The 72,089-nt window shown below is 32.5% G+C and overlaps 6 pseudogenes; 5 read left to right on the top strand and 1 right to left on the bottom strand.

Moving 5' to 3' along the window:
- Nucleotides 1–4,418: 4,418 nt before the first annotated feature.
- LOC131803273 (cytochrome c oxidase subunit 2-like) lies at nt 4,419–11,170 on the bottom strand (annotated as a pseudogene).
- A 1,837-nt stretch (nt 11,171–13,007) lies between these two features.
- LOC109613891 (cytochrome c oxidase subunit 2-like) lies at nt 13,008–13,554 on the top strand (annotated as a pseudogene).
- A 32,177-nt stretch (nt 13,555–45,731) lies between these two features.
- Nucleotides 45,732–46,330, top strand: LOC131803217 (cytochrome c oxidase subunit 2-like; annotated as a pseudogene).
- A 2,143-nt stretch (nt 46,331–48,473) lies between these two features.
- LOC131803254 (cytochrome c oxidase subunit 2-like) lies at nt 48,474–49,051 on the top strand (annotated as a pseudogene).
- A 2,839-nt stretch (nt 49,052–51,890) lies between these two features.
- On the top strand, nt 51,891–53,877 carry LOC109614257 (cytochrome c oxidase subunit 2-like; annotated as a pseudogene).
- Nucleotides 53,878–54,926: 1,049 nt separating this feature from the next.
- Nucleotides 54,927–55,382, top strand: LOC131803218 (cytochrome c oxidase subunit 2-like; annotated as a pseudogene).
- The last annotated feature ends 16,707 nt before the right edge of the window (nt 55,383–72,089 follow it).

The following is a 72,089-nucleotide window of genomic DNA, read 5'->3' as shown; positions in this document are numbered from 1 at the left end:
TTTTTGAAAAAACACGCTACATTCGGTAGTTTAGTTGCCTAAATTGTAGGTAACTTTTGATATAAAATCGAAATAATCTCTATATTTTCGTTAGAAAATATTAAAAATTAAAATATTTTGAATTTTTTGTGCGCGAAAATACGGTTTTTTGGAAAATTACCGGTAAAATATACAATTTTTAGAAAATTTGATAATTTGTATTTATATTTATTGATATATTTTTTGAATATTTTATATTTGTTTATTGATTTCTTCACATTTTTCGTGGTACCCTATTATCGGTTGCTAAATATCTCATTGGAGATTATAATTTTGAAATTTATAGTTCAAATTTTGATTTTTCACTGTAGTGTGAGAGGTTCAAGGCAATTATTTCGCGAAAGTTTTAAATTTTTTTGGCCCTATAGTGCGGTTTTGGTAAATTCTTGGCATCTTTCGGTACGTTCCTTGAACGTTTAACAAATTTGGACGATTTTTTGGAAATTTTTGAGTTTGTTGATAATTTTGCATTGTTACTCCTTCGTATATTGTGCGAAGTCGAATTTGGTTTTTGGTTATTTTTTATAGCAAATCGTGCTTTAGTTGTTTTTCTCTTACTGATTGTAGTAGAGACTTGGTAAAAACCTTTCAAAATGCCTTTGACTCCAATTGATATGTTTATTAGAGCATCGGATGCTCTCGTAAAGTTTAACGCTAGCTTTGAGTCTATGCGTGATGAGGAATTGGATTTCCACTTTTTAAAATCCCAAATTAATGGATTAGAGAACTTGTGGGAAAGAGTGCAGGAAAAATTTGAAAAAGGCTGTGATTTTATGATGACGTCTGTAGAGACGTCAAAAGAAGAAATAGATGCTGTCGATCAAAAGTATAATGCATCTTTTCAACTGTATCTGAGATGCCAGGCTGCAATTAATAGGAAGTTAGATCAATTTAAAAGGACTCGTTCTTCTTCTATTAATTCAAACGTTAGTGGTTCTGTAGCGTCTTTGTTAGAAACCCCGGGTGAAACCCTAGAAAAATCCACTAATCCAATTCAGCCGAAAATGTCGGTTGAAACGCGAACCCAATTGAATGTTTCGAATCAGGCTTCGCTCGAAAATCCTTCCCAAATTCAGACTCCGCTTACCTCTATTGTGGGGAATAGTTGTGTGAGTTTTCGAACTTTAGATTATGTTTCAAACTCGGATGTGGTACATAATCTAGTTTTGCCGCCTTGTGACACAGATGTTTTTGAAGGCGATTTCCACTCATGGCCAACCTTTAGGGATTTGTTTACCGCTGTGTATATTAATAATGCTCGTCTAAGCGACATCGAAAGGCTTTGTCATTTGGTCCGGAAGACGACAGGGGAAGCTCGCGAGATAGTGTCAAAGTTTCCACTAACTAATCGTAGTTTCGCGCCTGCTTGGAAGGCTTTGATCGAAACTTATGACAATCCTCGACTTCTTGTTCATAACCAGTTGAAGTTTTTTTTCGATATTCCTGTTCTCTATAGTGAGACTAGTTCAGGATTAAAGACGATCCAACGCGGTATAAATGGTTGTTTAACTTCGATGGCAATTTATGATGTTAAAACTGAAAATTGGGATCCGATTCTTGTGTTTTTGTGTCTCCAACGACTGCCAAAACTTACTCAGACCCTTTGGGAGCAAAGTGTAAAGGATAAATCCTCTTTTTCGTCTTGGAAAGACTTGGATGCTTTTCTCACTGAGAGAATTCGTACGCTCATGTGTCTTCATGACATGCGTGGCACAGATAGGTCGAAGCAGTTAAGTAGTAGAAAAGTTCAAGCGCATTATTCTAATGTTAATGTCCCTAAATCGCCTAGTTCTCCTCGTGCTTCGAAAAGTCCACATTGTGTCATTTGTCAAAATCAACGTCATAAATTGTATGACTGTCCCCGCTTTAAGAGCTTAAAACCCGTTGATCGGTATAAAGTAATGAAACGCCATCAACTTTGCATGAACTGTCTTCGTAGCGGTCATGAAGTAAAGAAATGCGATAGCAAACGTAGGTGTTCGAAGTGCAATAAGGCACATCATACATTGTTGCATCGGGAAGATTTTACATTGGGTAATTCGACTCCAACTTCCACTGTGACATCTAATGTTCCTCAAAATTCGAGTTCCAGTCCATCTAGTTCGGGTTGTGCAACATCAACTGGATGTGTACCCCGCCAGGTGTTCCACACCGCATAGAACAAATCTGTGCTTTTAGGTACGGCGGTGGTGGATCGTTCATCAAGGTGTTTTGTATCCTGCTAGGGCGCTGATAGATCCTGCGTCAGAGTCCTCTTTTATTTCAGAGCGACTCCAAAATCAATTGAAGCTTCCTGCATCCCCTGCTAAGGCTGTTGTATCAGGAGTTAGTGGTTCGCTTTCGGCTACTGCTAATAAAAGTTGTCGTATACAAATTAGCAGTCCACTCGATAATTCTCTAACATTAGAAACAAGTGTGTTAGTGTTGCCTACTATTTCAGAAAATCTTCCGTCATTTGTGGCAAATTCGGATTTGAAGAAGCAAATCCCCGACATTCGCTTGGCAGATGTCAATCTTTTTGAGCATCGTCCTGTAGATCTGTTGTTAGGAGCCGATATTTACCCCAATATTGTTTTAGATGGTTGTCGTTCGATTTTGTCTGGAGCTTTACTGGCTCAAAACTCAGTGTTCGGCTGGCTTGTCACGGGTCCTATACCAGCAGCACAGAACCACCAATAATAGATCATTTGTCGATCGATCCCCCCTGAGCTTTTGGTTGACGCTCAATTATTATTGTATGTTGGAGCTAGTAGTCACAAACCTGTGGGCGTTAGGTGAAATTTGATTTTAGATTTTTTGTCTACTTTGCAGTTAACAGTTAAGAGGGAAGTTCTGTCGGCTTTTGCGAAATTGTTTGATCCCCAATGATTGTTACAGCGAAGATGATTAATTTTTAACAGCTACTGAGGCTGATTGGAAAAGTTTTTGTCCGATGTCGCACAGTTCTGACGAAATAGTCGCGTCGACGCCAAGACATTCTCTTATTTGGACCCCCTTTGTTAGCACCGCCTGAACCTCTCATCACAGAGCAACCATTAAGCTTCTGTAATCGGGCGCGATATAGCCATAGACGATTTAGTTGTTATTCGTCATGACAGGCCGTGTCGTAAAAGTTTCATCCGGGAACTGACGGTCACGTTCGAGTCGCGGACGTCCGAACCGAGAACAGCGTTGTAAGACGGTCCACCACCAAGTTGGTCATTCTGACCGACCACCCCTCGATTAGTAATTAAAATGGTTCTCTTCTCGTTATATAGTATGTCGATGAAATTATATACCGAAGACGAACTCTTGAACGTGGATGACGGTAATGCCACCCCGGATTGTCCCCCCACTGAGACCACTTTGTCCTCGGCTGCCGTGGAAGCAGCCCTCGTGGAACCAATTGCTGCTGTGACAATCTCTGAGCCTGGGTCCGAATCGAATAAACCGAATTCATCTGCGGCCCTCGCATCTGATGTACCGATGCAAACCGAGTCCGAATCCATATCTGTGGATTCATCTGCGGCTCCGGTCCCTGCCGATAACCCCCAAATTGAAAAATCGCGAACCGAGTCCGGATCTTCGGGTCCATCTGGGGCTCCGGTTGCCACTCCTCACTCGTTGGAGGAGTCGGCCAAATCTAGTAGGTCCGAATCCTCTCGGGATTCATCTGCGGCCTCCCATAAATGTCGCCTTTGTGACCGCATGCACCCATTGGATAGATGTAGCGACTTCCGCGTCATGAATGTTGACATGCGTCGTAGAGTTGTTGTTAAATTTAATGATTGCATACGGTGTTTAGCGAAATCCCACCAAGCCAGGGACTGTCAAAGTAAAAGAAAGTGTGCCGTATGCAACGAAGATCACCACACTCTTCTTCACGTTGATTCGAAGACCGTGGTTAAACCCACAAGTAATAGTCGGCGTCGTCCGCATACGGATTATAGGCACCGTTCGCGTCATAGTCCATATTATCGTCCGACTGAAAATGCTTCCCCCTCGCAGGTAGGACTTGTCGGCTTGTTGTCCCTCCAGTCTGGTATCTGCATTTCCCCGACTTTGTTAGTCAAAGTTGATGCTTTTGGCCGTCCCTCTATCGTGAGGGAGGTATTGGACCAATGTAGTAGGCACAGTCAGATATGCTCCTCTCTGGTGCATAGTCTTCGTATCCCTACTTCAAGAATCGATGGTAGCCAAATATGTAGGCTTAGTCTCACCTCGATATACGACCGGAGTCAGTCCTTGTCAATTGTGGCTGTGGTGACCCATCTGGACCATGCGCGTACGCCTACAGCGGCAATAACAGAGCGCATAAAAGACTCCTTTCTTGGTCTTCCTTTGGCAGATCCTGATTTTTAGTTTGACAAACTAATGTTATATTTTGAACTTTTTTTTCATTAGAAGTAATTTACTACAAAATAGTTTAAACAGTGTCTATAAAATAAACCTGGTCGATTAATTAATTTGATTTAGACGACCAGGTGTACCATCAACCTTTACACCTAAAACGGGAACAGTTCATGAATAATTAACTTTAGCAGCATTAAATAAAATTCGAATTTGAAAATTTATTGGTAAATTATCTACATCGAATAAACGGAATCCGACTACTGGTAATTCATATGTAGGGATTATATAAAAATAAAATTCAATATTATTGAATTATGACTTTTCATAATTTCAATATCATTGATAATCAATAACCTCCAAATTTACTGATGGTTCATTAATTTCATCAAATAAGGAAAGCAATGAATAATAAAATAATTTCAGGCAAAATAGTTCAAATAACTTCAATTGTTTGTCCATGTAATATATAACGATTAACATATTTGTTAAAAAATAATGTAAACATTATATATCCGACTAGTACCGTAATTATTACTAAAATTATAAATGCATGATTAGGAAAAAAACAAATAAATAAATAATTGTTATATTCATGTAAGAATGTAATGTAGAGTAAATATAAAATTCTTCAGAATGCTGTATAAGCATGAGGGTAGTCAGAATATCTTCGAGGAATTCCGGCTAATTATAAGAAATTTTGAGGGAAGAATGTTAAATTTATTCCAATAAATATAATGACAAATTAACTTTTATTAAATGCTTATTATTTAGAGTTAATCCAGTAAGTAAAGAATATCAGTGCACAATTCCTAAAAATCTCCTTTAGAAAGCACATAATGGAAATTAGTAACCACTTAATTTGTATCATGTAAACTAATATAAATAAAATATAATATATACTAATATAATAAAATATAAAATTATTAATTTGTTTATTACGATAAGTTTTCCTCTGTATATCGTTGCAAATTAATAATTTGGTAGATTTCAAATATTTTTATACCCTCCACCCTGGGAAGGAAGGTATATTAATTTTGTCATTCCGTTTGTAACACAACTAAATATTCGTCGTACACCCCATAAAGTATATATATTCATAATCAGCATAAAATTCTAAGTCGATTTACCGATGTCAGTCTGTCTGTCTGCCCCTCTCTGTTGAAATCACGATACAGCCCACATTATTTGACGTAGAGCGTTAAAATTTAGCAGAGCAATTTGTACCGTGTCTAGGATGGTTGGTATTGAAAATTAGATATATCCGTGCAAGTTTTAGTATAGTCCCCATATGACGGTTACTCCCAATATTCAGTGGCGAAAAATTGTATGTATAGGTCTACGTTTTGGTATAGCTTCCATATAACGAAACCTCCAGATATTCGGCATTTTGATGATTTGAACCAATTTTTTTTTCACGGATTTGTCTAAAAATTGGTACTTGTGTGCGTTAATGGGTTCTAGCTTCAATGCCGAAACGTTGTATGCATAGGTCTACGTTTTGGTATAGCCCCATATATCGGTACCTCCCGATATTCGGTATTTTGATGGTTTTTGTCACATTTTTTCACGGATTTGTCTAAAAATTGGTATTTGCGATCATTATGGGTTCTGGCTGCAGTGGCGAAATATTATTTGCATAAGTTTACGCTTTTTTATAGCTCCATACAGCGGTACCTCCCGATATTCGGTAGCAAAACATTGCATGTATAGGTCCACGCTTTGGTATAGCCCCCATATAATGATACCTCCCGATATTAGGTATTTTGATGGTATGTCACATTTTTTTAACGGATTTGTCTATAGATTGGTATTTGTGGGTCATAATGGTTTCTGGCTGCAGTGGCAAAATATTGTATGTGTAGACCACGCTTTGGTATAGCCCCCATATATCGGTACCTACAGATTTTTGGTATTTGATGATTTTGCCACATTTTTTCACCGATTTTTCTAAAACTTGTTATTTGTTGGTCATAATGGGTTCTAGCTCCGGTGGCAAACCATTGCATGTATAGGTCCACGATTTGATATAGCCCCATATAATGGTACTTTCCATATTCGGCTTGATATTATTTTACACGATTGAGTTAAAATTCCATATTCCAATACTTTATTCCATATGTCTCCAAACTAGAAGGTGCAACTTCCAAGATTGGTAGATACTTTTCGAAATTTATTTGGAGATCCAGATGAGCGTCTGACGATACGATTACCGTTTGGGATAAAGAGTACTCCTTCTATATTTCAACTTTGACGAAATCTTCAGAACATTAGATAATAAAATGTTAATTTTTCCACAAAGAAGTGGAACTTTTACAATTGGATGGAAAGCCATTTTGGAAGAACATAGTTATAAACTATGATATCTCAGAAAGGGAAGACAACCATTGCATCCAGGACAAACATAACAAATATAAATTGTCTTACAGAAACCGTACACAGTCACGAAAGTTCCACTGAAAACGTAATTCATAGCGTTGAGGTTCCGTTAAAGGTGATCAAATTTGGTACATTCACGATGAACCAACATACCAATTTAAAATTATTTTTCCGGGGTATCATAGACATATTTAAGAAAGGGAATTTACATTCAGGAAGCCTGACCAAATATTTTGAAACGATGTCTTAATTCGTCAATCACAAACTGTATAAAAGCACCGGGGATCATAATGGGCAAAATCCAGAAAATTTATTCCATTAATTTTCAAAATAAAAATAGTGCTTTTTCACAAAAAGTCGTGGACGATATAACATCGGAAGCAGACCAGGAAAATTTGATAATCGATACACATAGCACCGTTATGCAGAAGAAAACATGTTACAAATTCTGGAAAAAATTATTTTCCCGGAATGCTTAATAAAGTAAAAAGTATAGTAAAGATAAGTTCAATTTGCAAAAAATAAGTATGAAAGGCACCCAAATAGACCAAAACTAAAAGAAACTTCTATTCCCACGTATACAGGCCAAGTAATACACATAGATATTTACTCACAGACATAAACTAATTTAACCCGCCACAGCAAATTTTCAAAATTTGCACAAGTTAGAATTCTTGAAGGGAAATCAATTAAAGACGTACAAAGACCACTTCCAGATATTTTATTTCATTACAGGGTTCCAAAAACTGTCGTGATATAAACTAATTAATAATTTTATTAAGAGGTACCAATTGAAGCACACAATAATTGAAAATCACGAAAGGTAATTATAGTGTACAAATTAAATTATTCCTAAAATGAACAAATTTATTTATTTGCAACCATATGCAAAGAAGCGCCCTACACAACTTCAATGTCAAATAGAACGCTTGTAAGTTGAAGAAGAATTTAAAATGTAAAGAGTACTCTTAAAATGTTCCCTGCAGTAAGTATATATATTTACTGTAAAATATATAAATACAGAAACAGTACTAAATTAAAGACCACACGCTGTGTACAGGAGATTGTGGCGGGAGACTGTTAAAAATAAAGATGCCAATTAAGATATCAATTTAAAATTATTTTTCCGGGGTATCATTAACATATTTAAGAAAGGGAATTTACATATTTAAGAAAGGGAATTTACATTCAGGAAGCCTGACCAAATATTTTGAAACGATGTCTTAATCCGTCAATCACAAACTGTATAAAAGCACCGGGGATCATAATGGGCAAAATCCAGAAAATTTATTCTAGTAATTTTCAAAATCAAAATAGTATTATTTTACAAGAGGTCGTGGACGATATAGCATCGGAATCAGACCAAGAGAATTTTATAATCGATACACTTTATAATACAGAAGGAAACACGTTACAATTCAAGAAGAAATTATTTTCCCGGAATGCTCAATTCAAATTGCAAAAAAAAAGAAAAAAAAAAAACAAGTAACAAAGCTGTGAGTTCGGTCGAGCCGAACTTTGAATACACTCCACAATTTGGTACATATATAACAATTTTCAAAAAAATAAAATCCGTTAAAAATTCTGTTAAAATCTTAAAAATTCCGAATGTAGCCGTATATTAGGGTCTATACGACGACTTGGACCTGCATAGGCTACTTTTGTCACAAGCTATTACAATATTCAAATGCGAAATCTGAAAAAAATCTGTTTATAATGTAGATAAAATCATCAAAATACCGAATGCTGGGAGGTACCATGGGGTTTATAAATGGACTTTTCTGTTACCCCATTACTAACTTCAAATACAAAATTTGAAATAATTCCGGTAAATAATGTCGCTAAAATCATCGAAATACCGAATATCGGGAGTACCGTTATATGGGGGCTATAGGAAGACGTGGACGTACCTGGCTCATTTTCTGTCTTAGGATGTAGTATCTATTACTAACTTCAAACACCAAATTGGAAATAATTCCGGTAAATAATGTCGCTAAAAACATCAAAATACCGCATATCGGGAGGTACACATACATATTTTCTCACAGACATAAACTAATGTCTGACCACTTTCAGATAATTTATTTCATTACGGGGTTCCAAAATTTTCGTGATATATTACGAAAGGTCATTAAATTCTGATTGTATTCATTAACAGCTTTCTCCCAAATACTTCGAAATCGCTCGATTTAATACATCTCAAGATTTCAGCTATTATCGAATGAAATCTCTCAACTTGCCCATTAACTTTACTCCTGTGAGGCGGACATGCGAATACATAAATACCTAATTCATCATTCATCATAAACAATATTGTCGCACAATTTAATGACCTTTCGTAATATATCAATTTGAATATTGTAATAGCTTGTGACAAAAGTAGCCTATGCAGGTCCAAGGCGTCCTATAGACCCTAATATACGGCTACATTCGGTATTTTTAAGATTTTAACAGAATTTTTAACGGATTTTATTTTTTTGAAAATTTTTATATATGTACCAAATTGTGGAGTGTATTCAATGTTCGGCTCGACCGAACTCACAGCTTTTTTATTTGTTTTTCGTTTTTTGGCAAATTAAATTGAGCATTCCGGGAAAATAATTTCTTCCAGAATTTGTAACTTGTTTCCTTCTGTATTACGGTACCATGTGTATCGATTATAAAATTTTCTTGGTCTGCTTCCGATGCTATATCGTCCACGACCTCTTGTAAAATAATACTATTTTGATTTTGAAAATTACTAGAATAAATTTTCTGGATTTTGCCCATTATGATCCCCGGTGCGTTTATACAGTTTGTGATTGACGGATTAAGACATCGTTTCAAAATATTTGGTAAGGCTTCCTGAATGTAAATTCCCTTTCTTAAATATGTAAATTCCCTTTCAGAAATATGTTAATGATACCCCGGAAAAATAATTTTAAATTGATATCTTAATTGGCATCTTTATTTTTAATGAACAGTCTCCCGCCACAATCTCCTGTACACAGCGTGTGGTCTTTAATTTAGTACTGTTTCTGTATTTATATATTTTACAGTAAATATATATACTTACTGCAGGGAACATTTTAAGAGTGCCCTTTACATTTTAAATTCTTCTTCAACTTACAAGCGGTCTATTTGACATTGATGTTGTGTGGGCGCTTCTTTGCATATGGTTGCAAATAAATAAATTTGTTCATTTTAGGAATAATTTAATTTGTATACTATAATTTCCTTTCGTGATTTTCAATTATTGTGTGCTTCAATTGGTACCTCTTAATAAAATTATTAATTTGTTTATATCACGACAGTTTTTGGAACCCTGTAATGAAATAAAATATCTGGAAGTGGTCTTTGTACGTCTTTAATTGATTTCCCTTCAAGAATTCTAACTTGTGCAAATTTTGAAAATTTGCTGTGGCGGGTTAAATTAGTTTATGTCTGTGAGTAAATATCTTTGTGTATTACTTGGCCTGTATACGTGGGGATAGAAGTTTCTTTTAGTTTTGGTCTATTTGGGTGCCTTTCATACTTATTTTTTGCAAATTGAACTTATCTTTACTATCCTTTTTACTTTATTAAGCATTCCGGGAAAATAATTTTTCCAGAATTTGTAACATGTTTTCTTCTGCATAACGGTGCTATGTGTATCGATTATCAAATTTTCCTGGTCTGCTTCCGATGTTATATCGTCCACGACTTTTGGGAAAAAAGCACTATTTTTTATTTTGAAAATTAATAGATTAAATTTTCTGGATTTTGCCCATTATGATCCCCGGTGCTTTTATACAGTTTGTGATTGACGAATTAAGATATCGTTTCAAAATATTTGGTCAGGCTTCCTGAATGTAAATTCCCTTTCTTAAATATGTCTATGATACCCCGGAAAAATAATTTTAAATTGGTATGTTGGTTCATCGTGAATGTACCAAATTTGATCACCATTTTCGGAACCTCAACGCTATGAATTACGTTTTCAGTGGAACTTTCGTGACTGTGTACGGTTTCTGTAAGGCAATTTATATTTGTTATGTTTGTCCTGGATGCAATGGTTGTCTTCCCTTTCTGAGATATCATAGTTTATAACTATGTTCTTCCAAAATGGCTTTCCATCCCTTCATTATGGCATTATTAATTTTCTTACTAAGGGAATAAGTTAGCGGCTGATGGTTGGCGTAAATTACGACTTCAGCCGTTCCAACCTAACGCTTTATTTGAAGCGTCTGTATTCAAATGGAATTCTGATCAGTAATAAACCAAAACCTCCCTGGATAGAAGACAATTTTTAAGATTATCGATCACCTTTTTTAATTCTCTACCAATAATATTTTTATTTTGCTCGACTCTGATCCCGTAAGGTTCCGTACCGCAAGGGTTTTGCAATATTGGCAAAACTTTGTACGAATCGGCGATAATTAAAGAGTTCCAAGAATGATGTCATGAGTCTTAATGTTTAGGCATGGTATTTTAACTATTGCATCAGATTTTTTCTTATAGTTTTTATGCCATCGCCTGAAACAAAAAATCGTAAAAGTTCCACTTCTTTGTGGAAAAATTCTGAAGATTTCGTCATCGTCAATATAGAAGGAGTACTCTTTATCCCAAACGGTAATCGTATTTGGCGCTGTTAACGGAACATAAGTCAGACGCTCATCTGGATCTCCAAATAAATTTCGAAAAGTATCTACCAATCTTGGAAGTTGCACCTTCTAGTTTGGAGACATATGGAATAAAGTATTGGAATATGGAATTTTAACTCAATCGTGTAAAATAATATCAAGCCGAATATGGAAGGTACCATTATATGGGGCTATATCAAATCGTGGACCTATACATGCAATGGTTTGCCACCGGAGCTAGAACCCATTATGACCAACAAATAACAAGTTTTAGAAAAATCGGTGAAAAAATGTGGCAAAATCATCAAATACCAAAAATCTGTAGGTACCGATATATGGGGGCTATACCAAAGCGTGGTCTACACATACAATATTTTGCCACTGCAGCCAGAAACCATTATGACCCACAAATACCAATCTATAGACAAATCCGTTAAAAAAATGTGACATACCATCAAAATACCTAATATCGGGAGGTATCATTATATGGGGGCTATACCAAAGCGTGGACCTATACATGCAATGTTTTGCTACCGAATATCGGGAGGTACCGCTGTATGGAGCTATAAAAAAGCGTAAACTTATGCAAATAATATTTCGCCACTGCAGCCAGAACCCATAATGATCGCAAATACCAATTTTTAGACAAATCCGTGAAAAAATGTGACAAAAACCATCAAAATACCGAATATCGGGAGGTACCGATATATGGGGCTATACCAAAACGTAGACCTATGCATACAACGTTTCGGCAATGAAGCTAGAACCCATTAACGCACACAAGTACCAATTTTTAGACAAATCCGTGAAAAAAAAATTGGTTCAAATCATCAAAATGCCGAATATCTGGAGGTTTCGTTATATGGAAGCTATACCAAAACGTAGACCTATACATACAATTTTTCGCCACTGAATATTGGGAGTAACCGTCATATGGGGACTATACTAAAACTTGCACGGATATATCTAATTTTCAATACCAACCATCCTAGACACGGTACAAATTGCTCTGCTAAATTTTAACGCTCTACGTCAAATAATGTGGGCTGTATCGTGATTTCAACAGAGAGGGGCAGACAGACAGACTGACATCGGTAAATCGACTTAGAATTTTATGCTGATTATGAATATATATACTTTATGGGGTGTACGACGAATATTTAGGGATGTTACAAACGGAATGACCAAATTATTATACCTTCCTTCCCAAGGTGGAGGAGGATATTTGAAATCCACCAAATTATTAATTTGCAACGATATACAGAGGAAAACTTATCGTAATAAACAAATTAATAATTTTATATTTTATTATATTAGTATATATTATATTTTATTTATATTAGTTTACATGATACAAATTAAGTAGTTTCTAATTTCCATTATGTGCTTTCTAAAGGAGCTTTTTAGGAATTGTGCACTGATATTCTTTAACTCTAAATTAACTCTAAATAATAAGCATTTAATAAAAGTTAATTTGTCATTATATTTATTGGAATAAATTTAACATTCTTCCCTCAAAATTTCTTATAATTAGCCGGAATACCTCGAAGATATTCTGACTACTCTCATGCTTATACAGCATTCTGAGGATTTTTATATTTACTCTACATTACATTCTTACATTAATATAACAATTATTTATTTATTTGTTTTTTTTTTCATAATCATGCATTTATAATTTTAGTAATAATTGCAGTACTAGTCGGATATATAATGTTTTCATTATTTTTTAACAAATATGTTAATAGTTATATATTACATGGAAAAACAATTGAAGTTATTTGAACTATTTTACCTGAAATTATTTTATTATTCATTGCTTTCCTTATTTGATGAAATTAATGAACCATCAGTAAATTTGGAGGTTATTGATTATCAATGATATTGAAATTATGAAAAGTCAGAATTCAATAATATTGAATTTTATTTTTATATAATCCCTACATATGAATTACCAGTAGTCGGATTCCGTTTATTCGATGTAGATAATTTACCAATAAATTCTCAAATTCGAATTTTATTTAATGCTGCTAAAGTTAATTATTCATGAACTGTTCCCGTTTTAGGTGTAAAGGTTGATGGTACACCTGGTCGTCTAAATCAAATTAATTTCTTAATTAATCGACCAGGTTTATTTTATAGACACTGTTTAGAAATTTGTGTAGCTAATCGTAGTTATTGTCTTGTAAATTATTTTATTAATTGAATTTCAAGTACTGGCATCTTCAACTATTTTGTAGTAAATTACTTCTAATGAAAAAAAAAGTTCAAAATATAACATTAGTTTGTCAATCTAAAATTATTAATTTATTAATATTTTTAATCCTTAAAAAGCCAACAATTGTTGATTAACCTATCTATTATTTTTTAATTACTTATGTATATACTTAATTTTACAATTTCTTTCTTTATACTGCTTTCTATAATAAATAATTAATATTATAATTAACATATTAATAATTAAAAAATATTTAAACAAAAGATATAAAAATTAATCTTATTCAAACTAATTCAATTGTTCTTACAATTGTTAAATAATTTAAAGAAACTACTTCTCATTCAATAAAAATTATAAAATCATTTATAATAAAAATTAATCCTATAGTAAATGATAAAAGTCTAAAAAAAATAAGTTATCGAATCTAATAGAACAAATCGATAAATATTTCACTATTTAATAACCCCTTATTCCCTTAGACCGCTACTTGAATCTACATTGATATATTTAAAGTGAGTGCTTATTTTAATTAAGAAATCACTGTCGATTCTGAGAACGAAAACTGCAAAAACTAAACACAAATGTGTATGCCAAATTACTTTCTTTTATCATAAACATTGTGCCCCTTAAATAAAATAATGCAACAATAAACCACAAAACAAGGATAAAATCAATAAGCATAAACAATGAAAACCGGACAATTTGTGGATTCATTGCAAAACCAAACGTTTACAACTTATATTAGGATTGTAAAAATATACATTAAACACGTGAAAGTGAAAATGAATATTGAATAACTGCAGTGGAAGGTTGTTAGCATGCACAGGAAAAAAGAAGTGCACCTGTTTAGATCCCAGCGGAACACCCTTCTCATCTATGTCATTCCTTATCGACACAAAGAATTCTATCGACGAGCTTACGCAGCTTTGATCCACACGAAAACAACACTGTTTATCATTTATTCATATGGAAGTTATGTAAAACTTGTCTATGCATTTTTTGGAAAACTTTAGATAGAAAAACCATAATTCCTAAGGAGCGATATTCAGTGTCAGATTTTAGAACGAGGCCATTTAGTTTACTGGTACTGGTTTGTGGGCGAGCATTTATTCAACGTATTGCAATATAATACTCCCCAAAAAGGTGCAGAGTCAGCAGTAGAAAACAATAATTATAAGTTTATTCATAGCTTTAAGTATCTTAATAAGTTAGTTTGATAAGAGAACTGTAATAAATAAGGTGTAACAACACCATACAAATACCCAAAATACTTAACTGGCGCCCAACAGGGTTAAAAAATAAATATAAAATAAGTTTATAAAAAACTTAAAACATGAAAACTTGGATAGAAAGTGCGTCACCAGGCTTCGAAATCAGTCTGGGCTGCGTAGAAATAAGCCACACAAGAGGACAACAATAACAACGGCGTCAACATCATCAGCGGAGAGGACACCCACACCATAAAATGGAGTCTCTATTTATACAATCGTAAGATAGTAAATATTGAATAATATATTTATTATTAAAATTAATATTAAATAACACAAATCGAGTGTTTGGAAAAATGTGTATGATAAATATTATATAGTGAATCATAAAGATCTTAATAAGAAGTGAGTGGCTGCTAGCAAAAATTGGTTTCGATAATATTTAAAATTAATTCCGCTCGTTTTTTTTTTTTGAAATTCGTGGAATTTTTTTAAAAAAAAAGCCTGTTCGTTTTTTTCTGATCTTGGCCAAGAAGTAGAATTTATAATAGATTCCTTCAATCAAATTCCTGTAGATAAAAGATCTGACAATAATAATATAATGGCAACTACCGCAGAAAGCATACGTGTGCTTGTTGACTCTGCCATTTCGGCGGCTTTGAAAGTTCAAAGACAGCAATTTGTTCAAAAACAAATTTCCGATATTGATAATAAACTTGAAAAATTCTCTTTATCGACTCCTGAAGTTGTGCCTTATAAGGATGTTGAAATTAACAAAGAAATTCGGTGTGATGAGTCTTTAGAGGTTGTAAAATCCTTACCAGACTTTGAAGCCAAGCATGAAACGTACGTTTCATGGCGCCAGGCTGCTCATACAGCTTATAAGTTGTACGAGCCTTACGATGAAGTTCTAAACACTATCAGGCAGTAGCAATAATTCGAAATAAAATAAAGGGTCAAGCCCATATGGTGTTTTCCTCATTCAATACAGTGTTAAATTTTAAGGCTACTATTGCCCGACTGGACTTTACTTACTCGGATAAGCGTCCAATTTACTTAATTGAGCAAGAGTTGTCCACTCTTCGTCAGGGTAATATGACGTTACTAGAATTCTATGATGAAGTAGAAAAGAAACTGGCATTACTTACCAACAAAACCACTATGTCATATGAAAGTGTTGTCGCAAATTGTATGAACGAAAAATACAGAATGGATGCGTTACGCGTTTTCATTTCTGGCACAAAAAAAGATTTGAGTAATGTATTATTTTCCGCTCGTCCATCCGACTTACCATCAGCATTGGCATTGGCCCAAGAGGTTGAGTCAAATCGGGAAAGATACCAATTCGCGTCAAACTTCGCTAAATCACGTGAGGACAGAGATAAATATATGTATGAAACACATTTCGCACACGGAAATGTTCAAAGTAAAAATCCGTACTTTTCTAAAAGAAATTCAAATCGTTCAAACAAGAACGAAAATAATCAAATAGAACCCATGGAGGTCGATGAATCTATGCGATTCAGACAATTAACTAAATTCAAGCCATCTACCCAGGATCAATAGATCAAAATCAGAATCAATAGATCAAAATCAGAACCTACCACAGCCGTTCCAAAATCGATCAAATTGGCAGGCCGTGAAAAGACCCAACAGTGGTACGGCAAAATACACTGGGCTAAAACATCAGAGATTTAATCACATTTCTCAAGATGAGTCCGGATGTGGTCAAGACTACTATCAAATGGCAGAAACCGAAGCAGACGATATTGTAATCGATGCTGGGGATGAATTTGAACAGATTAATTTTTTAGGCACAACTCCCTGCTACCTTTTATAGAAAGGAAAGTGGCAGGGAAAATCATAAAATTGCTTATTGATATGGGGGCTTCGAAGATTTATATCAAACCTATAAAAGGTTTAAAAGGTATTATTCCCGTAGCCAACCCGTTCATAGTGAAATCTATTCATGGTTTCACAGCAATTAAGGAAAAATGTACCATAAATATTTTTCAAACCAATAGTAATTTTTTTATCTTACCATCACTATCAACGTTTGATTGTATAATTAGCCTGGATCTATTAACACAGACAGGTGCAACGTTGAATTTTGAAAGTAGGGAACTTAGAACTATAGTTGGGATCGAAAAGATCCAATTTTTAAAATGCGTAAATGTAAATTTTACACAAGTTGAGGGCATGAAAATACCCCTGAAAAAATTTAAGGAAGTGATAAAAAATTTTCGGGTGTTTTTGCAAACCCAAAAGAATCACTTCCATATAATACGAATATTGTAGCTACCATTAGAACTAATTCTAGTGATCCCGTTTATACAAAACTATACCCATATCCCATGGGTGTAGCAGATTTTGTTAACAATGAAGTAAAAGAACTTCTGCATAACGGCATAATACGGCATTCCAGATCACCCTACAATAATCCCGTTTGGGTTGTTGATAAAAAAGGCAAGGATGAATACGGTAATTCCAAAAAACGATTAGTTATAGACTTCAGGAAACTGAACGATCGATGACAAATACCCAATACCCCAAATACCCGTCATTCTCTCAAATCTTGGCAAAGCAAGATTTTTTACGACACTTGACCTTAAATGAGGTTTCCATTAAATAACACTATCTGAACAAGATCGTGAAAAAACTGCATTCTCAGTTGGAAATGGAAAATATGAATTTTGCCGTCTTCCTTTTGGTCTGAAGAATGCCCCCAGCATTTTCCAAAGGACCATCGACGATGTCCTGAGAGAGCAAATTGGAAAGTCATGCTATGTTTACGTCGACGACGTCATTATTTTCTCTGAAACCGAAGAAGACCATGTGAAACATATTGAGTGGGTACTGGAGAGATTATACGGGGCCAATATGAGAATTTCTCGGGAAAAATCACATTTCTTTCGGGTAAGTGTCGAATACCTCGTTTTTTTGTGTCCAGAAATGGCATCAGAACGTGCCTGGAAAAAGTAAAGGCCATCCTTAATTATGAAACACCTCCTACACTCTTCAACGTAAGGTCGTTTATAGGATTGGCAAGTTATTACAGATGTTTTATTAAAGATTTCGCATCTATCGCCAAGCCGCTAACAGATATTCTAAAGGGCGAAAACGGCAAGATTAGTGCTTCTCAATCAAAAAGGGTGAAAATAAATTTTAATGAAGAGCAAATGCAGACCTTTAGAAAATTAAAGGAAATCCTTGCTTCTGAAGAAGTTATGCTTCTTTATCCTGACTTCAAAAAACCTTTTGATCTTACAACAGACGCCTCTTCATTGGGTCTGGGAGCAGTTCTCTCACAAGGGGGGAGGCCAATCACCATGATTTCCAGAACCCTTAAAGATAAAGAGCAAAACTATGCCACTAATGAGCGAGAGCTCTTAGCTATTGTTTGGGCTCTTCAAAAATTGAGGAACTTTTTATATGGAGTAAGATATTTAAATATTTACACAGACCACCAACCACTTACATTTTCAGTCTCAGTCTGTGTCGGTCGCCCTTTCACGACAGAACATCCATACTCTGAATGTAGAATCTATGCGCACCGAAAAACATTTCGAGCCTCAATCTTTGAATACTTTGGAAGAGGATAATCACTCAGATCTCGCAACGGTACACAGCGAAATAACTTTGACCTATACCATTGAGTCTACAGAAAAACCGGTCAATTGCTTTAGGAACCAAATTGTCCTCCGGGAGGCAAATTTCCTACTTAAAAGAAATGTTATTGTCTTTACTGAGAAGACTCGACATATGATTGACTTCACAAGCAGGGAGACATTGCTAAACGATGTAAAATCTGTGATCAATCCAAATGTCGTAAATGCAATACATTGCGATCTGCCAACTTTAGCCTGTATTCAGCATGAATTGGTTAGATACTTTCCCGCTAATAAATTTTGGCGCCTGAAAAATTTTGTCCAAGACATTTTTGATAAAAATGAACAGAGGGAAATTATTGCCATCGAACATAACCAGGTAAATGTTAAGCAGATACTTTCTGATTATTATTTTCCAAAAATGGCAAAGTTGGCAAATGAAATTGGTGCAAATTGCAAAATCTGTTCGAGGGCTAAATACTACAGACACCCTATGAAACATGAGCTTGGGGTAACCCCAACACCATCTTACGTAGGCGAAATGCTTCATATCGATGTATTTTCAACGGATAAAAAATTTTTTCTAACATGCATCGATACATTTTCAAAGTTTGCGGTTGTTCAACATATTCCATCTCGTACAATAATAGATTTAAAAGGCCCGATTATACAACTAATGAATCTTTTTCCACACACGGAAAATATTTACTATGACAACGAACCTTCACTAAAATCTGAGATTATTATGTCCCTGTTACGGGACCAATTTAATGTTAAAGTGGAAAACGCTGCTCCCCTTCATAGCAAATCAAATGGACAAGTCGAGCGCTTTCATAGCACACATTCTGAAATAGCTAGATGCCTCAAATTATAAAAGAAAATGGAAAGCACAGTTGACCTTATTTTACTAGCAACCATAAAATATAATCGGACTATTCACTCAATAACCAACAAACGACGGATAGATATTTTCCAATTCTCCTCATCCGAATTAAGGGAGGAAATTAAAGAAAAAATTTCAAAAGCTCAACAGACCGTACTAAATAGAAACAATGCCTCCAGGCAAAATAGAACATTTGAAGTTGGTGAGTCCGTACTTGTGACAAACAACAAAAGGCTAGGAAACAAATTGACCCCGTTATAATCTGAAGAAACAATAGAAGCCGATCTAGGAACTACAGTTCATATTAGAGGCAGGGTGGTCCACAAGGACAACATAAGATAATTCAAAATTTGTATAATCCGATTATAATTAACAACTCTTTTAAACAAATTTTAGGACTTTGATGATGTTGCTTATCAGACCCCTTTACCACAAAATTAATTGACTATTCTGGCTCCGACTACATACCGATTGAAGACATACGACATACATCAAATCTGACAATATATTTGGAAATTGCGGACGAAACCGAAAAACATATGGAACATTTCCCCTCCTCGCATATGGTGAAAATACTCGAGTCTGATATTAAGCGAATACGTTCCCTCCTACAATCACTGTATGTTCACCACAGACACGCGAGATGTATTACCATCTTGGGAACAGCACTGAAAATAATAGCGGCGACTCCCGATTTTGACGACTTTGAGGAACAGAAACTTCGACAGAAGGAACTTATAAATTCAATTACCAAACAGGTTTCAATCAACTCTAAAACACAGGATCAGATAAATAAGTTAACAGATATTGTCAACAAAATTATTGGAAACGCAAAACCTGAACAAATTCATACATGGTATTTATACGAAACACTATTTGCTCGAAACAGAATTACAATTGCGGAAATCGAAACATTAATGCTATCAATCACTCTTGTAAAAGCAGATGTAATTAATCCTACGCTATTAGATTCCGATGATGTAAATGAATTATTACAAATAAGTTCAACAAATACAACTGTAACAGACTTGCTAGAAGTATCACTAATTAAGGTCCTACTGTATAATGAAATGTTGCATTTTCTTATTAAAAATCCCAAGCCCAAATCAGTATGTAATAAAATAATTATGCACCCCGTCCAACATAATGGCACAATACTACATCTTGCTGAAACCAACAGCGTCGCTAGTTGTGGAAATCGTATAATTGCGATAGGAAACTGTATCTCAACGCTAACTTCATCATTTTGTCAAGAATATTCTCAACCAACTTGTGCTCAACAGCTTCATTCGGGTACTATAGCACACTGCAGCACAAGACCAAGTCATCTTGAACCATTGGAGATTGTCGATGATGGCGTCATGATAATAAACGACAACAGAGCCACTATAAAAAACCCAGATTACGTTTGAAGATGAAATCAGTATTAATGACTCCAAATACAAAAAACAGAAGATGGTACCGACGTCGGCTATATCTACTATAGTTAATATCACAAGTCATCAAGAGGTATTGAGCCTGCCGTATCTTCAAAGATTAAATTTTGAAAACTTACAACACATCGATGTCGTGAAGATCAGGACAATATCCGGTCCAGCGGTCTCTGGACTTATAAGCATTATTTTAATCATCAGTTTTTATATTTCATTCAAATTGTGTCGAAGATGAACAGTAAAACGCGATGTTATTGCAGCTGTCATTGATAGCTACAAAAGACCCGAGGACGGCCCTTACTTAAGTAGGGGAGGAGTTAACATAATCTCCATTGTCCCACCCTAATACTTTGGTCAAACGATGGCGAACTATAATAATTGTTCGTCCAACACATTGCAATGCAACACTCCACACGAGGCACAGCGTCAGCAATTATATTCATCATCATTGCTTAGCCAACACCAAACATATGAGCATTTATTCAACGTATTGCAATATAATACTCAATATAATACCAAGTTTTAGACAAATCAGTGAAAAAATTGTGGCAAAATCATCAAATACCAAAAATCTGAAAAAATCAGACAAACCATCAAAATACCTAATATCGGGAGGTACCATTATATTGCGGCTATACCAAAGCGTGGACCTAAACATGCAATGTTTTGCCACCGAACATCGGTACCTTCGCTATATGGGGCTATACAAAAACGTGAACTTATGCATATAGTACTGCAGCCAGAACCCATTATGACCGAGAAATACCAATTTTTAGACAAATACGTGAAAAATTTGACAAAACCCATCAAAATACCGAATATCGGGAGGTACCGCTATATGAGGCTATACAAAAACGGCAATGGATATATATGGATATATGGATATATATATATATGTATCTATAAGTTAAATATTAAAAGTGATGTGTTTATTTTATTTTTATACCCTCCAACATACTGTGGAGGGTATATTAATTTTGCCATTCAGTTTGTAACTCCTCGAAATACTAATGCCAGACCCAACAAAGTATATATATTCTTCATCAGCGTAAAATTCTAAGACGATTTAGCCATGTCCGTCTTTCTGTTGTAATCACGCTATCTTTCGATATTTCTCGATGAGATAGAAGGGTAAAATTTTGCACACATGTATATTTTGCCAGTAGGCAGGTTAAGTTCGTAAATGGGCCATGTAGGTCTAAGAAATCATATAGCCCCCATATAACGGTACCTCCCGATATTCGGTATTTTGATGATTTTTGCGACTTTATTTACCGGTATTGTTTCAAATTTCGCATGTGAAGTTCTTAATGGATACTTCAGCCCATGCCAGAAAATTATCTGTACAGGTCCACGTCTTCGTATAGCCCCATATAACGGTACACCCTATATTCGGTGTTTTGATGATTTTAGTTACATTATAAACAGATTTTTCTTTAAGTTTCGCATTAAAATATTGTAATAACTTATGACAAAAGTTGCCACGTCGTCGTATAGGCATTCGGTATTTTTTAGATTTTAACAGAATTTTTATCGGATTTTATTTTTATACCCTCCACCATACTATGGAGGGTACATTAATTTTGTCATTCCGTTTGTAACTCCTCGAAATACTCATGTCAGACCCAACAAAGTATATATATTCTTGATCAGCGTAAAATTCTAAGACGATTTAGCGGTGTCCGTCTGTCTGCCTGTGCGTCTGTCTGTCTGTTGTAATCACGCTATCGTAAATGGGCCATGTAGGTCCACGTCCTCATATAGCCCCCATATAACGGTAGCCCCCGATATTCGGTATTTTGATGATTTTAGCGACAGTATTTAGCGAAATCGTTCCAAATTTCGTATTTGAAGTTCGTAAAAGATACTGCAGCATAAAACAGAAAATGGGCCATATAGGTCCAAGTCTTCATATAGCCCCATATACCGTACCTCCCGATATTCGGTATGTTAATGATTTTAGCGACATTATTTACCGGGATTGTTTCAAAAACGGCATGTGAATTTCATAATGAATACTACAGCATATGACAGAAAATTTTCTGTGCAGGTCCACGTCTTCGTATAGCCCCCATATAACGGTACCCCCCATATACGGTGTTTAAATGATTTTAGCTACATTATAAACAGATTTTTCTTCAAGTTTCACATTTAAATATTGTAATAACTAATGACAAAAGTTGCCTATGCAGGCCCACGTCGTCGTATAAGCATTTGACATTCTTAAGATATTAACAGAATTTTTAACAGATTTTATTTATTCAATTGCCAAATTTATACCAAATGGTGGAGGGTATTAAAAGTTCGGCCCGGCCGGCTTTTTTAATTGTTATTTATTCAGTTGTGAGCAGCGATGGCTGGCTCCTATTTGATAACTTTGTCAAATTACTAATAAAGTATTATTTTACTTTTAATAGTGAGCAGCGATGGCTGGCTCTTGTCTAGATGACTTGCGATCGAGTGGTTGTTAGTTTTTCGTTTTCATAATGTGTTGCCCACCAAACTGCAACATCTGCATTTTGCATCAAAATACAAGCTCAGCATCTGGCAATGCAGTTGGCATTTTTGTACTTATTAAACTTCTATGTGTTAACTTCTCCCTCGTTTAAATGGAGGACATCCCTGGACTCCCTGAGACCATCAATAACTACTTCAAGATTTTGTCGGTGTTTGGCCTTTTGACGGTTCTGTTAGGTTTTAATGAAAACATAACATATAACCAAGAATGCTATTTAAACAATTCAGCATATTACAGTCCAATTTATGAACTGTTCCTGCCGTCAATATATTCCAGGTTCTGTATATTTAATCTCTGCAAATATGGCAAACTTAAAATTTCTTCATGGCCTGTTATGTTAACGAGTGTTGACACGGCTGGTTCTGGAGATTTTCTAACATAACTTCTTATGTTCCGGTATATGGAGTTATTGATCATCACCTCATTTTCAAATGTAATGAGGAAAGTCCCGATTAGTAGTTGGCCATTGATGGTAACCCTTCTGTCGTTAATGATGATGCTGGACGTGTGGTACAATGTGCGATACCCCCTGAGTGGAGTTGTTGAGCGCAAGTTGTCGTGTTTTGTAGTTTTTTACAAAATGTTGTTGTAAGTGTACCTCTGCAGTTTATGGTGGGTATAATCTGGTCGCCACATAAAGCTATGTTGTTATGATTAGCAAAGTTAAGGATGGCATTGTTGGCCTGAACTGGGTGTATGATCATCTTCTTACAAACTAACTTAACTTTAGGGTATTTAATTATAAAATATTTAAAATCGTTATTTAATAGAACTTTAATTAAGGTCAGTAACCGTAATATTGGTAAAGTGTTCATTTACAACTTTCTCCAAATCATTAGAGTCTGGGATTGCCGGATTTATTATTCCGATTTTTGTAAGAGTAACTGATAACATCAGGGGTTCAAGCTCGCAATAACGATACTATTTCGGGAAATCAAAGATTCATATTGATTTTCTGTGTTCATGTGTTTCGGTTTTGTGTTCCTTACTAGTTTATTTACAGCGTCTGTTAATTCGTTTATTTTTTCCTTCGTCCTTGTATTTATTGTTGTTTGCCCATGCTCTGACTCAATGAGCTCTTTTTAGGTAAATTTTATGTTTTGAAAGTCGTCATAATCTGGAGTGCCGGCTACCACCTTTAGCGCGGTCTCCAGAAAATTTAGGCTTCTAGCATGCCTGTGATGTATGTTTACCGTTTCTAAGAGAGTCTTCATGTGTCGTATGTCAGAGTCCAGTAGGAAAATAAATTCTCATGTCTTCTGTTTCTTTTATAATCGCTGAGTACATAGGTAAGTAAGTTGAGTGTTTAAGGTAATCGAAATCCTCCAAAATTAAGGTATTTCCGTCTGTTATTTGTATGTAGTTTGAATTAGTGTAGTCGGTAATTTTTGCCGATATCAATACTGCGAGAAGTAGCGTTATCCAAATCCTAGTAATAAAAAAAGACAAAAAAAAAATTTATTTTGGTTACCTTAAATTGTCTTTATGGATCACCCTCCCTATTATTAGGACTGCGGTCCCCAAGTCTGCTTCGACAGTTTCCTCTGTGTACAAATTTGACATTCTATTTCCTAATCTTCGATTTGATTTAACCAGAACTTTTTCTCCTACTTCGAAAATTCTATTTTGTCTTGTCTTATTTAATCGCTGAGTACATAAATAAGTCAGTTGAATGTTTAAGGTAATCGAAATCCTCCCAAATTAAGGCATTTCCGTCTGTAACGGTAGCAGGGAGTTATTCCTAAAAAACGGAGTTCGTCGAATTCTAAAAGCTCGTCATCTACTTCTTCGACTTGCTTTTCAGTAAACGCTTGATATTTAAATTCCTCTTGGTCAGGCGCGGTGTTGTCTAAAACTAATTGATTAACTCTTTGTAGTTTTGGTCTGGTGTACCTAGCACTGCCATTGCTTGGTCTTTTACCCACTTGTCCCTGATTGGCATACTCATTATTTTGTGTGTTCTGCCTTTGAACATGCACATGCAAGGCGGACTGTATTGTCGGTATTGAGGTTTCCTAAATCTTGTATATTTCCATTGATTTTTGTTGGACATGTTGCCCTTGTCTTTTAACAAAATGGGGATTTTTTACTTATGTGTTGATGTTAGTGTCCAATGTTGGGTTACACTCCTTGCTGTGTTGTCTTTGTTCGGATTACCTTCAACTTCTTGCGCTAATGCCAAAGCTGAAGGAAGATCAGATGGTCTAGCGGAAAAATAACATCGCTTAAAGACTTATTTGTCCCTGAAATGAATACTCGCAGTGCATCTGCTCTGTATTTTTCGTTCAGGGACGCGGCGACTTTGCTGTCATACGTTATTACAGTTTTATTGATGAGCAGAGTCAGTTTTTTCTCAACCTCATCATAGTTCCGCAAAAGAGTCATATTTCGCTGTCGTAAAGTTGACATTTCCTGTTCTATAAGGTAAAAGGGGTCTTTTATCTGCGTATGTAAAATCTAATCTACTTATTATGGCTTTGAAATTGAGAGGGGTATCGAAGGACGAAAGTACCATGTCGGCTGACCCGGTAATTTTGTTCCTAATTATACCTACAGCTTGGTAATGTTTAGAACTCCCTTCGTATCTCTCATAAACCTTGTAAGCGATGTGTGCCGCTTTTCTCCACGAGATGTAAGTCTCATTTTTGTCATCGAATTCTGGCAGGGACTTTATAATGTCCAAAGTTTCACTACACGAGACGCACAATCTAATTTCAGCATCTTTGTACGTTTCCACTTCTGGAGTAGTTATCTGAACATTCCTAAATTCTTGCTTAACCTCTTCAAGTTTTCTACTTAAATTTAGCTCTTGTACAGCGAGTGCGCTTGCAACTGCGGCTTCTACAATCTTTTTCAACTGTCAGTGCCATTTTAGACTCTAGTTTGTGTTGCAAACAATCGTTACTTTGAAGTCTTTGGAATTTATTTAATAGATCTTCTAATTCTCTATCACTCATATAATATGTTCGCACAAAAGAAAATCGAAATATCGGATAAAACAAGAACAAAGGCTCAAGTTTAACAAAGACTTATTTTTCTTTTAAAATAAAAAAGTCGAAAACACGAAGAAAACCTCTTGCAAGAAAACATGAGCCTCAAATTCAACTAAAATTTATTCACTTTTCCAATAAACACTCTATTTACACGTTAATATTTAGTTTTAGAACTTAATTATCCGCTTGAGGGAAGTGTAGTGGGCCGTTGGTCGGTTTTGTGGGTAGCGTTGCTTAACGATGACGATATTTGCTTCTTTGTTGTTGTTCTTCGTGTTGATGATGATGTGGTTGTTAAAAAATCAGCAACTTATATCCATTCAATTCTTCCTAACCTGGCGTTTCCGTAGGTGATATTGGTGTCAATTATGACGATGTTTACTTCGTTGTTGGTGTTGATAATGATGTTGTTAAAAACGTTGATGTGGATTCTTAACCGGGCGGTTTAGTGGCAGTTTGGCGCAAGTTAAATAATAAAAGTTTTGTGTTTATTTTATTTTTATTTATTCAGTAGTAAGTAGCGATGGCTGGCTCCTATTTGTTAACTTTGTCAAATTACTACTAAAGTATTATTTCACTTTTAATAGTGAGCAGCGATGGCTGGCTCTTGTAGAGACGACTTGCGATCGCAGAATGGTTGTTAGTTTTTGTTTTCATAATGTGTTGCCCATCAAACTGCAACATCAGCATTTTGCATCAAATTGCAAGCTCAGCGTCTGGCATTGCAGTTGGCATTTTTGTACTTATTAAACCTCTATGTGTTAACTTATATATATGTTCATTAAAATAAACATGCCACAAAAGAGAAAAGTCCCACAAACAAATGAAAAACTTGTTATGGTTAATTGATGATGTGGACTGTAATATATATATATATATATATATATATATATATATATATATATATATATATATATATATATATATATATATATATATATATATATATATATATATATATATATATATATATTGTGAGGATTGAATGATTGTATTCATTAACAGCTTTCCCAAATTCTTCGAAATCGCTCGATTTTAATACATCTCAAGATTTCAGCTATTATTGAGGTGGACATGGACATGGAAGTACATAAATACCTAATTCATCATTCATCATAAACAATATTGTCGCAGAATTTAATGACCTTTCGTAATATATCACGAAAGTTTTGGAACCTCCTTAATTAAATAAATTTACTGAAAGTGGTCAGACATTAGTTTATGTCTGCGAGAAAATATGTACGTGTATGACTTGGCCTGTGTACGTTGGGATAGACGTTTCTCTTACTTTTGGTTCATTTGGGGGCCTTTCATACTTTTTATACCCTCCACCATAGTATGGAGGGTATATTAAGTTTGTCATTCCGTTTGTAACACATGAAAATATGCATTTTAGTCCCCTCAAAGTAAATATATATATTTTTTTTTTGATCAGCATAAAATTCTATATCGATTTATCAATGTCCGTCCGTCTATCCATTTGTCCGTCTGTGGAAATCACTCTAGCTTCCGAGCGAAATGAAGTAGGTTGATAAAATTTTACTCAAATGTGTATTACGTCTGCAGGACTTTTGGTATTGAAAATGGGTCACATAGGTCCACGTCTTCGTATAGCCCCCATATAATGGTACCTCCCGATATGTGGTATTTTGATGTTTTTAGCGACATTATTTACCGGAATTATTTCCAATTTGGTATTTGAAGTTCGTAATAGATACTACATCCTAAGACAGAAAATGAGCCAGGTACGTCCACGTCTTCCTATAGCCCCCATATAACGGTACCCCCGATAATCGGTATTTCGATGATTTTAGCGACATTATTTACCGGAATTATTTCAAATTTTGTATTTGAAGTTAGTAATGGAGTAACAGAAAAGTCCATTTTTAACCCCCATGGTACCTCCCTACATTCGTAATTTTGATGATTTTATCTACATTATAAACAGATTTTTTTCAGATTTCGCATTTGAATATTTTAATAGCTTGTGACAAAAGTTGCTTATGCAGGTCCAAGTCGTCGTATAGACCCTAATATACGGCTACATTCGGAATTTTTAAGATTTTAACAGAATTTTTAACGGATTTTATTCTTTTGAAAATTGTTATATATGTAACAAATTGTGGAGTGTATTCAAAGTTCGGCTCGACCGAACTCACAGCTTTTTTACTTGTTTTTCGTTTTTTGGCAAATTAAATTGAGCATTCCGGGAAAATAATTTCTTCCAGAATTTGTAACTTGTTTCCTTTTGTATTACGGTACCATGTGTATCGATTATAAAATTTTCTTGGTCTGCTTCCGATGCTATATCGTCCACGACCTCTTGTAAAATAATACTATTTTGATTTTGAAAATTACTAGAATAAATTTTCTGGATTTTGCCCATTATGATCCCCGGTGCTTTTATACAGTTTGTGATTGACGGATTAAGACATCGTTTCAAAATATTTGGTAAGGCTTCCTGAATGTAAATTCCCTTTCTTAAATATGTAAATTCCCTTTCTTAAATATGTTAATGATACCCCGGAAAAATAATTTTAAATTGATATCTTAATTGGCATCTTTATTTTTAATGAACAGTCTCCCGCCACAATCAGTGTGTGGTCTTTAATTTAGTACTGTTTCTGTATTTATATATTTTACAGTAAATATATATACTTAATGCAGGGAACATTTTAAGAGTACCCTTTACATTTTGAATTCTTCTTCAACTTACAAGCGGTCTATTTGACATTGAAGTTGTGTAGGGCGGTTCTTTGCATATGGTTGCAAATAAATAAATTTGTTCATTTTAGGAATAATTTAATTTGTATACTATAATTTCCTTTTGTGATTTTCAATTATTGTGTGCTTCAATTGGTACCTCTTAATAAAATTATTAATTTGTTTATATCACGACAGTTTTTGGAACCCTGTAATGAAATAAAATATCTGGAAGTGGTCTTTGTACGTCTTTAATTGATTTCCCTTCAAGAATTCTAACTTGTGCAAATTTTGAAAATTTGCTGTGGCGGGTTAAATTAGTTTATGTCTGTGAGTAAATATCTATGTGTATTACTTGGCCTGTATACGTGGGGATAGAAGTTTCTTTTAGTTTTGGTCTATTTGGGTGCCTTTCATACTTATTTTTTGCAAATTGAACTTATCTTTACTATCCTTTTACTTTATTAAGCATTCCGGGAAAATAATTTTTTCCAGAATTTGTAACATGTTTTCTTCTGCATAACGGTGCTATGTATATCGATTATCAAATTTTCCTGGTCTGCTTTCGATGTTATATCGTCCACGACTTTTTGTGAAAAAGCACTATTTTTATTTTGAAAATTAATAGAATAAATTTTCTGGATTTTGCCCATTATGATCCCCGGTGCTTTTATACAGTTTGTGATTGACGAATTAATACATCGTTTCAAAATATTTGGTCAGGCTTCCTGAATGTAAATTCCCTTTCTTAAATATGTCTATGATACCCCGGAAAAAAAATTTTAACTTGGTATGTTGGTTCATCGTGAATGTACCAAATTTGATCACCTTTATCGGAACCTCAACGCTATGAATTACGTTTTCAGTGGAACTTTCGTGACTGTGTACGGTTTCTGTAAGACAATTTATATTTGTTATGTTTGTCCTGGATGCAATGGTTGTCTTCCCTTTCTGAGATATCATAGTTTATAACTATGTTCTTCCAAAATGGCTTTCCATCCCTTCATTATGGCATTATTAATTTTCTTACTAAGGGAATAAGTAAGCGGCTGATGGTCGCCATAAATTACGACTTCAGCCGTTCCAACCTAACGCTTTATTTGAAGCGTCTGTATTCAAATGGAATTCTGATCAGTAATAAACCAAAACCTCCCTGGATAGAAGACAATTTTTAAGATAATCGATCACCTTTTTTAATTCTCTACCAATAATATTTTTATTTTGCTCGACTCTGATCCCGTGAGGTTCCGTACCGCAAGGGTTTTGTAATATTGGCAAAACTTTGTACGAATCGGCGATAATTAAAGAGTTCCAAGAATGATCTCATGAGTCTTAATGTGTTAGGCATGGTATTATAACTATTGCATCAGATTTTTTCTTATAGTTTTTATGCCATCGCCTGATACAAAAAATTGTAGAAGTTCCACTTCTTTGTGGAAAAATTAACATTTTATTATCTAATGTTCTGAAGATTTCGTCAATGTTGAAATATAGAAGGAGTACTCTTTATCCCAAACGGTAATCGTATTTGGCGCTGTTAACGGAACATAAGTCAGACGCTCATCTGGATCTCCAAATAAATTTCGAAAAGTATCTACCAATCTTGGAAGTTGCACCTTCTAGTTTGGAGACATATGGAATAAAGTATTGGAATATGGAATTTTAGCTCAATCGTGTAAAATAATATCAAGCCGAATATGGGAGGTACCATTATATGGGGCTATATCAAATCGTGGACCTATACATGCAATGTTTTGCCACCGGAGCTAGAACCCATTATGACAAACAAATACCAAGTTTTAGACAAATCAGTGAAAAAATGTGGCATAATCATCAAATACCAAAAATCTGTAGGTACCGATATATGGGGGCTATACCAAAGCGTGGACCTATACATGCAATGTTTTGCCACCGAATATCGGAAAGTACCGCTATATGGGGCTATAGAAAAACGTGAACTTATGCATATAATATTTCGCCACTGCAGCCAGAACCCATTATGATCGCAAATACCAATTTTTAGACAAATCCGTCAAAAAATGTGACAAAAACCATTAAAATACCGAATATCGGGAGGTACCGCTATATGGGGCTAAACCAAAACGTAGACCTATGCATACAACGTTTCGGCAATGGATCTAGAACCCATTAACGCACACAAGTACCAATTTTTAGACAAATCCGTGAAAAAAATTGGGACAAATCATTAAAATACCGAATAACTGGAGGTTTCGTTATATGGGAGCTATACCAAAACGTAGACCTATACATACAATTATTCGCCACTGAATATTGGGAGTTACCGTCATATAAGGACTATATTAAACCAACCAACCAACCATCCTTGACACGGTACAAATTGCTCTGCTAAATTTTAACGCTCTACGTCAAAAAATGTGGGCTGTATCGTGATTTCAACAGAGAGACGGGCAGACAGACAGACTGACATCGGTAAATCGACTTAGAATTTTATGCTGATTATGAATATATATACTTTATGGGGTGTACGACGAATATTTAGGGATGTTACAAACGGAATGACAAAATTAATATACCTTCCTTTCCAAGGTGGAGGGTATAAAAATATTTGAAATCCACCAAATTATTAATTTGCAACGATATACAGAGGAAAATTTATCGTAATAAACAAATTAATAATTTAATATTTTATTATATTAAGTAGTTACTAATTTCCATTATGTACTTTCTAAAGGAGCTTTTTAGGAATTGTGCACTGATATTCTTTAATTACTGGATTAACTCTAAATAATAAGCATTTAATAAAAGTTAAAAAGCCACCAATTGTTGATTAACCTATCTATTTTTTTTTTTTTTTTAATTACTTATGTATATTCTTAATTTTACAATATCTTTCTTTATACTCCTTTCTGTAATAAATAACTAAAGATAAAAATATTTAAACAAAAGATATAAAAATTAATCTTATTCAAACTAATACAATTATTCTTACAATTACATGAGCAAGTATCTAGGTATAAGAACCACAATTATAAAGGTATAAGAACCACATAGAAGAACCGCTGTAATTGCAAATGGCGATCGACAAAGATTTCTACTCTTTTACATATTTTATGGGTTCCCTTAGACCGCTACTTGAATCTACATTGATATATTTAAAGTGAGTGCTTATTTTAATTAAGAAATCACTGTCGATTCTGAGAACGAAAACTGCAAAAACTAAACACAAATGTGTATGCCAAATTACTTTCTTTTATCATAAACATTGTGCCCCTTAAATAAAATAATGCAACAATAAACCACAAAACAAGGATACCATCAATAAGCATAATCAATGAAAACCGGACAATTTGTGGATTCATTGCAGTTGTAAGACAACATTTTTACAAAGTTAAGGTTTTTTCGAAGAGAAAACCAAACGTTTACAACCTATATTAGGATTGTAAAAATATACATTAAACACCATTACCATTTGCCGGCAACGCAGTCAGAAAGTGAAAATGAATATTGACTAACTGCAGTGGAAGGTTGTTAGCATGCACAGGAAAAACGAAGTGCACCAGTTTAGATCCCTTCTCATCTATGTCATTCCTTATCGACTCAAAGAATTCTATCGACGAGCTTACGCAGCTTTGATCCACACGAAAACAACACTGTTTATCATTTATTCATATTGAAGCTATGTAAAACTTGTCTATGCATTTTTTTGGAAAACTTTGGATAGAAAAACCATAATTCCTAAAGAGCGATATTCAGTGTCAGATTTTAGAACGAGACCATTTAGTTTACTGGCAGTGGTTTGTGGGGCATGAATATGCGTTAAAATTAAGGTTCCATTAGGAACAATGACGTTTGATTTGACTTTGAAATAGCTTAATATTTCATCACACGATATGCATAGAAACTCGAAATTCCATTCCTCAGGGGTAACAATCACATTATCAAAAACTGATGTATCTGCCCGTCTAGTCGGAATGTGAGAAACAATTTATTAGCTCATCAACCTCAATATGGCAAAGTCCAAGATACTTACGTACTTCAATACCAATATCACGTATAACATTATATTTACTCGTCAAATTAGTTGCAAAATTGAACAGATGTTAGTATTGTTCTTTTTATGCAGACTTTATACATTTGTTTCGGAACAGATGCATTATTCATAAAATTCTGAAGTTTGTACCGTTCCAGCCGCTTATATGCTTGGATAATAATTAATATATTATGATTTAGAAAATACACGCATTTAAGAGGACCTTTTACTTTAAGTGCATTAATCTATCAAACATACAATGACATGAATATTACTATTTGAAGTTAAAATGCAAAGCAAGAAGAGGTGGGGAACAATTTGCTTAAATAACATAGCATTATTAAAACAATTAAATGAGTTTTATAGTAATATTCTTATCATGCTCTGTCACTGTCTGTTATGAGCGTTTTAATAGTTAAATAAACCATGCAATTGACAAATGAAAGAAAAATGTTGGCAATTAAATGTGCTGTAGATACTTTATGAAATGACGTATATGGAACAGTTGAACTTGTTATTTACACAGATCATCAGCGGTTTACTTATGCCCTAAGTTGTAAAAATAATAATGTCATAATGAAGAGATGGATAGCCATAAATATAAACTATGATATCTCAGAACGGAAAGGCAAACATCGCAGCTGATACAGTTTCCAGGACAAAGGTAACAAATATTAATTCTGCATAGTCACGAAAGTTCCGATGAAAACCTAATTCATAGCGTTGAGGTTCCGATAAACGTGTTCAAATTTGGTTCTCCATACACGATGAACCAACATACCAATTTCAAATTATTTTTCCGTGAAATGTCTATGATATATTATTAAAGAAAGCGAATTTACAGTAGGAAGCCTGGCCAAATATTTTGAAATGATATTTAAATCCGTCAATCACAAACTGTATAAAAGCACCGGAGATCGTAATGGGCAAAATCCAGAAAATTTATTCTATTAATTTTCAAAATAAAAATAGTGTCGTGTAGTGTAAAGTCGAGGACGATATAACATCGGAAGCAGACCAGGAAAATTTGATAATCGACACACATAGCACCGTTATGCAGAAGAAAACATGTTACAAATTCTGGAAAAAATTAAAACAATTAATAAAGTAAAAAGGATAGTAAAGATAGGTTCAATTTGCGAAAAATAAGTATGAAATGCACCCAAATAGACCAAAACTAAAATAAACTTCTATCCCCACGTATACAGGCCAAGTAATACATATAGATATTTACTCACAGACATAAACTAATTTAACCCGCCACAGCAAATTTTGAAAATTTGCACAAGTTAGAATTCTTGAAGGGAAATCAATTAAAGACGTACAAGGACCACATCCAGATATTTTATTTCATTACAGGGTTCCAAAAACTGTCGTGATATAAACAAATTAATAATTTTATTAAGAGGTACCAATTGAAGCACACAATAATTGAAAATCACGAAAGGAAATTATAGTATACAAATTAAATTATTCCTAAAATGAACAAATTTATTTATTTGCAACCATATGCAAAGAAGCGCCCTACACAACTTCAATGTCAAATAGACCGCTTGTAAGTTGAAGAAGAATTTAAAATGTAAAGGGTACTCTTAAAATGTTCCCTGCAGTAAGTATATATATTTACTGTAATATATATAAATACAGAAACAGTACTAAATTAAAGACCACACGCTGTGTACAGGAGATTGTGGCGGGAGACTGTTCATTAAAAATAAAGATGCCAATTAAGATATCAATTTAAAATTATTTTTCCGGGGTATCATTAACATATTTAAGAAAGGGAATTTACATATTTAAGAAAGGGAATTTACATTCCTGACCAAATATTTTGAAACGATGTCTTAATTCGTCAATCACAAACTGTATAAAGCACCGGGGGTCATAATGGGCAAAATCCAGAAAATTTATTCTATTAATTTTCAAAATAAAAATAGTGCTTTTTCACAAAAAGTCGTGGACGATATAACATCGAAAGCAGACCAGGAAAATTTGATAATCGATACACATAGCACCGTTATGCAGAAGAAAACATGTTACAAATTCTGGAAAAAATTAAAACAATTAATAAAGTAAAAAGGATAGTAAAGATAGGTTCAATTTGCAAAAAATAAGTATGAAAGGCACCCAAATAGACCAAAACTAAAAGAAACTTCTATCCCCACGTATACAGGCCAAGTAATACACATAGATATTTACTCACAGACATAAACTAATTTAACCCGCCACAGCAAATTTTCAAAATTTGCACAAGTTAGAATTCTTGAAGGGAAATCAATTAAAGACGTACAAGGACCACATGCAGATATTTTATTTCATTACAGGGTTCCAAAAACTGTCGTGATATAAACAAATTAATAATTTTATTAAGAGGTACCGATAGAAGCATACAATAATTGAAAATCACGTAAGGAAATTATAGTATACAAATTAAATTATTCCTAAAATGAACAAATTTATTTATTTGCAACCATATGCAAAGAACCGCCCTACACAACTTTAATGTCAAATAGACCGCCTGTAAGTTGAAGAAGAATCCACAATGTAAAGGGTACTCTTAAAATGTTCCCTGCAGTAAGTATATATATTTGAATATATAAATACAGAAACAGTACTAAATTAAAGTCCACACGCTGTGTACAGGAGATTGTGGCGGGAGACTGTTCATTAAAAATAAACATGCCACAAAAGAGAAAAAAAATCCCACAATCGGTACCTCTTAATAAAATTATTAATTTATTTATTACGATAAATTTTCCTCTGCATATCGTTGTAAATTAATAATATTCTTATACCCTCCACCTTGCAATGGAAGATATATTAATTTTGTCATTTCGTTTCCAACATCCCTAAATATTCGTCGTACACCCCATAAAGTATATATATTCATAATCAGAATAAAATTCTAAGTCGATTTACTGATGTCAGTCTGTCTGTCTGCCCGTCTCTCTGTTGAAATCACGATACAGCCCACAATATTTGACGTAGAGCGTTAAAATTTAGCAGAACAATTTGTACCGTGTCTAGGATGGTTGGTATTGAAAATATATCCGTGCACGTTTTAGTATAGTCCCCATATGACGGTAACTCCCAATATTCAGTGGCGAAAAATTGTATGTATAGGTCTACGTTTTGATATAGCTCCCATATAACGAAACCTCCAGATATTCGGTATGTTGATGATTTGTCCCATTTTTTTTTTCACGGATTTGTCTAAAAATTGGTGCTTGTGTGCCCTAATGGGTTCTAGCTCCATTGCCGAAACATTGTATGCATAAGTTCACGTTTTTGTATAGCCCCATATAGCGGTACTTTCCATATTCGGTGGCAAATATTGCATGTATAGGTCCACGCTTTGGTATAGCCCCCATATAATGGTACTCCCGATATTAGGTATTTGATGGTATGTCACATTTTTTTAACGGATTTGTCTTTAGATTGGTATTTGTGGGTCATAATGGGTTCTGGCTGCAGCGGCGAAATATTATATGAATAGTCCACGCTTTGGTATAGCCCCCATATATCGGTACCTCCAGATATTCGGTATATTGATGATTTTTTTCCCATTTTTTTTAACGGATTTGTCTAATACTTGGTAGTTCTTGGTCGTAATGGGTTCTAGCTCCGGTGGAAAAACATTGCATGTTTAGGTCCACGATTTGATATAGCCCCGATATTCCGATATTCGGCTTGATATTATTTTACACGATTGAGTTAAAATTCAATATTCCCATACTTTATTCCATATGTCTCCAAACTAGAAGTTGCAACTTCCAAGATTTGTAGATACTTTTCGAAATTTATTTGAAGATCCAGATGAGCGTCTGACTTATGTTCCGTTAACAGCGCCAAGTACGATTACCGTTTGGGATAACGAGTACTCCTTCTATATTTCAACATTGACGAAATCTTCAGAATATTAGATAATAAAAGAAGCGCCCTACACAACTTCAATGTCAAATAGACCACCAGTAAGTTGAAGAAGAATCCAAAATGTAAAAGGTACTCTTAAAATTTTCCCTACAGTACGTATATATATTTACTGTAAAATATATAAATAGAGGCTGTTCATTAAAAATAAAGATGCCAATAAGGATACCAATTTAAAATTATTTTTCCTTTTCTTAAATATGTCTATGATATATTTAAGAAAAGGAATTTACATTCAGGAAACCTTACGAAATATTTTGAAACGATGTCTTAATCCGTCAATCACAAACTGTATAAAAGCACCGGGGATCATAATGGGCAAAATCCAGAAAATTTATTCTATTAATTTTCAAAATCAAAATAGTATTATTTTATAACAGGTCGTGGATGATATAGCATCGGAAGCAGACCAAGAAAATTTTATAATCGATACACATAGTACCATAATACAGAAGGAAATACGTTAGAATTCTAGAAGAAATTATTTTCCTGGAATGCTCAATTCAAATTGCAAAAAAAAAAGAAAAAAAAAAAAAACAAGTAACAAAGCTGTGAGTTCGGTCGAGCCGAACTTTGAATACACTCCACAATTTGTTACATATATAACAATTTTCAAAAGAATAAAATCCGTTAAAAATTCTGTTAAAATCTTAAAAATTCCGAATGTAGCCGTATATTAGGGTCTATACGACGACTTGGACCTGCATAGGCAACTTTTGTCGCAGGCTATTACAATATTCAAATGCGAAATCAGAAAAAAATCTGTTTATAATGTAGATAAAATCACCAAAATACCGAATGTAGGGAGGTACCATGGGGGTTATAAATAGACTTTCCCAGACAACTTTCTGTCATAGGCTGTAGTATCCATTACTAAATTCAAATACAAAGTTTGAAATAATTCCGGTAAATAATGTCGCTAAAATCATCAAAATACCGAGTATTGGGTGTTCCGTTATATGGGGGCAATACGAAGACGTGGACCTGCACAGACAATTTTCTGTCACAGGCTTTAATATCCATTACGATCTTCAAATGCGAAATTTGAAACAAATTCCGGTAAATAATGTCGCTAAAATCATCAAAATACCGAATATCGGGGGTACCGTTATATGGGGGCTATAGGAAGACGTGGGCGTACCTGGCTCATTTTCTGTCTTAGGATGTAGTATCTATTACGAACTTCAAATACCAGATTGGAAATAATTCCGGTAAATAATGTCGCTAAAAACATCAAAATACCGCATATCGGGAGGTACTATTATATGGGGACTATACAAAGACGTGGACCTACGTGACCCATTTTCAATACCAAAAGTCCTGCAGATATAATACACATTTGAGTAAAATTTTATCAACCTACTTCATTTCGCTCATTTTCGCTAGAGTGATTTCCACAGACGGACAAATGGATAGACGGACGGACATTGATAAATCGACACAGAATTGTATGCTGATCAAAAAATATATATACATACTTTGAGGGGACTAAAACGTATATTTCCATGTGTTGCAAACGGAATGACAAACTTAATATACCTTCCATACTATGGTGGACGGTATAAAAAGTATGAAAGGACCCCAAATGGACCAAAACTAAGAGAAACTTCTATCCCAACGTACACAGGCCAAGTCATACAGACATAAACTAATGTCTGACCACTTTCAGATAATTTATTTCAATACGGGGTTCCAAAACTTTCGTGATATATTACGAAAGGTCAATAAATTCTGCGACAATATTGTTTATGATGAATTACGTATTGATGTATTTGCATGTCCACCTTACAGGAGTAAAGTTAATGGGCAAGTTCAAAATTTCATATAATAATAGCTGAACTCTTGAGATGTATTGAAATCGAGCGATTTCGAAGAATTTGGGAAAAAGCTGTTAATGAATACAATCATTTAATCCATTCGACAATAGGAACGAAACCAGTTGACTTGCATTATTAGGTCACCCAGAACGTAATATTTTAATTTTACCTGGATTCGGAATAATTTCTAATGTTATTTGTCAAAAATCAAGAATGAAGGGAACATTCGGTTTGTTAGGAATAATTTTGTGCTATAACAGCAATTAGACTTTTAGGATTTTTTTGTATGAGATCACCATATATTTACTGTAGGAATAGACGATAATATATTTTACTTACAATTACAATTATTGTCGTACCAACTGCAATTAAGATTTTTAGTCGATTGGCTACATTATACGGAACTCAAATAACTTATTCTTCAGGTATTTTATGAGCTTTAGGATTCTTATTCGCTGTAGGAGGTTTAACAGGAGTAGTATTATCTAAATCATTTATTTATATTAGTTTACATAATACAAATTATGTAGTTACTAATTTCCATTATGTACTTTCCAAAGGAGATTTTTAGGAATTGTGCATTGATATTCTTTACTTACTGGATTAACTCTAAATAATAAGCATTTAATAAAAGTTAATTTGTTATTATATTTATTGGAATAAATTTAACATTCTTCCCTCAAAATTTCTTAGAATTAGCCGGAATACCTCTACGATATTCTGACTACCCTCATGCATTCTAAGATTCACCAGCAAAGACTTCGATATCAACAGGTGGCAACATGAAACAATGATTATCGAAGGGTGAATTGGAGCAACTGTTATTGTCAGAAGATTCGACGGAACCATGAACGGGTGGAGTAGTGTTTTGCACAGACACCGGCAAAATAGATTCCTTTGACGGAAATCCTGAAGATGGTGTTATATTAGAATTGTGAGACAAATTAATGGAAAGCGCACGTGAATGTTCAGGAGGATGTGAGAACCGAGAAGCTGTAGTAGGTGAGCCATTTTCATTTGTAGATGAATTGAGTCGATCAAGATGCCTGTTAATGGTGGATAAACACCGAAGATATGCAAGGCAAGCCGTGCTATATTTTTCCTCAACGTCATCAATACTATTAGCCTGTGCACTCTCAGATGTCTTAAGGTAGATTTTGCACTCATCATAAGTGCACAAAACCTTATCCCACAATTCTTAAATCTCTGTATTGCGAATCTTCAGATTGAATATTGTGAGTGTTGATTCTTCTATTTGTTCGAAATGTGCTACGGTTTTAAGAACAATGTCAGCGGCTCTCATGAAACGTGTGAGCGGAGTGATCGACATTGTGTTGCTAAATTTATAACAAAAACAATACAAACGGTATGCAAAACAAAGAAAATTCGAACAAGGGTTGCTATTGTTGAAAGGAAAAGAGAAATTTTGCAAAACTAAAAACCTCCAAATACTTCAAGAAAGTTATAAATATTGTTCAATAGGAGAGAAATTAAGAAAATCTTTTCCTATGTGACAGATATTACTAAAATTGCTCCAATATCAATAAATTAAGAAAATGAATGCTTTGGTTATGCCAATGATAGGGTGATTTTTCAAAATGTATGACAAATTTTACGACATTTATACAAAGATAGTCGAAATGTGCTGCAAACTGAGTAGCTCTACAGAATATTTAATGCAAATGTTGGCAATATTTTACTAGATTATGCCGAAAGCAGGGTGTATTTTTCCAAAAAATACCCAAACCCTACAGAGATTCACAAATAGTACTATCAACTATTAATAAATTGCCCAAAGAATTGAAGAAAATAGCCACAAACTAAAAGTTTCAACGAATATATTTTGCTGGAATATGTGCAATAAATGCCGAATGTAGGGTGAATTTGTCCAAAAATTCCAAAAACCCTACGCAGAGCTGCAAACGTTAAATAATATTTACAAATTTTGCAAAACTAGCCAAAAAACGATAAATTTACTAATATTTGTTGCTAAATGTTTCTGCAAAGAATGCCGAATGTAGGGTGAATTTGTCCAAAAACCCTACTACTAATCAAAAATATTTCAGAAAATTATCGAAAAATAAGTTCTAAAATAAATTACAAAAATTCACAATTTGTGCTGTTTTATCCCACTGTGCCGAACCAACAACGGATATTGCACAAAGAGGAATAAAACACAAGCGACGTCGGCAGAGAAATGACTATGCGTAAGCAGCTACGCACCCACACAACAAGCGACGCCACAAACGATCCAACAGTGAGTGTTGGAGATCAAAACACTTTGTTGTTATTTTTACTGAATATCAAACCGACGCTAAAAAGGGCGCGTGGAATGATGAGATATTGTTGTTGCAATTTTTGGCAATGTAAATTCTCAAGTGAGAATTGATCTACGTTAAGAAAACGAAGGAATCAAGTGTTGTTGGAAAGGACGACAAATAACCAACCGACAGAGATGTGGACTGTTATTATATGTGCGTTGTTTTTGTAAATTGGAAACAACAAATTCTCATTGCAGGGCTCAGCCTTTAGAGGGGAAAAGAAATGTTGGAGTTAGAATTACAGCACAGTTTGGTTGGTGAGGAATGCAAAAACAAATAAACCAAACGACCGAATGTTATGAAATATGTATGTGTGCTGTAATAACAAATGTGGTGATGCAAATTCTTCTTCAGCTAAGGCGAGGGAGTAGGACAACAACGAGGGGTACAATTTTTTGTCAAATGAGACTTTCTTTTCTCAGCAAGAGTTCATTTGAAACGAGAGTTAGAAAACGAAACAAATGAACGAAGCGGAACAAGAGCACCAAATATTTTTGTACGATCAACGCGACGACGGATGATCAGTACAACGAAAACTAATTATTTCATAACAACAGAATTACTTGTTGTAGGCGATTGCGATTCGACCAAAACTAAACAAATTAATATGCACTAAGAAACGCGAGTAGCTCACTTCAAATAGAAATCTGAATTTACGTACCTGTTTCTTAGTCAAATATGTTGGTGATGATGAGAGTAATCCAGTGATTTCTTCATCCACGATAGCAAATGTTGGCTCGAATCCGGCTCGATACGACCAATGTTTAACTCAGGGGATTGGGGGTAAGGCTTCGATAGCGGCAATGACAATGATAACTCACCAGAGTTATTATGTGATGTGAGATGTATAGATGATGTGTGGGTGAGAGATGTGGTGTGGTGCGGGTGATTCGCGCGTGTGGTGTAAAAAGAAAGAAAATAGCAAAGAATAAAACAAAATAAATAATTAGTGGGATTCTAAATTCAATTCATGGTTTAATTGGAGTTCTTTCTTTTCTTATTCAACAAATTACCTTAAGTAATTGGGGTGGCGACAGAGGCCGTGTGCTTTCGTTTCTCAAAGACAAGTGAACGCAGAGGTTCTATGTGATCGCAGAAGATCCCTTGTCTATTTCTAATACATATGCACATACAGACAAGTGAACGCAGTGGTACTGAGTGACCGCTGAGGGACCCATGTCTGTATATTATTACAACTACAACTACTTCCAATGAGAGCAAGGTGAGCCTACCGCCAACAACCAATACCCAGCGGCGATCCGCTCACTACGGTATCCGCTAAGGGAATTGTAGAGGAGATGCCACTGTGCCAATCAGCATCCGTGATTGACGAGTATTGGAAAGTTGTGGTGGAACGTATCGAACTTATACAATAAGGATACCATCAATAAGCATAAACAATGAAAACCGGACAATTTGTGGATTCATTGCCGTTGTAAGACAACATTTTTACAAAGTTAAGGTTTTTTCGAAGAGAAATAAAAACGTTTACAACTTATATTAGGTTAAGTTAATTTGTCTTCATATTTATTGGAATAAATTTAAGATTTTCCCTCAAAATTTCATAGAATTAGCCGGAATACCTCGACGATATTCTTACTACCCTCATGCTTATACAGCATTCTTAGGAATTTTATATTTACTCTACATTACATTCTTACATTAATATAACAATTATTTATTAATTTGCTTTTTTATAATCATGCATTTATAATTTTAGTAATAAGTACAGTACTAGTCGGATATTTAATGTTTACATTATTTTTTAACAAATATGTTAATCGTAATATATTACATGGACAAACAATTGAAGTTATTTGAACTATTTTACCTGAAATTATTTTATTATTCATTGCTTTCTTATTTGATGAAATTAATGAACCATCAGTAAATTTGATGGTTATTGATTATCAATGATATTGAAATTATGAAAAGTCAGATTTCAATAATATTGAATAGATGACTGAAAGCAAGTACTGGCATCTTAAACCATTTTGTAGTAAATTAGCACTTACTTCTAATGAAAAAAAGTTCAAAATATCACTTTAGTTTGTCTAAATAAAAATATTAATTTATTAATATTTTTAATCCTTAAAAAGCCACCAATTGTTGATTAACCTATCTATTATTTTTTTTTTTTAATTACTTATGTATATACTTAATTTTACAATTTCTTTCTTTATACTCCTTTCTATAATAAATAACTAAAGATAAAAATATTTAAACAAAAGATATAAAAATTAATCTTATTCAAACTAATACAATTGTTCTTACAATTGTTAAATAATTTAAAGAAACTACTTCTCATTCAATAAAAATTGTAAAATCATTTATAACAAAAATTAATCCTATAGTAAATGATAGAAGTCTAAAAAATTAAGTTATTGAATCTAATAGAACAAATCGATAAATATGTCACTATTTAATAACCTCTTATTAATTAATAAACTTCGTCTACCTTATCGTTCATAAGAAATATTTGCAAAACGATATAATATAGAAGAATATAATCCATGAGCAAGTATCTAGGTATAAGAACCACAATTACAAAGGTATAAGAACCACATAGAAGAACCGCTGTAATTGAAAATGGCGATCGACAAAGATTTCTACTCTTTTACATATTTTATGTGTTCCCTTAGACCGCTACTTGAATCTACATTGATATATCTAAAGTGAGTGCTTATTTTAATTAAGAAATCACTGTCGATTCTGAGAACGAAAACTGCAAAAACTAAACACAAATGTGTATGCCAAACTACTTTTTTTATCATAAACATTGTGCCCCTTAAATAAAATAATGGAACAATAAACCACAAAGGATACAATCAATAAGCATAAACAATGTAAACCGGACAATTTGTGGATTTATTGCAGTTGTAAGACAACATTTTTACAAAGTTAAGGTGTTTTCGAAGAGAAAAACAAAACGTTTACAACTTATATTACGTTAAGTTTATTTGTCTTCATATTTATTGGAATAAATTTAACATTTTTCCCTCAAAATTTCATAGAATTAGCCGGAATACCTCGACGATATTCTGACTACCCTCATGAATATACAGCATTCTTAGGAATTTTATATTTACTCTACATTACATTCTTACATTAATATAACAATTATTTATTAATTTGTTTTTTTTTTATAATCATGCATTTATAATGTTAGTTATAATTACAGTACTAGTCGGATATTTAATGTTTACATTATTTTTAAACAAATATGTTAATCATAATATATTACATGGACAAACAATTGAAGTTATTTGAACTATTTTACCTGAAATTATTTTATTATTCATTGCTTTCTTTTTAGATGAATTTAATGAACCATCAGTAAATTTGAAGGTTTTGATTATCAATGATATTGAAATTATGAAAAGCCAGATTTCATAATATTGAATTTGATATATAATCCCTACATATGGATTACCAGTAGACGGATTCCGTTTATTTGATGTAGATATTTTACCAATAAATTCTCAAATTCGAATTTTTTTTAATGATGCTAATGTTAATTATTCATGAACAGTTCCCGTTTTAGGTGTAAGGTTGATGGTACATACGGTCGTCTAAATCAAATTAATTTCTGAATTAATCGACCAGGTTTATTTTATAGACACTGTTTAAAATTTTGTGGAGCTAATCATAGTTATTGTCTTGTAAATTATTTTATTGATTGAATTTCTAAAACTAATTATTCAATAGATGACTGAATGCAAGTATTGGCCTCTTAAACCATTTTGTAGTAAATTAGCGCTTACTTCTAATGAAAAAAAGTTCAAAATATCACTTTAGTTTGTCTAAATAAAAATATTAATTTATTAATATTTTTAATCCTTAAAAAGCCACCAATTGTTGATTAACCTATCTATTATTTTTTTTTTTTAATTACTTATGTATATACTTAATTTTACAATTTCTTTCTTTATACTCCTTTCTATAATAAATAACTAAAGATAAAAATATTTAAACAAAAGATATAAAAATTAATCTTATTCAAACTAATACAATTGTTCTTACAATTGTTAAATAATTTAAAGAAACTACTTCTCATTCAATAAAAATTGTAAAATCATTTATAACAAAAATTAATCCTATAGTAAATGATAGAAGTCTAAAAAATGAAGTTATTGAATCTAATAGAACAAATCGATAAATATTTCACTATTTAATAACCCCTTATTAAATTAATAGAAGAATATAATCCATGAGCAAGTATCTAGGTATAAGAACCACAATTATAAAGGTATAAGAACCACATAGAAGAACCGCTGTAATTGCAAATGGCGATCGACAAAGATTTATACTCTTTTACATATTTTATGGGTTCCCTCAGACCGCTACTTGAATCTACATTGATATATTTAAAGTGAGTGCTTATTTTAATTAAGAAATCACTGTCGATTCTGAGAACGAAAACTGCAAAAACTAAACACAAATGTGTATGCCAAATTGCTTTTATCATAAGGCTTTTATCATAAGGTTAAGGTTTTTCGAAGATAAAAGCAAAACGTTTACAAATCATATTAGGTTAAGTTAAATTGTCATCATATTTATTGGAATATATTTAACATTTTTCCCTCAAAATTTCTTAGAATTAGCCGGAATACCTCGACGATATTCTGACTACCCTCATGCTTATACAGTATTCTTAGGAATTTTATATTTACTCTACATTACATTCTTACATTAATATAACAATTATTTATTAATTTATTTGTTTTTTTTTTTTTTTTTATAATCATGCATTTATAATTTTAGTAATAATTACAGTACTAGTCGGATATTTAATATTTACATTATTTTTTAACAAATATGTTAATCGTTATATATTACATGGACAAACAATTGAAGTTGTTTGAACTATTTTACCTGATATTATTTTATTATTCATTGCTTTCTTATTTGATGAAATTAATGAACCATCAGTAAATTTGAAGGTTATTGATTATCAATGATATTGAAATAATGAAAGTCAGAATTCAATAATATTGAATTTGATTTGTATATAATCCCTACATATGAATTACCAGTAGACGGATTCCGTTTATTCGATGTAGATAATTTACCAATAAATTCTCAAATTCGAATTTTATTTAATGCTGCTAATGTTAATTATTCATGAACTGTTCCCGACTTAGGTGTAAAGGTTGATGGTACATCTGGTCGTCTAAATCAAATTAATTTCTGAATTAATCGACCAGGTTTATTTTATAGACACTGTTTAGAAATTTGTGGAGCTAATCATAGTTATTGTCTTGTAAATTATTTTATTAATTGAATTTCTAAAGTTAATTATTCAATAGATGACTGAAAGCAAGTACTGACCTCTTAAACCATTTTGTAGTAAATTAGCACTTACTTCTAATGAAAAAAAAGTTCAAAATATAACTTTAGTTTGCTAACTAAAATTATTAATTTATTAATATTTTTAATCCTTAAAAATCAACCAATTGTTGATTAACCTATATATTATTATTTTTAATTACTTATGTATATACTTACAGCCTGTTCCACGATCTCGAAAGAAAATTTGTGTGAACGAAGGCTACTCACTCACTTTCGTATAAGAATGCGTCCCACTAACTTTCGTTCTTTCTTTCGCATAGCCTTACGTGATTCAGTGTTGCTAAATATTTTTTGGAAAAATTAATCGTGAAATAAGACAAAAAAGCGCCAAATGTCTAATTTAAACGCGAAAAGCAGCAGTGGCTCTGTCTCAACTGACAGTTCAGTTGTAAACAAACAAATTGTAAATAAACAAACAAAATAAAATTCCTAGTGATTGTGTTCAAACTATTTGTGTTCTTAAAAAATAAAAAAAAAATATTTCTGTAGCCCTATTTTTTATGGATGATGAGGAGGAGGTTCAAAATGTGCCACGGAGGCATTTAAGAGATGCTTCGAATTTATTTGAAGTACCTAACACAAAGTAAGTATGATTGTATTTTTACATTTTTGAAATAATTAAATATGAATTTTTCTAGGTTTGTGGCCAATTTTCGTGTGCCGAAGGAAGTTTTTCGGGCTCTTTTGGAAAAACTAATTTCTTCCAGTGGTCTTCAAGGGATTGCCTGCTGCTTCCAAAAATTGGCACTCCTCTGGCGAACTTAGGATTCTCCTCCATATACTCAACTAGTGGCCGCAGCTGTGTAGTTGATGATTTTTTCGTGCTGGAATTGAGAAAAAATATATATTTGTTGTTCACATATTAAATTGCATTTATTATTTTTAATTACATTTTTGTTTCCATTTTCAATCAAGCAATGTTTATGTTAAAACAATTTTTCTTAATTGTTATAATTCGACAGCAAACACACAAGTGACTGATTTTGACATTTGTGTTCGCATGCGTACGAAAGAAAAAAGATAGTGGAACGCAAAATTACACTGAAACGCTTACATTTTCGTTCGCTTTGATTTTCGCGCAAATTTTCGTTCTGATGGATTTTAGTGGAACGGAAATCAGCTGTTTGTCGTGTAAAAGTTGTGCGAACGTGTTCTTTCGATATCGTGGAACAGGCTGTTAATTTTACAATTTTTTTCTTTATACCCCTTTCTATAATAAATAACTAAAGATAAAAATATTTAAACAAAAGATATAAAAAATTAACTTATTCAAACTAATACAATTGTTCTTACAATTGTTAAATAATTTAAAGAAACTACTTCTCATTCAATAAAAATTGTAAAATCATTTATAATAAAAATTAATCCTATAGTAAATGATAGAAGTTTAAAGAAATAAGTTATCGAATCTAATAGGACAAATCGATAAATATTTCACTATTTAATAACCTCTTATTAATTAATAAACTTCGTCTACCTTATCGTTCATAAGAAATATTTGCAAAACGATATAATATAGAAGAATATAATCCATGAGCAAGTATTTAGGTATAAGAACCACAATTATAAAGGTATAAGAACCACACTAAAGAAACGCGGTAATTGCAAATGGCGATCGACAAAGATTTCTACTCTTTTACATATTTTATGTGTTCCCTTAGACCGCTACTTGAATCTACATTGATATATTTAAAGTGAGTGCTTATTTTAAATAAGAAAACACTGTCGATTCTGAGAACGAAAACTGCAAAAACTAAACACAAATGTGTATGCCAAACTACTTTCTTTTATCATAAACATTGTGCCACTTAAATAAAATAATGCAACAATAAACCACAAAATAAGGATACCATCAATATGCATAAACAATGAAAACCGGACAATTTGTGGATTCATTGCAGTTGTAAGACAACATTTTTACAAAGTTAAGGTTTATTCGAAGAGAAAAACAAAACGTTTACAACTTATATTAGGTTAAGTTAATTCATATTGGAATAAATTTAACATTTTTCCCTCAAAATTTCATAGAATTAGCCGGAATACCTCGACGATATTCTGACTACTCTCATGCTTATACAGCATTCTTAGGAAATTTATATTTACTCTACATTACATTCTTACATTAATATAACAATTATTTATTAATTTATTTGTTTTTTTTTTATAATCATGCATTTATAATTTTAGTAATAATTACAGTACTAGTCGGATATTTAATATTTACATTATTTTTTAACAAATATGTTAATCGTTATATATTACATGGACAAACAATTGAAGTTATTTGAACTATTTTACCTGATATTATTTTATTATTCATTGCTTTCTTATTTGATGAAATTAATGAACCATCAGTAAATTTGAAGGTTATTGATTATCAATGATATTGAAATAATGAAAGTCAGAATTCAATAATATTGAATTTGATTTGTATATAATCCCTACATATGAATTACCAGTAGACGGATTCCGTTTATTCGATGTAGATAATTTACCAATAAATTCTCAAATTCGAATTTTATTTAATGCTGCTAATGTTAATTATTCATGAACTGTTCCCGTTTTAGGTGTAAAGGTTGATGGTACATCTGGTCGTCTAAATCAAATTAATTTCTGAATTAATCGACCAGGTTTATTTTATAGACACTGTTTAGAAATTTGTGGAGCTAATCATAGTTATTGTCTTGTAAATTATTTTATTAATTGAAATTCTAAAACTAGTTATTCAATAGATGACTGAAAGCAAGTACTGGCCTCTTAAACCATTTTGTAGTAAATTAGCACTTACTTCTAATGAAAAAAGTTCAAAATATAATTTTAGTTTGTCAAACTAAAATTATTAATTTGTTAATATTTTTAATCCTTAAAAAGCCACCAATTGTTGATTAACCTACTTATTTAGTTTTTTTTAATTACTTATGTATATACTTAATTTTACAATTTCTTTCTTTATACTCCTTTCTATAATAAATAACTAAAGAGAAAAATATTTATACAAAAGATATAAAAATTAATCTTATTCAAACTAATACAATTGTTCTTACAATTGTTAAATAATTTAAAGAAACTACTTCTCAAATTATAAAATCATTTATAATAAAAATAAATCCAATAGTAAATGTTAGAATAGAAATAGAAATGATAGATAGATAGATAGATAGATAGATAGATAGATATATAGATAGAAGTCTAAAAATATAAGTTATCGAATCTAATAGAACAAATCGATAAATATTTCACTATTAAATAACCCCTTATTAATTAATAAACTTCGTCTACCTTATCGTTCATAAGAAATATTTGCAAAATAATATGATATAGAAGAATATAATCCATGAGCAAGTATCTAGGTATAAGAATCACAATTATAAAGGTATAAGAACCACATAGAAGAACCGCGGTAATTGAAAATGGCGATCGACAAAGATTTCTACTCTTTTACATATTTTATGGGTTCCCTTAGACCGTTACTTGAATCCAGTGTGACCGCTGGAAATTTTCAAAAAGTATCACAAAAAGTATCATTTCTTAAAAAAGTAGCACATATCATTTTAAATGGTGGCACAGAAAGTGGCACAATTTATTTCACATTTTATTTAAAAAATAACAGTTTAGAACAAAACAACAAATTTATCTATATTTAATACTATATAGTAATAATATATGTATGTACATATTGCATATTTAACCAGTAAAGAAAGCCTTAAAGTTGGGCGGGGCCGACTTCATGATACCCTACACCACTTTGCTAATTTAGTAGCGCTCCGCATAACAATTAAAAGTTTTTATGGGAGAACACAATCATACACGCTATGATTATAATTATAATTTAAAGTTCAAAGGACTAAATATGCCGAAGCATTTGTATCTTTTAAATTTGGACTTGTATTGCCCATTTGGTGCATAATTAGTTTGAAATCAGATAAAGATATATATGGGAGCTATATCCAAATCGGAACCGATCTCGATAAAATTTGGCAAAGATATTTCTGAGCTGTATTTGATATATTTCCCTGAATATCGTTGTTACAGAGTGCATATTACTGCTGCGGAGGACGAAAATAACAATGGATGAACAATATATATGGGAGCTATAGCTATATCTGAACCGATTTGGCATACTTAGATTAGGCTTAATTTGGCTGTATGTGCAAAATTCCATACTATTCGGGCCGATATTACACGTTTGGTGCACAATAAAAAGCAAATCGGACGAAGATATATATGGGAGCTATATTTAAATTTTGACCGATTATCTCCAATTTCAATAGAGTTCGTCCTTGGGCCAAACATATGATTGGTGCACAATTTCATCCGGATAGGGTAATAAATGCGAACTGTACTTTGTTTTCAAAAATACATGGACAGACAGACAGACGGGCGGACATGCATAAATCGACTCAGAATTTGATTCTATGCAGATCATCAGGGGGAACTATGGGTCTATCTAGTTTCCTTTTGCCTGTTACAAACAAATGCACAAAGATATAATACCCTGACCACCTTGTGGTGTAGGGTATAACAAGTAAAAAAGCTGTACACACAATGGTACATTAAAAATTAAAAATTCTGTGAAAATCTTAAAAATACCGAATGTAGCCGCAACTTTTGTCATAAGCCTGCACAGACAATTTTCTGGCATAGGATGTAGTATCCATTACGAAATAATGTTCCGGTAAATAATGTCGCTAGAATCATCAAAATACCGAATATCAGGGGGAACCGTTATATGGGGGTCATAGGCTGTAGTAAAGTAATTAAAAATGTCTCTTAACAGTTGTTCGAGAAATAAAAAACAGAACAATGTTGACAACTTGAGCATGCGAAAACCACTTACAAACACCTAATATAAGAGCGTTCGCTCTGAAATTTGCTATCGCAAATTGGAAATGGCAGCGTACGACGCTTTTCATTGTTTCATTTCATTGTTTTAAATACAGCGTTTAGATTAAAATATATGTAGTTTATAAAAAGGTGGCACAATGTATAAAAAAGTGACACAAGAATTCAAAAAAGTGGCTCATTTAGGATCAAAATGAAAAAGTGGCGCAAAGGAATCAAAGAAAGGTGGCGAAATTGATACTTTAGTGGCACAACGGTCACGCTGCTTGAATCTACATTGATCTATTTAAAGTGAGTGCTTATTTTAATTAAGAAATCACCGTCGATTCTGAGAACGAAAACTGCAAAAACTAAACACAAATGTGTATGCCAAATTACTTTCTTTTATCATAAACATTGTGCCCCTTAAATAAAATAATGCAACAATAATTCATTGCCGTTGTAAGACAACATTTTTACAAAGTTAAGGTTTTTTCGAAGAGAAATAAAAACGTTTACAACTTATATTAGGTTAAGTTAATTTGTCTTCATATTTATTGGAATAAATTTAAGATTTTCCCTCAAAATTTCATAGAATTAGCCGGAATACCTCGACGATATTCTTACTACCCTCATGCTTATACAGCATTCTTAGGAATTTTATATTTACTCTACATTACATTCTTACATTAATATAACAATTATTTATTAATTTGCTTTTTTATAATCATGCATTTATAATTTTAGTAATAAGTACAGTACTAGTCGGATATTTAATGTTTACATTATTTTTTAACAAATATGTTAATCGTAATATATTACATGGACAAACAATTGAAGTTATTTGAACTATTTTACCTGAAATTATTTTATTATTCATTGCTTTCTTATTTGATGAAATTAATGAACCATCAGTAAATTTGATGGTTATTGATTATCAATGATATTGAAATTATGAAAAGTCAGATTTCAATAATATTGAATAGATGACTGAAAGCAAGTACTGGCATCTTAAACCATTTTGTAGTAAATTAGCACTTACTTCTAATGAAAAAAAGTTCAAAATATCACTTTAGTTTGTCTAAATAAAAATATTAATTTATTAATATTTTTAATCCTTAAAAAGCCACCAATTGTTGATTAACCTATCTATTATTTTTTTTTTTAATTACTTATGTATATACTTAATTTTACAATTTCTTTCTTTATACTCCTTTCTATAATAAATAACTAAAGATAAAAATATTTAAACAAAAGATATAAAAATTAATCTTATTCAAACTAATACAATTGTTCTTACAATTGTTAAATAATTTAAAGAAACTACTTCTCATTCAATAAAAATTGTAAAATCATTTATAACAAAAATTAATCCTATAGTAAATGATAGAAGTCTAAAAAATTAAGTTATTGAATCTAATAGAACAAATCGATAAATATGTCACTATTTAATAACCTCTTATTAATTAATAAACTTCGTCTACCTTATCGTTCATAAGAAATATTTGCAAAACGATGTAATATAGAAGAATATAATCCATGAGCAAGTATCTAGGTATAAGAACCACAATTACAAAGGTATAAGAACCACATAGAAGAACCGCTGTAATTGAAAATGGCGATCGACAAAGATTTCTACTCTTTTACATATTTTACGTGTTCCCTTAGACCGCTACTTGAATCTACATTGATATATCTAAAGTGAGTGCTTATTTTAATTAAGAAATCACTGTCGATTCTGAGAACGAAAACTGCAAAAACTAAACACAAATGTGTATGCCAAACTACTTTCTTTTATCATAAACATTGTGCCCCTTAAATAAAATAATGGAACAATAAACCACAAAGGATACAATCAATAAGCATAAACAATGTAAACCGGACAATTTGTGGATTTATTGCAGTTGTAAGACAACATTTTTACAAAGTTAAGGTGTTTTCGAAGAGAAAAACAAAACGTTTACAACTTATATTACGTTAAGTTTATTTGTCTTCATATTTATTGGAATAAATTTAACATTTTTCCCTCAAAATTTCATAGAATTAGCCGGAATACCTCGACGATATTCTGACTACCCTCATGAATATACAGCATTCTTAGGAATTTTATATTTACTCTACATTACATTCTTACATTAATATAACAATTATTTATTAATTTGTTTTTTTTTTTATAATCATGCATTTATAATGTTAGTTATAATTACAGTACTAGTCGGATATTTAATGTTTACATTATTTTTAAACAAATATGTTAATCATAATATATTACATGGACAAACAATTGAAGTTATTTGAACTATTTTACCTGAAATTATTTTATTATTCATTGCTTTCTTTTTAGATGAATTTAATGAACCATCAGTAAATTTGAAGGTTTTTGATTATCAATGATATTGAAATTATGAAAAGCCAGATTTCATAATATTGAATTTGATATATAATCCCTACATATGGATTACCAGTAGACGGATTCCGTTTATTTGATGTAGATATTTTACCAATAAATTCTCAAATTCGAATTTTTTTTAATGATGCTAATGTTAATTATTCATGAACAGTTCCCGTTTTAGGTGTAAGGTTGATGGTACATACGGTCGTCTAAATCAAATTAATTTCTGAATTAATCGACCAGGTTTATTTTATAGACACTGTTTAAAATTTTGTGGAGCTAATCATAGTTATTGTCTTGTAAATTATTTTATTGATTGAATTTCTAAAACTAATTATTCAATAGATGACTGAATGCAAGTATTGACCTCTTAAACCATTTTGTAGTAAATTAGCGCTTACTTCTAATGAAAAAAAGTTCAAAATATCACTTTAGTTTGTCTAAATAAAAATATTAATTTATTAATATTTTTAATCCTTAAAAAGCCACCAATTGTTGATTAACCTATCTATTATTTTTTTTTTTTTTTAATTACTTATGTATATACTTAATTTTACAATTTCTTTCTTTATACTCCTTTCTATAATAAATAACTAAAGATAAAAATATTTAAACAAAAGATATAAAAATTAATCTTATTCAAACTAATACAATTGTTCTTACAATTGTTAAATAATTTAAAGAAACTACTTCTCATTCAATAAAAATTGTAAAATCATTTATAACAAAAATTAATCCTATAGTAAATAATAGAAGTCTAAAAAATGAAGTTATTGAATCTAATAGAACAAATCGATAAATATTTCACTATTTAATAACCCCTTATTAAATTAATAGAAGAATATAATCCATGAGCAAGTATCTAGGTATAAGAACCACAATTATAAAGGTATAAGAACCACATAGAAGAACCGCTGTAATTGCAAATGGCGATCGACAAAGATTTATACTCTTTTACATATTTTATGGGTTCCCTCAGACCGCTACTTGAATCTACATTGATATATTTAAAGTGAGTGCTTATTTTAATTAAGAAATCACTGTCGATTCTGAGAACGAAAACTGCAAAAACTAAACACAAATGTGTATGCCAAATTGCTTTTATCATAAGGCTTTTATCATAAGGTTAAGGTTTTTCGAAGATAAAAGCAAAACGTTTACAAATCATATTAGGTTAAGTTAAATTGTCATCATATTTATTGGAATATATTTAACATTTTTCCCTCAAAATTTCTTAGAATTAGCCGGAATACCTCGACGATATTCTGACTACCCTCATGCTTATACAGTATTCTTAGGAATTTTATATTTACTCTACATTACATTCTTACATTAATATAACAATTATTTATTTATTTGTTTTTTTTTTTATAATCATGCATTTATAATTTTAGTAATAATTACAGTACTAGTCGGATATTTAATGTTTACATTATTTTTTAACAAGTATTTTAATCGTAATATATTACATGGACAAACAATTGAAGTTATTTGAACTATTTTACCTGAAATTATTGTATTATTCATTGCTTTCTTTTTTGATGAAATTAATGAACCATCAGTAAATTTGAAGGTTATTGATTATCAATGATATTGAAATTATGAAAAGTCAGATTTCAATAATATTGAATTTGATTTTTATATAATCCCTACATATGAATTACCAGTAGACGGATTCCGTTTATTTGATGTAGATATTTTACCAATAAATTCTCAAATTCGAATTTTATTTAATGCTGCTAATGTTAATTATTCATGAACTGTTCCCGACTTAGGTGTAAAGGTTGATGGTACATCTGGTCGTCTAAATCAAATTAATTTCTGAATCTAATGAAAAAAGTTCAAAATATAATTTTAGTTTGTCAAACTAAAATTATTAATTTGTTAATATTTTTAATCCTTAAAAAGCCACCAATTGTTGATTAACCTACTTATTTAGTTTTTTTTTAATTACTTATGTATATACTTAATTTTACAATTTCTTTCTTTATACTCCTTTCTATAATAAATAACTAAAGAGAAAAATATTTATACAAAAGATATAAAAATTAATCTTATTCAAACTAATACAATTGTTCTTACAATTGTTAAATAATTTAAAGAAACTACTTCTCAAATTATAAAATCATTTATAATAAAAATAAATCCAATAGTAAATGTTAGAATAGAAATAGAAATGATAGATAGATAGATAGATAGATAGATAGATAGATAGATAGATAGATAGATAGATATATAGATAGAAGTCTAAAAATATAAGTTATCGAATCTAATAGAACAAATCGATAAATATTTCACTATTAAATAACCCCTTATTAATTAATAAACTTCGTCTACCTTATCGTTCATAAGAAATATTTGCAAAATAATATGATATAGAAGAATATAATCCATGAGCAAGTATCTAGGTATAAGAATCACAATTATAAAGGTATAAGAACCACATAGAAGAACCGCGGTAATTGAAAATGGCGATCGACAAAGATTTCTACTCTTTTACATATTTTATGGGTTCCCTTAGACCGTTACTTGAATCCAGTGTGACCGCTGGAAATTTTCAAAAAGTATCACAAAAAGTATCATTTCATAAAAAAGTAGCACATATCATTTTAAATGGTGGCACAGAAAGTGGCACAATTTATTTCACATTTTATTTAAAAAATAACAGTTTAGAACAAAACAACAAATTTATCTATATTTAATACTATATAGTAATAATATATGTATGTACATATTGCATATTTAACCAGTAAAGAAAGCCTTAAAGTTGGGCGGGGCCGACTTCATGATACCCTACACCACTTTGCTAATTTAGTAGCGCTCCGCATAACAATTAAAAGTTTTTATGGGAGAACACAATCATACACGCTATGATTATAATTATAATTTAAAGTTCAAAGGACTAAATATGCCGAAGCATTTGTATCTTTTAAATTTGGACTTGTATTGCCCATTTGGTGCATAATTAGTTTGAAATCAGATAAAGATATATATGGGAGCTATATCCAAATCGGAACCGATCTCGATAAAATTTGGCAAAGATATTTCTGAGCTGTATTTGATATATTTCCCTGAATATCGTTGTTACAGAGTGCATATTACTGCTGCGGAGGACGAAAATAACAATGGATGAACAATATATATGGGAGCTATAGCTATATCTGAACCGATTTGGCATACTTAGATTAGGCTTAATTTGGCTGTATGTGCAAAATTCCATACTATTCGGGCCGATATTACACGTTTGGTGCACAATAAAAAGCAAATCGGACGAAGATATATATGGGAGCTATATTTAAATTTTGACCGATTATCTCCAATTTCAATAGAGTTCGTCCTTGGGCCAAACATATGATTGGTGCACAATTTCATCCGGATAGGGTAATAAATGCGAACTGTACTTTGTTTTCAAAAATACATGGACAGACAGACAGACGGGCGGACATGCATAAATCGACTCAGAATTTGATTCTATGCAGATCATCAGGGGGAACTATGGGTCTATCTAGTTTCCTTTTGCCTGTTACAAACAAATGCACAAAGATATAATACCCTGACCACCTTGTGGTGTAGGGTATAACAAGTAAAAAAGCTGTACACACAATGGTACATTAAAAATTAAAAATTCTGTGAAAATCTTAAAAATACCGAATGTAGCCGCAACTTTTGTCATAAGCCTGCACAGACAATTTTCTGGCATAGGATGTAGTATCCATTACGAAATAATGTTCCGGTAAATAATGTCGCTAGAATCATCAAAATACCGAATATCAGGGGGAACCGTTATATGGGGGTCATAGGCTGTAGTAAAGTAATTAAAAATGTCTCTTAACAGTTGTTCCAGAAATAAAAAACAGAACAATGTTGACAACTTGAGCATGCGAAAACCACTTACAAACACCTAATATAAGAGCGTTCGCTCTGAAATTTGCTATCGCAAATTGGAAATGGCAGCGTACGACGCTTTTCATTGTTTCATTTCATTGTTTTAAATACAGCGTTTAGATTAAAATATATGTAGTTTATAAAAAGGTGGCACAATGTATAAAAAAGTGACACAAGAATTCAAAAAAGTGGCTCATTTAGGATCAAAATGAAAAAGTGGCGCAAAGGAATCAAAGAAAGGTGGCGAAATTGATACTTTAGTGGCACAACGGTCACGCTGCTTGAATCTACATTGATCTATTTAAAGTGAGTGCTTATTTTAATTAAGAAATCACCGTCGATTCTGAGAACGAAAATTGCAAAAACTAAACACAAATGTGTATGCCAAATTACTTTCTTTTATCATAAACATTGTGCCCCTTAAATAAAATAATGCAACAATAAACCACAAAATAAGGATACCATCAATAAGCATAAACAATGAAAACCGGACAATTTGTGGATTCATTGCAGTTGTAAGACAACATTTTTACAAAGTTAAGGTTTTTTCGAAGAGAAAAGCAAAACGTTTACAACTTATATTAGGTTAAGTTAATTTATCATCATATTTATTGGAATAAATTTAACATTCTTCCCTCAAAATTTCTTAGAATTAGCCGGAATACCTCGACGATATTCTGACTACCCTCATGCTTATACAGCATTCTTAGGCATTTTATATTTACTCTACATTACATTCTTACATTAATATAACAATTATTTATTAATTTATTTGTTTTTTTTTTTATAATTATGCATTTATAATTTTAGTAATAATTACAGTACTAGTCGGATATTTAATGTTTACATTATTTTTTAACAAATATGTTAATCGTGATATGGACAAACAATTGAAGTTATTTGAACTATTTTACCTGAAATTATTTTATTATTCATTGCTTTCTTATATGATGAAATTAATGAACCATCAGTAAATTTGAAGGTTATTGATTATCAATGATATTGAAATTATGAAAAGTCAGAATTCAATAATATTGAATTTGATTTTTATATAATCCCTACATATGAATTACCAGTAGACGGATTCCGTTTATTTGATGTAGATATTTTACCAATAAATTCTCAAATTCGAATTTTATTTAATGCTGCCAATGTTAATTATTCATGAACTGTTCCCGTTTTAGGTGTAAAGGTTGATGGTACATCTAAATTATTTTATTAATTGAATTTCTAAAACTAATTATTCAATAGATGACTGAAAGCAAGTACTGGCCTTTTAAACCATTTTGTAGTAAATTAGCACTTACTTCTAATGAAAAAAGTTCAAAATATAACTTTAGTTTGTCAAACTAAAATTATTAATTTATTAATATTTTTAATCCTTAAAAAGCCACCAATTGTTGATTAACCTATTTATTTAATTTTTTTTAATTACTTATGTATATACTTAATTTTACAATTTCTTTCTTTATACTCCTTTCTATAATAAATAACTAAAGAGAAAGATATTTTACTAAAGATATAAAAATTAATCTTATTCAAACTAATACAAGTGTTCTTACAATTGTTAAATAATTTAAAGAAACTACTTCTAATTCAATAAAAATTATAAAATCATTTATAATAAAAATTAATCCAATAGTAAATGTTAGAATAGAAATAGAGATGATAGATAGATAGATAGATAGATAGATAGATAGAAGTCTAAAAATATAAGCTATCGAATCTAATAGAACAAATCGATAAATATTTCACTATTTAATAACCCCTTATTAATTAATAAACTTCGTCTACCTTATCGTTCATAAGAAATATTTGCAAAACGATATAATATAGAAGAATATAATCCATGAGCAAGTATCTAGGTATAAGAATCACAATTATAAAGGTATAAGAACCACATAGAAGAACCACATAGAAGAACCGCGGTAATTGAAAATGGCGATCGACAAAGATTTCTACTCTTTTACATATTTTATGGGTTCCCTTAGACCGTTACTTGAATCCAGTGTGACCGTTGGAAATTTTCAAAAAGTATCACAAAAAGTATAATTTCTTAAAAAAGTAGCACATATCATTTTAAATGGTGGCACAGAAAGTGGCACAATTTATTTCACATTTTATTTAAAAAATAACAGTTTAGAACAAAACAACAAATTCATCTATATTTAATACTATATAGTAATAATATATGTATGTACATATTGCATATTTAACCAGTAAAGAAAGCCTTAAAGTCGGGCGGGGCCGACTTCATGATACCCTACACCACTTTGCTAATTTAGTAGCGCTCCGCATAACAATTAAAAGTTTTTATGGGAGAACACAATCATTCACGCTATGATTATAATTATAATTTAAAGTTCAAAGGACTAAATATGCCGAAGCATTTGTATCTTTTTAATTCGGACTTGTATTGCCCATTTGGTGCACAATTAGTTTGAAATCAGATAAAGATATATATGGGAGCTATATCCAAATCGGAACCGATCTCGATAAAATTTGGCAAAGATATTTCTGAGCTATATTTGATATATTTCGTTGTTACAGAGTGCATATTACTGCTGCGGAGGACGAAAATAGCAATGGATGAACAATATATATGGGAGCTATAGCCATATCTGAACCGATTTGGCATACTTATTTTCGGGCTTAATTTGGCTGTATGTGCTAGTGTGTTCCATACTATTCGGGCCGATATTACACGATTGGTGCACAATAAAAGGCAAATCGGACGAAGATATATATGGGAGCTATATTTAAATTTTGACCGATTATCTCCAATTTCAATAGAGTTCGTCCTTGGGCCAAACAAATGATTGGTGCAAAATTTCATCCGGATAGGGTAATAAATGCGAACTGTACTTTGTTTTCAAAAATACATGGACAGACAGACAGACGGGCGGACGGGCGTAAATCGACTCAGAATTTGATTCTATGCAGATCATCAAAAGGAACTATGGGTATATCTAGTTTCCTTTTGCCTGTTACCAACAAATGCACAAAGATATAATACCCTGACCACCTTGTGGTGTAGGGTATAACAAGTAAAAAAGCTGTACACACAATGGTACATTAAAAATTAAAAATTCTGTGAAAATCTTAAAAATGCAGAATGTTTTTGTCATAAGCCTGCACAGAAAATTTTCTGGCATAGGATGTAGTATCCATTATGAACTTCAAATGCGTAAATTGAAACAATTCCGGTAAATAATGTCGCTAGAATCATCAAAATACCGAATATCAGGGGGAACCATTAAATGGGGGTCATAGGCTGTAGTAAAGTAATTAAAAATGTCTCTTAACAGTTGTTCCAGAAATAAAAACAGAACAATGTTGACAACTTTGAGCATGCGAAAACCACTTACAAACACCTAATATGAGAGCGTTCGCTCTGAAATTTGCTATCGCAAATTGGAAATGGCAGCGTACGACGCTTTTCATTGTTTCATTTCATTTCATTGTTTTAAATACAGCGTTTAGATTAAAATATATGTAGTTTATAAAAAGGTGGCACAATGTATAAAAAAGTGACACAAAAATTCAAAAAAGTGGCTCATTTAGGATCGAAATAAAAAAGTGGCACAAAGGAATCAAAGCCCAAAGAAAGGTGGCGAAATTGATACTTTAGTGGCGCAACGGTTACGCTGCTTGAATCTACATTGATTTATTTAAAGTGAGTGCTTATTTTAATTAAGAAATCATTGTCGATTCTGAGAACGAAAACTGCAAAAACGAAACACAAATGTGTATGCCAAATTACTTTCTTTTATCATAAGCATTGTGCCCCTTTAATAAAATAATGCAACAATAAACCACAAAATAAGGATACCATCAATAAGCATAAACAATGAAAACCGGACAATTTGTGGATTCATTGCAGTTGTAAGACAACATTTTTACAAAGTTAAGGTTTTTTTCGAAGAGAAAAACAAAACGTTAACAACTTATATTAGGTTAAGTTAATTTGTCATCATATTTATTGGAATAAATTTAACATTCTTCCCTCAAAATTTCTTAGAATTAACCGGAATACCTCGACGATATTCTGACTACCCTCATGTTATACAGCATTCTTAGGAATTTTATATTTCTCTACATTACATTCTTACATTAATATAACAATTATTCATTTATTTGTTTTTTTTTTTCATAATCATGCATTTATAATTTTAGTAATAATTACAGTACTATTCGGATATTTAATGTTTACATTATTTTTTAACAAATATGTTAGTCATTATATTTTACATGGACAAACAATTGAAGTTATTTGAACTATTTTACATGAAATTATTTTATTATTCATTGCTTTCTTATTTGATGAAATTAAAGAACTATCAGTAAATTTGAAGGTTATTGATTATCAATGATATTGAAATTATGAAAAGTCAAAATCCAATAATATTGAATTTGATTTTTATATAATGCCTACATATGAATTACCAGTAAACGGATTACGTTTATTCGCTGTAGATAATTTACCAATAAATTCTCAAATTCGAATTTTATTTAATGCTGCTTGTTTGTGTAGAGTGATGGGGGAAAAGAAACAATAAGAAATAAAACAAACAAATAGTATTAATTTCTTTTCTCAGTAAGTCTGCTGATTTATTGAATTGCTTTGATGTTTTCGACAATAAGTATTACCTCTTTTCAATATGGTGTGTTGGCGACAATGGCTGTGTTGGGTATTGCTTCAACGACTAAAGACAAGTGAACGCAGAGGTTCTAGGTGATTGCAGAGGTTCCCATGTCTGTCTACTAATACAACTACTTCCAATGAGAGCATGTGTAACAAGGTGAGGTTACCGACAACAACCAATGCCCAGCGACGATCCGCTCACTACGGTCTCCGCCAGGGGAGTTGTAGAAGAGATGCCTGTGCGCCAATTAGCATCCGTGATTGATCGAGCAAGGTAAGTTGAGGGGCAAAGTATCTAACTTATACATTGCCGCCCACCTTGATATACATGCATGTGTATCAACTAAATAAAGCTCAAAGGAATTATGTTATATATTAATTCATGTGCAATAAGGTTTACAAGTTATAGGTTAGGACGTAAGTTAAGTTTATTTGTGAGCATTTTATTCAAATCATTTTAATTCACATAATTAGATATCTATGCCGCGGCAATTACAAATTGATGGGCCCGAAATTACCCAACCAAACGAGGTATATTTCCCAAACAACAGACTTAATTAGGTAACACGACTAACTTGACGACTGGTCGCCTAACAATACCCTGAGCAGTCTACAACGCGAACGTTACCGCCATTACTGGGATGTGTCTCGACTACACGTGCTAGTTTCCAAGAAGTAGGTGGAAGTTTTTCATGCCTAATGACTACTAAATCATTGATTGCAACATTTCTCTCTGGATATTTCCATTTATAACGCTTATTCAAACTAAGCAAATACTCTTCTTTCCTCCTAATGCAGAACTGATGCGTCAATGCCTTCAGTTTTCTATACCGATTGACTAAACTCAATGGCGATTCTTCAAGAAGGGGTTCTTGCGGAGCAAGAAGGGGGGCACCTATAAGAAAATGGCCCGGTGTAAGCGCTACCAATTCATCGAGACTATCCGACAGGCTTCAATGCGAGCTAATATGGTCGAAAATTCTTCAAACGTATATGACAAGGACTTTGCATGCCGATAAAAATGTTTTTTAAAACTTTTGACAGCTGCCTCCCAAAGACCACCCATGTGGGGAGCGCCAGCTGGTATAAATTGCCAAGTAAGTTCCTGATACCCCAGAGAGGAACAAATGGTATGACGACTTTCACTAAGAAATGTTCTAAAATCTTTTTCGAACTCATGCGAAGCACCAACAAATTTAGTCCCGTTGTCCAAAAAAATGGTTTTTGGACAACCACGACGACCTATGAATCGATAAAAGGTAGCCAGAAATGAAGCCGCCAGATCAGACACCGCCTCTAAATGCACGGCTTTGGTCGTGAAACAAACAAAGACACAAGCGTATCCTTTAGTGATACGACAAGCACGACCCGTAAATGACTTAATTTCAAAAGGTCCAGCAAAGTCTACTCCAGTTGTAGTGAAAGGTCTATTTATCGAAGTTCTTTCGGGAGGAAGTGCAGCCATAATCTGCGGACATTCTGGGGGTTACTAACACGAATTTCTGATGGCGTGGAAGGAGGTGTCTTTGCAGACTTGAGTTTCTGCAAAAGTTCTGTTATTTCCGATAAACATTCAACGTAATTTTCCCTGGTGGACTGATATTTTTCATCAGCAGAAACAATTCCGTCTGAGGTAGTACCCTCAACGGTTATCAGATAATCGAGATACTTTTCGTAAGTATCCTTGATCTTGTACCACAAGTCCTGTAGTTCGGTGTTTCGAATTTCTAAATTGAAGACCGTGTGAGTTTCTGCTTTAATCAATTTAAAAGCAGCAGCAAATTTTACTACATTGTCGGAGGCCCGAATAAATTGAGTTAGTGGAGTTGCAGACATGGTTTCTGAGTTCGATTTCAAGAAATACTATGAAAATATTCAAATAAAGTGAAACAAATGACGCAAAGTCTTATTAAAAACACCCAAATAACTGTAAAAGCGAAGAAAGTTTCAAAGTAAAAGGCGAAATATTTGAAAAATCCCAAAGGAAAACTAATTCGGCGGTGAAAAGATTGAAAAATTTACCAAAGAAATAGCAAAATATATCAGGAAATGCAAATAAAAGAGTATAAGTTAGATCCTTACGTGATAAGGTATCAAAAAAAATTTGGATCAACGTGATCCTTACGCGACACTTTGTCAAAAAGGGCTCGCGATTTAATGTTATCCTGTAAGTTGCAATTATCGAAATTGCACTTACCGCTGTCTTTTATTACGCGTCACTTTATCAAAAAGGATCGCGGACTACTTTTGATCCTGTAAGTTGCAATTATCGAAATTGAACTTACTGCCGCTTTTATTATTAAAACCACGATTTTTCTATTTATTAAAATCAACTTTATTGGTTGGCTGCTGATCAAAGAGTGTCTTAAAAACTACATTACAATATTCGAGTAAGAATTAAATTTTAAAATTAATTTGCCTATTTAACAAAATTATTTTCCATGAAATCATGCCACTCTGTTGTTTAAAATTTAGTTGCTGTTACCAAAAACAAGTCAACTACCGGAAATGCATTTTTTGGGTTCATTAAAGTTAATCGGAATTTGATGTTGAGAAAATATTTGGAGCAGACAAACGTCTGCAATGCAGATTCGTGAGAATTGATTGCTTTGGAATAATTATTAATAAAAGAAACTATACTTTATTGGATTAACAACTTATTGTGTGTTAACTCCTCCCCCTTTAAAAACGATTGTCCCCAATCGTTAGAAATAAGGTAAGTCATCGACCTTTTGAGGTCCTGGTACCTGCACTGTGTTTCGAGTGACTGGGACCTGTATTAATTCTTGGCTAGGGGTAACTGTATGAACGAATATTTTTTGTTTTTTCTTTGTTAAAAACCCAATTATCAATAAAAATATAGCAAAAATCGGAAATAAAGAGAAAAAGGTAAATTTGGTAACAACTGATTCCGACTTGAGTTCATGGATGGATTTAGTATTATTAATATGCAAATAGTTTAACATTTCCAAAGATAAAAGATTTATGAATTCATCTTCGTCGGGTGTTTGCTGTATTGGGGGTGCATTAATTATTGAAAATGGAGCTTCTAAATTTTCGTAAAATTTGTCATTAATACGCAGCGTGACATTTTGGAATTCTATTAAAAATGTTCCATTTAAAGATTTATTATTTACTGTCCCACTAAAATCATTAAGAAATATAATACCCGGCGAAATAGTTTCTATCTGAGGAATATAATACCCGTGAGTAATTTGACAAGATGAATTCATTCCGTTTAGTAACGGTGGGATACAAGTATCGTTGGAAATATCTACTAATTGGTCCCTTTGAAAAAATTTTACATTTTTTGTATTTATTTTTTACGCCATATATGCTATTATTACTTTTAATAAGTTCATTAAATTTAATATTTATGATTTTATTATTTCTTTTTACAGGTTTTATCAAAAAATTTTGATAGTTTTCTTTACTAGTTAATGGTATTTTAATAATATATAAAAGTTTTTCTTGATTATACATTACTTTTAGTTTTGCAAATTCTAGGGCTTCTTCTATTGATGTTACAATAATATTATCGTTTTTTATTTTTTCTAATGCAATTGTCATTTCTTTTTTATTTAACAAAAATGTGTTTACAATATCTAACTTAGCCCATTGTATTCCAAATTTAATATTTGTCAGTTCTTCTTTTGTAAATCTTAGTTTTATTTGCATGCTGAGTGCAGCTTCATTTACATAGTTGTTATCTTTTTTAATGGCTTTTTCTATTTGATTTGTAATTTGGGTTAGGTTTTGTAACCTTTCTGTAAAAATGTCATTTATTATTACTTGTTGATTATTGTTTTGAACTGTTTGGTCTAAAGTTTTTGTAATTAACTCAAAATCGTCATGATCCGAAGATCCCGCGATGTATTTCCAGGCTGTGCCTAACATATTAATGGATCTTTCTTTCTATGGGTTCTATGGTTTCAAGGATATTGTGAATTTCTGATATTTCATGAGTTAGGAGTGGAAAAAAAGGATTAGATTTAGGAATGGTTTGTGTAATTTTCCGTTGTATGTCCTCAACGAGGTTTCTGTATCGTTTTATGTCTATGATGTGAATAATGTTGAAAGTTCCATCCTGAATTTTTGATAGTCCATTATGAATGGGTACAAGGTATGATTGTGTGAAGTTAAAAAGGTGTGTGTTGCTTTGTGAAGAAGTGTAGTGAAATGTTAATGTTCTGTAAAAAGAAATTTATAAAAATGAAGTCAGTTTTTGATGTTGCTTTTATGTACTATTTTTCCTGATTCTGTAAGTATTGTTGTAGTGTTATTTTCTTCTACTATTTCTTTTCTAAATCTTGGAGACAATTTAGTCCCTAAACGCTTATGGATTTTTACATAAATTTCATCACCTGGGTCAAATTGTTTGATTGGTTCTCGTTTTTTATTATGGTTTTTAAGGTCAGTTATCTGTTTGTCTCGTAATCTTTGAATATTATCTTGTCTCGCTTTGTCATACATTTCGGGGTCTATGCTAACTCGTCGTCCGAAAAATACTTCGAGTGGTCTTTGTCCTGTTGTGCTATGTATTGTGTAATTGTATTCATAAATTGCTCTATCTAAAAGTTCTATAAAGGTAGGATATGTCCGTTCAGTTCGAAGGCAACGCATAATTTCAGCTAAGGTGGAGTGAAATCGTTCAACCTGACCGTTCACAACACTCGTATATGGTGGAGCTTTGTAGATTTCTATATTCAATTGGTCTTGTAACATAAAAATTATTGAAGCTGAATTAAAAGATTTCTCATTATCAAAAATTATAATTTTTGGAACACCGAATAAAAATATTAATTCTCGTAAAGGTTCTTTTACATGTTCAATAGCTCTTGACATAATAATTTTGCCCTGTGCGTATTTTGAGAATTTATCCAACGCTGTGAGGACAAGTTTATTTTCCGTTTTAAAAATATCAATATGGAGGATTTCTCCAGGATATGAGGGTATTGGTGTTTCCCTTAGTTCAGGTTTCGGAGGATGCCTGTCATATTTGTTTTCTTTGCAAGTAGTACATTGCTTGACGATTCTGTTAATTTTACTGTTCATACTGGGAAAATAATATTTTTCGAGAATCTGTATTTTATTTTCTCTGGCATTTCTGTGAGCTCTTTTGTGTGTGCTGATAATTATTTCATCCTGTTGGGTATTGTCTTTAATATCTTCTACTTGGAGGCTAGTAAATCTAATATGATATTTTGCAAAGTGTTGTGGAAAAATTTCTTGAATTTTCCCATTAATGTTTCGGGTGCTTTGATGCCATTTATTACAGAGGGATTTAAGTATTTTTTCAAAATTTGGATTAGCTGTTCAGGGGTATAATCGGTTTCTGGAAGTGTATGCCTGTGGATGGTTGGGAATACAATATCAAATTTATAGGAGTTTGTTGCAAAGATTATTTGATTTTTAAAAACGTTTATTGGAGCTTCGACACTATAAATAAGATTATGTGAGGAACTATCGTCACTATGCGTCATTTCCGACATAGAATTAACTTGCGACACTTCAGGCACTCTGGAAAGGGCATCTGCCACTACATTACTCTTTCCTGGTTTATAAAAGAGTTCATAGTCATATTCTTCCAATATGGCTTTCCATCGCTTCATTTTGCTATTGTTGTTTTTATTACTTAGAGCATAGGTGAGTGGCTGGTGGTCTGTGTATATTTTCACTTTTGCCGCTCCATATAGAAAATTTCTAAGACTGTTAAGGGCCCATATAATAGCAAGCATCTCCTTTTCATTCGCAGCGTAATGTTCTTCTGCTTTATTCAGAGTTCTTGATATAAATGTAATGGGCTTGTCTCCTTGAGACAAAACTGCTCCGAGAGCATAATCTGAGGCATCAGTTGTTAGCTCGAAGGGCTTCTCATAATTTGGATAGTATAACAAAATATCTCTTGATATTAAGGAATTTTTTATCTTTGTAAAAGCTTCTACCGCCTTTGCATTAAACTCTATAGAAATTTTAGACGATTGTCTTTTCGATATTCGACCCTCTTCACCTCTCAAAAGTGACGTCAGCGGTTTTGCCAATTTTGCATAATCTTTTGTAAAACGGCGATAATATCCCGCAAGGCCTAGGAAGGATCGAAGTTCTTTAATAGTTTTGGGTTGTGGAAAGTTTGCAATAGCTTCCACTTTTTTGGGGTTGGTTTTTATACCTGCTTCGGATATTATAAATCCGAGAAATTCTACCTCTTGTTTAAAGAAATGACATTTGTCCAATTGGACTTTCATATTAGCTTCTTCTAAAGTTTTGAAGACATTATGAATATCCCGAATATGGTCATCTTCAGATTTGCTGTATATAACTATATCATCGATATATACGTAGCATATTCTCCCTATATGTTCGCGGAGAATGTCATCGAGAGCTCGTTGAAATATCGACGGCGCATTTTTTAAACCAAATGGTAAGCGAGTGAACTCGTATTTACCATTATTTATAGAAAATGAAGTTTTTTCTACATAAGAGCTTTTTAATGGAATTTGGTGGAATCCGCTTTTTAAGTCTAAGACAGAAAAGAATTTGCTATATCCTAATTTTCCTAAAACATCGGATATCTCAGGAATTGGATATCTATCTGAAATTGTAACGGAATTTAGTTTTCTGTAGTCTATGACCATTCTATATTGTTTATTTCCCTGGGAATCAGGGTGAATACAGGTGAATTGTATGGTGATCTTGATGGTTGTATGATTCCATCGCTTAAAAGTTTTTCTACTTGCATTTCGACTTCTCGTTTTAATGAAGCCGGGTAAGGGTAGAATTTGGTATACACTGGAGAATCATTTGATGTACGGATCTCTCCAACTACTTTGGTTGTGTAAGTTAATTTTTCGTCTGGCTCTGCGAAGAGGTTAGAGAATTTATCTATTAAACAATTCATGGCTTTCGTTTGCCTGGGGTTCATATGGTCATCTCGTAATTTTATAGTATTTACACTTTGACTGGCATGTTGCTTAAGTTGAACCTTCGTATGCTTGCGAACGATCATGTAATTTTTATTTGTGTAAATAACTGCGTCTAAGGCTTTTAGACTGTCATTACCTAGAATGCCATGGAAGGATTTTAGACTAGGCATTAGATAGAATTTAAGTTTGTCGTCTAGTTTGAAAAGGTTTATGTACGTGTGTGATGTGATTTTTACATCACCTGCAACAGATTTTGCAAAGAATGGAATTTCATTTGGAATTATTTTTTTACTAAGTCCGGTTGGATGTAGTTTTTACTAGATCCCGTGTCTATCAAGATTCTTAAGATTTTCCCGCTCTTCGTCCGACACTCAAAATATGGAAGCGAAGAGCTTGTCATTCTAAAAAATGAATGTCATCAAGTTCGGAATCTGCTTCATAGTTTGGTATATTATTTTCTAGATAAGAGTCATTGAAATAGTTTTCCGGATCTTGGTCGTAATTTTGTGGAGTATGTTCTTCAGAATAATCTTCGTAATTAATGTTGTCGGGCTCGAATGTATCTCCTGTATCTGTATTTATATGGAATGTTCGTTGGGCTTTTGGTGGACTAACGTTTTGTTTTGACGGTGGATTGGGTGGCCTTTTACCTAAGAATTGGTTTTGATTTGGTCTATTTGCGTAATTGATTTGTTGCGATCGAATACTGCGATCAACATCCATTGGCTCCGCTGGCTTTGGTGCCGTTGGGCGTGGTGGAGGCTGTCTTGGGTGGCCGAAACTTGGAATACCCATATTATAATTATTGTTCATTTTAGGAATATTTTGTGGGTTAGGTATGTAGGCTATGTTTGGATTGAACTGATGTTTGTACCTTTGAAAATTATATCTTTGAGACGGAGTTGTTTGATAATAGCTTTTTTAATTGGTTTTGGGCATGGTTAGTACGGAATTTTTGGTTTTCTAATTTGAGACATAAATGAAGAGCCTGGGGTAAATCCGCTGGTTCTCTCATTCCTAGTAATCTTGGTAGGTCGCCATTTAATCCTCTTATAAACGGCTTTGCTCCTATAAGTTTGGGTTAGTAGACTTAGAGCCTCATTTCCAGCTTCTAAACCTCCTAGTTTGTTCAGTATCAAGGATAGGTGTGAATAAACTGCCTGATAAAATTCCTGTACTGTGGAGTTCCCTTGAATTAGACCTGTCATCTGGTATTCTAATGTGGATACATCTCGTTTGTCGGCGTAGTGTAGAGTAAGGCACTTGGAAATTGCTGGCCAATCTTAAGGAGTGTTGTATGACTCCAATGCTATGTCCGCATTACCTACAATTTTATTTCTAATTATGTTCAAAATACCGTAGTACTTTGGAGTACCTTTCAGGTTTTCATATATTTTTAAAATTCTTTCCACGCTCTTTCTCCAAGAGTTAAACTCTCCTGGTTTCCCTGAAAATTCCCTCAGACATTTGACAACATCGGGGATCTTATCTAGGTCACTTATACTGCCTACGTGTTCCGCGTCAATGGTTTGATCGACTGCGTTTGTCTGAATTGCGTTCGGATGTAATGTAGCTTGTAGTACGTGAGGTAACTGACTATTGACTATTTCTAATATAATATCCCTAAGGTCTGTTAAGTTTATCTGTCCTGGTTCAGGTCTGTTAGATTGGTTTGGGGGATGGGAAGGATTTGGTGTAGGTGCGTTTAGAATTGGTGGACGGACTAGGTTGTTAGGATTTGCCATTTTATTTTAAAAATAATTCTATTCAGATGCAATTTAAGAATTATTTATTTTTAAATTTAACTTTTGTATTTTTTTCAACGTTTAAACGAATTAAGTTTCTTTTTAACAAGGGTATTGAAATTGTATTTGTATTTAAGTATAAAGTGCTTCTTTTTTTAATATAGTTTACAAATATTTTGTATGTTTTATGCGGTTATTTTATGTCTTTTTATAATTTATTATAAATATAAAAATAACTTACAATATTAATAGCAGGTTTAAAGATGTCATGTTGGTAGGTCCTTCTATCGTAACGATGTTATTGGTCATCTATTGTGGGGCTCAAAACTTTGTTGATCCTTTTCGTAGCTGCAAGATTTCTTCTTAGATTGGGAGGTTTGTGTTGTGGGGTCACAGATAGCACTTTTTAAGTTCTTAGTTTTATAGAACAGTTTTTAATGTATTTTGGAAAATTATTTTTTTTTTAATTTTTTTTCAACCAATTTTTGTAATTTTGTTTTGATGTTTTCACCAATTTGCAAATTTATCTTTTTAAAATATAAAAAATGTTTTATTTTTTTCAACACTCTTCGTATATTTATTTTGGAAATATTTTCATTTTTTTCAAACACTTTGTATTTTGGTTTTTGGTCATTCACAGATTGTGATTTTTTGAGTTCACAAATAAGTTAATTTAGATTTTTTTGTAAATGATTTTTATGGGATTCGTATCCAACTAAATGTTAATAACTTCACTCATTTTTTTTTTTTTTTACTTTTTAGTATACGTTTTTCCTTTAACAACTTAATAATTACACTTGGTGTTTTGACACTTTATTTGAGTTTTCCTTAAAATAAAAACGTATTTTTGTTTTGAATCGGCTTTTTTAGCTTTAGTAAAACTTTTTTTTTTTTAAACACGTTTTGTCTGTCTTCAACAGAATTTTAAAAATTTCACTTGTTGTTTTTTTTTTACATATCAATGTATGTTGTCCTTTTAAAAAATGTTCTTATTTATTTGTTTATTATTTATCGCGGGTGAAGTGGCTAGCGTGCAACGCGTCCTTTTCCCAATTTGTACTAAGGGGCCGTTTCTTCACTCTTTACGCGACACTGATTCGCTCGGGCGCCAGTTAGATCCTTACGTGATAAGGTATCAAAAAAAATTTGGATCAACGTGATCCTTACGCGACACTTTGTCAAAAAGGGCTCGCGATTTAATGTTATCCTGTAAGTTGCAATTATCGAAATTGCACTTACCGCTGTCTTTCATTACGCGTCACTTTATCAAAAAGAATCGCGGACTACTTTTGATCCTGTAAGTTGCAATTATCGAAATTGAACTTACTGCCGCT

The sequence above is a fragment of the Musca domestica genome, unplaced genomic scaffold (genome assembly GCF_030504385.1).
Source record: "Musca domestica strain aabys unplaced genomic scaffold, Musca_domestica.polishedcontigs.V.1.1 28, whole genome shotgun sequence".
Taxonomy (NCBI): domain Eukaryota; kingdom Metazoa; phylum Arthropoda; class Insecta; order Diptera; family Muscidae; genus Musca; species Musca domestica.
The sequence above is the reverse complement of the archived record's forward strand: the minus strand, read 5'-3'. Positions and strand labels throughout refer to the sequence as shown.